This window comes from Nicotiana tabacum, chromosome 21, assembly GCF_000715075.1.
Source record: "Nicotiana tabacum cultivar K326 chromosome 21, ASM71507v2, whole genome shotgun sequence".
In the NCBI taxonomy this organism is placed as follows: domain Eukaryota; kingdom Viridiplantae; phylum Streptophyta; class Magnoliopsida; order Solanales; family Solanaceae; genus Nicotiana; species Nicotiana tabacum.
In genome coordinates, this window is record NC_134100.1 from 75,200,491 (window position 1) to 75,272,579 (window position 72,089).

Sequence of the window (72,089 nt, forward strand, 5' to 3'; positions counted from 1 at the left end):
AATAGTATAAGCATGTGAGTGTATATTTTTTTCCTCTTTTTTTTTTTTTTTGTGTTATTTATGTTTAGTGATATAGAATCCGTAGGCTTCTCTCCCCAAAATCCATCCTTTACCCTAAACACAAATGTCAAATCTCCTATATAAAGCTTCTTCTCTTTTGAGAACGGCTCCAAACCCCACATTACTTTCTTACTCTCCTTCTATGTCTCTTCTTCCTTTTTTCTCTATGTTCTTATTGAAAACCACAACGAATATGCTAATATTTGCATGCAATCTTGAAAATATCTAGCGTTTAATCTTGTACAGATGGGATTTTGAATGTAGAGTTTTAATAGAAAGCTTTGCCAAAAAAAAATTACATTCAAGACAAACAAAATTCAAGGAAATGAAAAGGGAGAGTTAGCTATATGATCCGCAAAAATTTAAAATTAGTTAGTAAAGATTACACAAAAATGTTCATTTATAAGTAGCTCATTACCAAAATTGGTCTATTCATAAAATATTACTAATATTAGCCAATTAGTTATTTGTAGCAAAAAAAGATCAAAGTTTTGCTTTCTTTTGAGTGAGTTTTATTAGAATAGATTGAGTACATTTTAAGGAGCTTGAATCTCAATTTTGGGATGATTTGATAAAGTTTTGAGGTGGTTTGAATTGAAAATTCGAAGTAAAAACTGAGCATGAAAAAAATGATATGTGTATCACACTGTGTATCACATATGTATCATATTTGTATCAATTGTGTATCACATGTATACATGTGTGTGAGATACATGCGTGATACATGTGCCGCATAAGCATTTTTTGAACTCGATTTAATTACGAATTTTGATAAAAAATCAGTCCAAATCACCTCCAATCTTCCTTGAATTTCAACTATACCCATTGAAAAAGTTTCTTTTTTGCTTAGATTTTTGGAATATTGTATTTGTTTTTTGTATTTCATCACCTTATTTGTTACCTCATCCATGAAATTTCCTTTCCGTCTTGCATCTAATGTTGCTAATCACGTTTAAAAATATGGAAGGAGATTTTTGCATGTGATTCTTTGAGAGAAAGAACCTTATTTATTTGATTTTTTTAATTTTTATACGTGCTTGACTAGTTTTGGTAAGTGTATGACTAATGGCTAGAGATTGGTAAGTTGAGACTTATTTGAGATATTTGTGTAAGTTTCCCTTGAAAAAACAATAAAAGGAAGAATACTAAGAGAAATGGAAAGATTTATAAATGTACCAATTTCACCCGGATGAATAGAGCTATATGTTCTTATAGAAAAGCTACTGAATTACATCACTTGAATGAATAGAAGCGAAAAGAATGGAACGAAAAAAATATTATTATTACAACAGAAAATAACTTGCCTCGAAATTAGGAATATCCTCTTAGTGACAAGTTCCATCCACAGAAGATGTATACATTTTCTCGTTGTGACAATGCTAGCAAATGATATATGGATATATTATTTAACTTCTAAGGATGGTTGAAAATAACATACATTTAATAGGGACCTTAGATTGGGAAGTGAAAAAAAACCTAAGACTATTAGACTATTAGTTTGGAGTTGATGTAATCGCTAGATGCAACGGTTAGAATCTGTTTTCCAAAAAAAATATTAAAAGTACTAAAAGTTGTGTTGAATCTGTTTATAGTAAAAGTTGTAAATGTTCGAGTCAAATTAGCAAAAATAACGGCTAAATAAAGATAAATATAGAGACAAAAAATTGTTGTAAAAAAGAAAAAAAGGAAAAAATCTAAGAAAATAGGAAAATAGAATTCCTCGCTTGTGAGGCATGCCACCTCACCGGGTCTATGTCCCTCAATTATATAGACTAATTTTAATGTACGTGCGTTGCACGTGTGCATTACGTTAATCAGTATAAACATATACAAGAATAATAAATTGTTGAAATAACAATTAATGAATCAAATATTAATTTAAATCATAAAAATAAAAATTATTAAATTGACACAATAATGTCAATATCTTCTAAACATGCAAAGATGATGAATTTAGTTGAATTAGTTGTATGATATTTTGTGGTTAATAGATATTTTATTATATAAAATACAAATATATTATGTTATTGTATCTCACCTAACAACTCTTTATAAACTCTATATTCATAATATTATTATACAAAAAAAATAATATTTTATTAAATAAAAGAGAGCGCACATTCTTTCGGTAGATATAAAATGAAGTATAAAAGTTTTATTCGAATTATTACATAAATCAACCCGTTTTTTTTATCTTTCTGGAGAATAAAATGATAAAATCTTATTTTAATTTATCAAGATTCTAAAATAAATATTATATGATAAAAAAATAAAGTTAATCTACTTTTATAACAAAAAAGACTAAAAGTTTAAAAATGTGCTATGAATTTTTAGTTTTTTTTTTCTTTTCTCGGGTTTGAATCTAATATTAAAACCTTTTTGTTTGATATTTATATGTCTTTTTAGGCATGGTATGGAATTTGTTCTTTGTAACCTAACTACACAGTTTTTTTTGTTTCATTCAAAGTTCATTAAAACTGTATGCAAGTTAAGTGGACCTCTTCTTGTGAAAAAATAAAAACTTTGTAGTTATTTTAAAGTTTCAAATATAGTTTATCAAAATACTAAAATAATAATTGTAGTTATAATTTTACATAGTATGGTTGTAGCTCGATTTATTTTTTAAATAAATATTATCATGTTAGTTTAGACTTCTAGAAATTTATACTTAGAATTAAAATTAACTCATAAAAAGTCAAAACAAAAAAAAACATGCATTGCTTATTTCCAATGATTTTTTAGGTATTTCTGTTATCGGTAACATTTGGGGAAAGAATCTAAGAACATGAAAATTTTTAAGTGCCACGTATTAAACTCCAAGAAAAAAAAAATTTAAGTCCATGCATAAGGAAGATTTTTTTTTATATAAAATAAATTTTTTATTAAATTTAAAGTCTTAAATATTAGGAACTTTACATGATCCAAATAAGGAAAAATTTAATAAACAGAATATTAGTTGATTTTGAAGTCCTAAATATTAAAAAAATAATCAAATGACTATTTTGTTTAGTATGAAATTACTTTTAAATGGTAAAAAAAGCGAAGGCGATTTCGCTAAGGGCCCCGTACTTTTAATATAGTCTAGATAGATAGATATATATAGATTATATAAAAATTTAGAAACAAACTCTCTTACTCCACAAAGGTCTACGTACACACTATATTTATACTTGAACCCACTATGTGAGATTATAGTGAGTATGTTGTTATTTGTAGATTATATGAAAAAGCTTAAAAGACAAATAATATTCACTTCTCTATCTCTGGAAAAAAGAATTCCACGCCATCAATATTTAAGCGGCTAAATTGTATTTAGCCCTTTATTACAAGTCAAATTTTAAATCAACTTGATTTTTCTATTTCTTACTATATTTTTAATTTATATTTTTAGTTTTCACTATAGGTTATTATTATGTGGAAAAGAAAGGTAAATAAATGAAAAACAAATTACGAATAATTAAAAAATCCGAGCAACCAGTCTTTGTAGGGCAAATCTCTAAACTCCCCGTCTCTTCTTCTTCTTCTTCTTAAACCCTGCAATTTCAAAGTAGAGATTTCACCTCCAAACAAAACTATCAATGGATGTGGAAGAAGATATACTAACGGCCCAAAAATCCACTCCTAGAAAACGTGGAAGGCCTGAAGATGATTATGATCGTGGAATTAATCCATCCACCGAAACCAGAAGAATAAAAGCAATCATATTAGCAAATTCAAAACCAAGTTATTGCCTAAAGCGAGGTATAGGAAGTTTACACCAAGATTTTCAGAGCTTACGGTCTGAACATAGGCGAAGACTCCGGCGTTTACTGCAAAAATTGATGCGGCATCATAAATGGGCGGAGGCTAGTGGTGTATTAAGTGTTCTTCTTAAAGGGACTGTACAAGAAAAAGCCCTATTGAAAACTCGGACCAAGTTTACGGTACTAGCCAATTTAATACAAATGCTTTCTTTTGATCTTGTTTTAAAAAATAGTTTTTATTCAGCAGAATAGTTATGGTCTATTAATTTGGTTTAATATGGTTTTAGGCTACTTTGGAGCTTATTGAGCATATAAAAGGTGACACTATGAGTACACGAAGGATACAGAATATTTATGAGCTTTGGATGAAGAAGCTTGGACCTATGAAAAACTGGCCCATGAAGGTAAATATTACAAGGAAAAAATGAATATATTATTTGCTTATATGTTTGTTCATTAGCTTTGTGCTTCTCTTACATTGATCATTTTCAAGTGTTTGCTGTAACATTTACTATTTACTTGTACTAACAGGCTCGGGATTTAATATTTGTTCATATTTTGTGGATTTCTTAACACATATACAAGGTCTAGGTCAAAACTACTAGGTTCGACCGAACCCATATATTACACTCTACATCCGCCCTTACGTACCCGTTATGTGCAATGTCTTAGTAAATTTACTTTCATTCCAAAATTAATAAAGAACAAGATTTTGTTTTCATGGAAACACTAAGTCTAGTTACTATTACTGCTTCCGTCCCAATTTGTTTGATGTAGTTCGAATTTCAAAAGTCAAATTTCTCAATTTTGATCACGAATTCGGACATAGAATCCTTAAGTTTTTTGAAATAAATTTACATATTTGAAAACTATATAACAAGTACTATAAGTCACATTAATTGGCAATTCAAAATATTTAAAAGGCATATGAAAAATTCGTGGTCAAGGAAAAACTTGTTTGACTTTGGAAATCTGAATTGTATCGAACAAACTGGGACAAAGAGAGTATTATTTTTGTTGTTGTTATTATTATTTTTGGAAGCACTAATATATAATATATAGTTTGAAGGTGGTTAAAATACTAGTGACATAGTGATATGGCCTCTGTAACTAAGTTTGATGAAAATGCTTGACATGTTACAATTGAGATAGCCATGGGGCTGTTCAGGACCTCTGAGGGAAAAAGTGCCATTGATTATCATGTTTATAATTGGATTTATGTCTTCATATTATGTAATGTAAGTCACAGGATGCTAGTGATAGTGAAGTTTGAGATTGAATTCCTTTATATGCATTGTTATTTGAGGTATCAAGCTACCTGCATCTCTTTCTAGGTCTTTATTTAAAATTTTAAGCAATTTCATATAGAGTATCGAGCTAGCTACATCTCTTCCTTGCTCTATAAAATATTGCCACTTAATGTGATAGTGCTCAAATGGCCAAACCTTATGAAAAAAAAGAGAGTAAGCAAGTTGTTATTTTCTGTTATAGGGGAAATCCACTATAATAAAGGAAAAGACTTCCCCTTTCTTAGTCTTGGATACCTCTTTATGTATGTATTTTCCTTTTTTTTTTTCCCATTTCAAAAAAGGAATAGACATATATAAAGAGGTGTCTAGACTAAGAGAGAGAAGTCTATTCCCTCTCACTGGATCAGATGATGCATTTTTTGGTTGCTGTAATTACTTTATTAAAAGCTTACCATAATATGGATCAGATCGTACAGGTGATGTTATGCCACTTCTTTTTTTGTAATGGGTAACCATAGGCTGGTGATGTAATCGTTATTTTTTGTTGCAAACTTTCTGTCAGAGCTAGAACTGAATTTCACCTTTATGGTAGCTCATTGTGACGTTTGAATTTGTGGCAGGATCGTTTTGCTGTTCAGTTGGAATTCATCCTTTTCTGTCTCAAACGCGGGAACACAGAGGACGCTCATCAGGCTGCCTTATGGTAAGTTCTTGTCTTTTAATGAATAATGATTTATCTTTCTCATGTAGGTTGTCGAAAAATCAATTGCCTATTGATAGAAGAAAGTTTCATTTATTCTTTTGAGAAAAGAACTAAAGTTCTAAAAAGGGGTCTAGGACTGTAGTCTTTTTTGTTGTGCTATATCTGACTGTTTCCTAATCGTGTCGATATTTTTATCTAACAGTATTGTACTATCACCTGCAGAGGAAAGTTACATTCTCTTGGAGCGAAAGACTCCTAATTAACAATAATTCTATCTGCATCTTTGTTTAAGAATCTGTTTGCTTATTGGTTTGAATTTTCTTAAATTAAATCCTTACAGTAGTGTGGTTAACACTGTCAAAAGAGCAGGTTCTTTGATATTTTATTGTGCTTGATTCCATCAAAAGTAGCATGCCTTGGTCGGATTGCAGTCTGGAAAGCTTGCTTAACCCAGAATAATCTCCAAAAAAGAGGTTTTTGTCTTTTCACCAGATGTTATTTGTGTGGAGAGGATCAGGAATCAATAAAACATCTATTAAGAATAAGTGTTGCATAATCTTTTCTTCTGGTGTAAGAGCAGGCAACTTGGAAATATGAATCAGTATATGGAGTTCTTAGAACTGTTAGGAGGAAGGAAGTAGTTGCATACTTGATGTAGTACAGTATCTTCTTTTCCTTCAAGAGTCATGTACTTTTCTTTTACCATCTTGGTATCTTTATCAATAAATATTTTTCCATGTCAAAAAAAATTCCGTCAAAAAAGTAAGAGAAGAGCCCTGCCAGTCCTCCACCCCAGAGGCATATCTAGGTTAAGGGGTATGGGTTCACGTGAACCCATACTCCTCTCCCTAAACCAGGTATAACAATGTTATATTTCTTCAAAATTACTTAAATATACGTGCGTGCACCCATGCTCAAAGACTCCTATGGTGCAATTAATATTGGGTGCACCTCTACAAGTGAAATTGGCGGTTCAAATCCCACTCTGAACAGTTTGTTTTTGGCACAGAGTATAGATATATATGTGAAAATTACTAAAATTTCAAAAAGAAAATAATTTTGAACCTATAATTTCAAAAGTGTAGTGGGCTCATGGTAAGAGACTAAAGTTAAACCCGTCAAGTGTAAATTCTAGATCCACCTTTTCACAACAGTGTGCCCATCCTCTTGAAATTCTAGATCCACCTCTGTCCCCCCCCCCCCCCTCCCCTCCCAATCCCCCCATTTCAATTTACGTAGTTTGACTCTGGCACGAAGTTTGAGAATAAAAGGAAGACTTTTGAGATTTGTGGCCTTAAAAGCTTATATGGGGCCTTCAATTTGTGTGGTTATAAAAGTTTCTGGTTAAAGGTAAAATGGGTAAAAGGGAAAGTATAAAGTTAAGTAGTTTCTAAATATAGGAATATGTTATTTTTTTTGGAATGGACTAATAAGTAAAGTGTATCACATAAATTGAAAATGGAGGGAGCAGTATACTTGGAGAACAAGGTTGACACAAGGATAGGCAGAAGAATCCAAGTTGGAGAAGTATGCCACATGAACAAGGTGACTGATCACACATTCAGGCTGTGTCAAGCTTGTTCCACTTTTTAGGATGACACCTAAGTTGCTCGGACACGGATGTGGGTATACGACACGGATGCGGATCTAGAGGTCGGATCCTTCTAGATGTAAAGCTTAAGATTCGAGGATATGGATCCTAGTACGGATACGGGTGCAGGATATGGCTAAAAGTAATTCAAAAAATTAAAAATATGATATATCTCTAAATTATGAGAAATTTTGTGGAATACTTATGTATAACTTGTAAAGTTGTAGATTTCTTTTTTGGCAGAATGGCCTGATAGACACTTGTACTTGTTCAGTTTTGACATCCCGGTCTTTCTACTTCACAAAGTTTCATCCAAACACTTATAGTTATTCAACAATAGTATTTTAAACCCCTCTGACTGTTGACCATGTCTATGTGGCGACTTGACAACTGAGTTGGACAAAATTCATGTATTTCATGTATAGGAAGGAGCGTGAAGGTAAATATTTAAACCAAGAAATAATTAAAATAAGGAAAGATAAAAAGAAAAAGAAAAGACAAAAATTAAATTAAAAAAAGGTCAAAGAGGGCCTTTCTCTTTCACGTTCTCTTCTCTCCCCTCCGCTCTGCCTCCTCCACTCCCTCCTCCCCCTCGCCCCCCCCCCCAAAAAAAAAAAAAAACCAAAACCCACTGCAACACAGCTATTCTACACCAATAGCACCCTCGTCGCCCCAGATCTGAAAACAGCCCCAGATTGAGCAATTTTTAGTGAGAAATTTCTTTCCCACCTCCCATATTTTCTTCCCCCACTTCTGAAGACGACCTTTTGCAAGGAAAAGAAATAGAAAAAGTGAAAGAAGTTTGCCAACAAAGTCCTTTTATGGTAATCTTTTGCTAGAGGAATTTCAAATAATTTTGGGTGGAGTTTCCGATGATGATTTTTTTGGTGAGTCGTTTCTGATTGATAATTTTTATGGGTGATTAGTAGTGATATGATGGAATGCGGCTGTGAAGAAGCTTTTTAGGTAAAGGGTGGTCGGAGAGGGATCATAACCATTGGTGGTGAGGCAAATTTTAAGAATTGGGTTCTAAAATTAAAGAAGGGAGTGGAAGAGTGGTCATCGACGTGACCATTTTGATGTTATTGAGGCTGCCATTTTGGATTTTGAATAGTAGAATTTCCATGAAAAATATGTTATTTGATTAAAATCTTAAATTGCAGGTACATAATAATGTGGCTAAGTGCAAAGAGTTTGATGATTTCATTATCGAAACATTATTACTTGTAGGTTGTTTTGAAGTGCTGGTAAAGGTCTGGTTAATGGTGGAGAATAAGGGAGGAGGAAGGTGGAGAGGATGGTGAAATGGAAAAAAAGACAGATTAAATCTTTTAAATAATATAAATAAATAAATTATTAATGATGTGTTTTAGAAAATCTGACGTGCGCATTGACGTGTCATCCATGTCAAGCGTTTGAAGAACACACGAGGTCAAAAGGGTTTAAAATATCGCTTTTGAACAATTACAAGTGTTTGGATGAAACTTTGTGAAGTAGGAGGAACGGGATGTCAAAATCACACAAGTACAAGTGTCTATGAGGCTATTTTGCCTTCTTTTTTATTCGCAAGTTGTAGATAAGTAAATGATTGATTTCCTAAATAAGCTATGCTACTTTCTTCAAATTTACCCTAGTTTTAGTTCTGATTTTGGTAATCAAATTGCATCTCGTCTCGAATTTTTCCGTTTGTCGTGGTCAAAGTACCCAAGATCGTTTGACCAGATCCGATACGGATCCCATATCCGCACCCACGCTAGTGTTGTGTCGACACGGGTGCGGCACCTAAACTGCCGTGTCGGAGCAACTTAGGATGACACCAATTATTATATTAACTATATGGTCTTTTTTCGGGGTAGGCCATTGATGATTTCTTTTATTGCAATAACTAAAAAGAATTTTAATGTTAAATACTCAGTTTAATTTTTAAAAATGGGTGGTTTGACAGTAGTGTGTACGCAGCCATTACATTTCAGAGGATTCAAACTACTCTTTGTTATATATTTCATTTGGATTTAGATGGATCAGAATTTGCCTTCACTAAACTTATGCTAATCTTAAATGTGTCCATTAAGTTTAATCAGGCAAGATTGAGCAATATTACCTTCTTCCCTTTCTCTAAATGCCCAACTTTAAACCAAGTAAATATGAGTTGCATATTAATAATCCTCTCTGTTCTGTGATCAATGTTTAGTGTGAAAATTGTCGCACAAATATATTTTTGGTGGCAAAGCCACAAAATCCTTTCTTTTAGGATGGCTGCTTTGTTGGAATTCAGCGTAGCATGTGTTTATATGTTTGTTAAAATTCCAAAGGCTTAATGTATCCTTCCTGGCTGTGATTTGTGTCAGTGTCATGCAGGAACGTGGTTTTGAGAGTGATCCTGTCTCTAATTTAGTTGTGGGCCTGACTTTTTATCAGTTATGGTATTCTACTATCCCGAAGGAGTTGCATTTGCCAGAGTTGGACAGACATGATAGCCCAGTGCAGTCAGAGAACTTCGAGGACAGGATATATATGTCCATTTTAAATTCAGAGGGGCATGATGCTGTTGAAGGCCAAGAGGCTAATTCTCCGTTACATTGTGATTCAAACACCTCTATTAGGAATGACAAAGAGATCTCAGGAGTTGATCTCAGTCAACAGAGACAAGTGCCGGTGGTCTTTGATGATAATGTGCTGGGAGAAACACGAAATGACAATTTTCAGGCACAAGATATTTACATGAATTCTGCTGAAAGAAGTGACCGTGAAGGTTCTTCTATGGGTCATAGTGGTGATGTGCCTTATCATTCCATATTCTACAGTCGCGGTGAGTTGTGCTCATGGCTTAACTATTTTGTACGACGCTTCTATGTAGTCATATGTGGATTCAATTCTGTAGATTTTGTTTTTACATTTAGAAAACCCTATGAGCCTGGTTTCTGGCAATTGGACTTGGACTTGAGTACATGTGTAGCATGGACTGGAAAAAACAAGTTCTCTTTTCTTTTTCCCTTTTTTCTTGTGAGGGGTTAGACCCTTTATCTACTTGTCTTAAAAGGAAGGTTGGGACAATGGATGGCTGACTATTGTTGATTTCAAGAATGAACTTTTTTCATAAATCATTCGAAGAATTCTATTTTGTTTTTACAGGTTATTCTATAATATGCATGTAGCTACTATTACTTAAGCTGATCTTTGCTTCGGGTTTAGGTAAGTTACAAGTATCAGCATAGTGTATACTTGGCCAAAAAAAGTTACTTATAATAGCATAGGTATGAAGTTATAGGCAAGTATTCTCTAAATCTGCTTTGTGCCGTTCGAGAGCTTTCCAGATGAGTGGGAGCAACAGCTGGCTAATGGCAGCAGTGGTCATAAGCCTTCCCTCATTTTGGATTGTTGGAAAAACATGGGAGAAAACATTAAGAGTTAACTTTGGATGGTGGCAAAATGGGCCTCTAAGTATATGCTTCAGTTTTCTAAAAGGATGATATGATGACGAGGAAGATACTATTTTAGGAGAGTGAACATCCTCTTAGAATGTTGTCAAAAGGATGAAAAGACAGTTGATATGAGGTGAAGACGATATCGAGTTTCTAAGCCCTTCAATCCCTCTGAAGGTGGATATTGTGTATTCGGCTAGGTGCAGATTTTGTAAAGCTCCAAAGTTCATGTATTACTGTCTGTTATGTATGGAATTTGAGATATGTTATGTTCTTCTTGGTGATAAAAGATTTAAATCCTGATATTTCTTACTCTATTCAAATGTAGGTCTTCCATTGTGGTTATTGCCTTTACAATTGCCTTCCTCAAATGAAAATTTAGAGGATGACCTCACGATGCACCGGACCTTGCGTAATAACCACTATAAGAATGCAATAAAGTATTTACGACATGCTCTGTATTCAAATCCGCCAGTACTCGAGGCATTTCATCCTTTAATGCAGGTAATATAGCTTATGTCCAAGAAAGAATTCATACGGTATATTTTCAAATTGTATTTGGAATTTTGCTTTTATGTAGACATGCTACTTGGTGCTTTATTTTCATTGTTTCTTGAGCCGAGGGTCTATCGGAAACAACCTCTATCTCTATGAGGTAGGGGTAAGGTCTGCGTACACACTACCCTCCTCAGACCCCATTTATGGGATCAAACTGGGTTTTGTTGTTGTTGTTGTTGTTGTTGTTGTTGTTGTTGTTGTTTTATGTAGACATGCTAGGAAGTTCGTGCATGTTCACATTATCCCCATCTTTCTTGAGCTCATAATTAAGCTTGTATATTGAACCCACCACCTGAAATTAGTTTCATCTTAAGTTGTTTGTGTTCAAGAAACTTAAAAGTTACTACTATGAAGGATTTGTAAATATATACTACTTTCATATTATGTCTTATAAAATCAAGATGCATGGAAAGACACTGATGTTTCCTAATATAATTCTTTATGTCTATTATACAACAACAACAACCACAACAACCCAGTAGAATCCCACTAGTGGGGTCTGGGGAGGGTAGAGTGTACGCAGACCTTACCCCTACCCGGGGGTAGGGGGTAGGGAGGCTGTTTCCGGAAGACCCTCGGCTCAACAGACGAGACAATAATATCAGAAAAGAAAAAAAGAATAAATCCGTAACAACAAAAGAAACCAGAAAAATAATAATTAGCATCGAAAGAGACAACAAATAACCCCATACTATGCAAAACGAAAGAAATAGTGTGCACACAACAAAAACCGCTAGCAGTCCTAGACAAAACTCTATTTGACTAGCCGGTACAACGAGGGAAAACGCTCGACTACCCCCTAACCTACAACCCTAATGCTTGACCTCCACACCTTCCTATTATCATATATTAAATATAAACTTAACCTGTAATTAAAGCTTGAACTTGCTTACAGGCCTTTTCACCTTATTGAGCAAGCTGGACTTGGCTTGGCTGAATGACACCTCTACGAAACCCTTCACGAAGAAGGTTTTGGGGGGCGGGGGGGAGGGAGGGGGAGAAGAAGAATGGAAGAAATACAAAGGAAAAATGCTAAAGAATTCAAGAATATTGTTAAAAAAATTCCATCTCATTTAAGTATCAGTTGTTGAAAGATATATTTATATAATATGTTTTTCACGTTCTTGAACATCAATATCTTGGCAGATGCTGCTGCTCGGGGATCAGGTGAAGGAGGCTCTTGATGAGGTGGAAAAATTTTCTCCGTACTCCGACACATCATTTCAGTTGAGGTAACTGTTTCTTCCTTGTGAAAAGTTGAATGTAGCCTAGAAAATAATGACATGATGAGGATTGGACTTCTCAGACTACACAGTGTTGGTGCCTAGGATATCAGTATTGCTGATATTGGATTTTGATGTGAAGTGAATGATTAAAGGTTGAAGTGGTGTTGGCTGCTTAATAGATGTTGCCACTTAAATTTTCTTCACTAATTACTAGAGATCTTTATGGAAAGTGATCCAACCTGTATTTTCTCTTAACCAAGGTGGATCATAGTTGTTCAAATGTCACTCAGTGTGTAATTACCCGTTCAATGCAAATGATCTTTTAAGTACAGTGATCTTCTCTTAGGACCTTTAGTGTGGTATGCACCTTTGGAAGGTCCATTGTTCAGTACTTTAGGTGCAAGGTACCCTGTTCTGCACGATATGCTTCATTGTCCTGCTGCATCAGCTGACGATTACCATTATTGAAACTCTTGTGTCGCACAAAGACTAAAATTCTTTTACCTTGTCCAGCCCTTTCTCCATTAGTCCGTCTTTTGGAAATATTTTGTACCATCATTTGTCTCACTGCTCTCACTCTTAGGCCTTAGCTACCTTGCTCCATAGACAAACAAAAGTCATTTGCCTAAGACCTTTGTGCAACGTTATTAACACAAATGCGCTGCTCCCAGTAGCCCAGATGAGTCAGGATCCTTTCTCGTCAGACATGCTTTATTAAACAAAAGAAATTTACCAGAGAAATTGAAAACAATTTTCCATATTAGTTTCTTGTCGTGTCTTTAGTTGAGTGCTTGATGTACAACTGAGCATTATTTGTCATTAGTCGAGTGCTTGATGTACAGCCGAGCATTATTACTTTCTCCATTTTTACTCACTACATCTGATTTCTTCTGGTTTCATTATTCTTTATCATGCAGGTTGAAAGCTGCTATCTTGGAGCATTTTGACAGTGGTAACTATGTCAAACTTTCAACAATCTTTGAGGAAAATTTGGAAAAGGATCCTACATGTAGCCACTCTTTGGGGAGACTCATCAGCTTGCATAGAAGTGGTACATACCGTACCTGGAAAATTGTTTTATTAACTTCATCCTGAAGAGATAAGAGACACAATAATCCTAGTGCTTCCACAAGGTTTGCAGCACTCTGAAGTACTAACTTAAGGAACACACATGCAAGAAATAATGCTGAATAATTGCCTTACACAAACTATTCGTTCTATAAAGAAAATGGACCTTGGGTCTAACTCAACCCTAATAGTTAGCTATGAAGGATGATTTTCCATGATCATATAAGGAAACAACAAGGTGGGTTGCTCTGATGGTAAGCACCCTCCACTTCCAACCAAGAGGTTGTGAGTTCGAGTCACCCTAAGAGCAAGGTGGGGAGTTCTTGGAGGGAAGGATGCCGAGGGTCATTTTGGAAACAGCCTCTCTACCCCAGGGTAGGGGTAAGGTCTGCGTATACACTACTCTCCCCAGACCCCACTAGTGAGATTATACTGGGTGGTTGTTATTGTATATAAGGAAACAACAACTCATCCCCTCATCCAATGTGGAGCACTTAACATCTCCACACATCTAAATCATGACATCTGGGAACAACATAATTTGTGGGCCCAAAATTGGATAAATCAGGAACATGGATGAACCTAGCTCTGATATCATGTCAAAAATTGAACTTTGGGTGTAACTCAACTCCAAAAGTGAACTCATGAAATGAGCACCGACCATCGGTTCTTATCAAGTTTAATATCTAATATATGGGCCATCGATCCACACGTATTAACTCAATTTTTTAAGGAGGAGGGTCCATTAAGGTAGCTCGCTACCTGGGTTTTCGCGCGTCGCCGTTGCATTGCACTACTGCTCAGGCCGGCGCACCCCACCAAAAAAAAGAAAAGCACCGGCCAAGACTATATAAGGAGATGACAACACATTCTAACCAATGTGCATTTAGGACCCGTTTTTCCATAGATATTTTTTCCTTTTTTTTTATTTTCAAAAACGTGTTTGTCTATGAAATTTTGCAAATTTTTCGAAAATGAGTTATTCAAAAACCAAATAGTGGTTTTGACCACTTTTTCAAAATTTTCGGAAATTTTTGTTTTCCCACTCACAAAACTGCAACATTTTTTCAAGTGAAATGTATGTCCAAACATAATTTCAAATTTCAAATACCATTTTTCAACTTAACTCAAAATACTACTTTTTTTTCAAAAATTATAATTATTTTGTCCAATCGCCTACTTAGCCTTTCAAAAGTGTAAAAATAATATTACTTAATTTTGTGTTCAAATCCAATAATTATGCCCATTCCATTTTGGACAATTTTGGGGCAAGTGTTTGTATCTGTCCTAATAGAAAAGTGGACCCCAGTGCCAGAAGGCTCCTGCCCAGACGGGCTGCGGGAAGACAAATCTAGACAGCCTCATTGGAGAGGCTGGTTCCAAGATTCGAACCATGGTCACCCATAGAAATGCAGAGTGCTTCTCCATTGCTACAAGGCTAGCCTTCATCAGTCCAAACTGATCAGGAAAACTGAACGATCTGCAGTGCCATTAAAAAGAAAGAGATCATATGTATGTACCAGCGAATTTCAGATCTCAAAATAGAAGGAAACCATCTCTCTGTTTATTTGCAGAAAACTATGGGGACCTATGCTTTGCATGGTACTCTAGGTTTAGATTTGTTGATTATAGCAGATGATCCTAAGAAACATCAGAGAGTTGATGAGATTGGTGCAACAGATTCTACAACCCCTCAATCAATATGCTTCCTTCATATATTATGCTAATAACCCCTTTTTTGTTTGTTTTTTATGTTGCACTAAATAGAGAGATATTTGACATCTTCTGATTCATTTTATATTTGTGTTAAGTTCATGCATATGAATTATGAACTCCTTGCATGTTTTTCAAGTTTCTCTTCATGAAAGTAGAATAGCAGAAAAAAGTAGCATATTATGATTTCATTTGATTACATGGACTTCTGACTCCGAGGGGGAAAAAGATTGACTTTAACTCATTTCTGATTCAAGCTGAACAAGTGTCTCATTTTGCGGAACTGTCTCAAATGATACCTTAATTTGTGATTGATGCACTATTCATTGTATATTGAGTTTTATCTGTTTTCTTGGGCTCGGTTTATCAACCTTAGGAGAGTATAGCACTGAAAAGCTTGTGGAAATGATAGCTTTGCATTTGGATGCTACTCTTGCAAAATGTGACACATGGAAGGAGTTGGCGTGTTGTTTCCTGAGACTTTCTCAATGTGAAGAAGATTGCATGTCTGCGTGCTTCAACGGTGAAGGTACTGAGAAGCAAAATTTCTCGAACCAGATTAATCAGATTCCAAAAATATTTAGGAATTATGAATCTAGCAAGTCTTGGAGGTTTCGTTGCAGATGGTGGCTGACACGTCACTTCAGCCAGAGCATACTTACTTCAGATATTGGTTCAGGTACAGCTTCATGCCTTTCTTGTTAGCATGCAATTTACTTGACATGTATACCATAATAAAGGTCCAAATACTAAAGCTTTGGGCGCTTGATCTTGGTTTGAGGTGATTAAGGTTGTGTGTATCTGTTTTTGTTGCATAGGATCGACCCCCAACCATCAGCAGAGTTTATTGTGTTTGTTTATGCTCAACTTTCTAGGAGCAAGACAATCTGTTCTCGTATTTCTGAGATCTGAATCACCTTGAATTTTATTTGCCTGAAAATTGTTGTGGAAAACTGCATGGACCCTAAGAAAAAGAGAGCGTTTAGTGATCGAGCTCTTAAGTCTTTCTAGTTTCTTAATACTAAACGTATATGATGCCAAAGCCAAGAATTGACTTTACAGTTAGTTGTATAGATGAATTTAGAAAAATGACTTTACGAAGATTTTGTGTGCACTGCTGAAGTACGGATCTTACTTTAAAGTAAGATATCATGGTTTTTGATTGTTTTAAACTGAAGAAAGACACCTTGCTTTTTAAGTAAGGCACAGTACCTTTTAAGGATTTTCCGTCTTTTTAGATGCTCTTATTTAGATATTGCTAATACTGTGATTTACTTGTTGAGTGCAGGTGATTGGGAACTGCTGACTTATAAGGCCGCGACGGCATGTTACCTTTACGGGCGAGAATTTATGTATGTAGTGAAGGCTAGGGAATGTTTGGAAGAGGAACCATGTAACAAGAATATGTCTTCCATTTTGCACATGCATGCCAACAGTTGTACTGGATTTTATCACAATGTACAAAAGTAATTTTTGCCATCATTTTCCTTTCTCTTTTTTAATTTTATTTAATTAGGCCAGTTATCAATCACCTCTCCCCTTTTCCGGGGTGGTTTTCCTCTACGACACTGATAGAGTCATGATTTTCACTAAGATCCATGCAAGGCTCTAGGATGGAAAACATTCATTTGTTCCCTTCCTCTATGGCATGCCCTTTGATATTGTCTAGTGAGCATCGAGATCTTATAGATGCTGTTGAGAATCGTCATTAATCAGTAGTCATATATCAGACGTACCATCCCTTACAGTAAGTAAAGGGGTAAAGATCCGGATTTTATCCCGACCCTCTTTCTTTTTCTTTAAATAGAGAAATGAGTTTTTTTTTTCCTTTACCGATATCTATTGTTGCGTCTTTATTTTGAAAACTTACAAAATGCTATTTTTCTAAGTGGTCCGTCTCTTCAATCGAAAAAAAATGTCAGTCTATCGAATTGAAGGCCACCGAGACTGTTATGATTAGAAATTATTTTGAGAATATTCACTTATACACAACACAATTTGGATCCATTCCAAGGTACATGCACATTTTTGACGATTTGGTTAGGCATTTGGTATAGGTGATTCGCGAGAAGGGTTAATACAAAAATTTAATATTCTACTTTTTTGGGTTGTATCACACAAGTTTTCATGCGTTAAAAACTTCTCATTGCTTTTTCATATGTCATTACCAAAAATAAAATTTAGACGGACCTTCACAGTAGTAAGATTTTAAATTCAATAACAATTGATTTTTACCATTCTTTAGCTATAAAACTTGGGACTCTTGTCTTGAACTCTTGATACATGAGAATTACTTAATCACTAATATAAATAAATGGAAAGCATTGTACCATTCAGTGTTTTAAAAGGTGTGGGCGTAAGGCGAGGCGTTTTACATATGCCTCAGCGAGGCGTAAGCCCCGAGGCACGGGGCGTAAATCCCACATGCATTTAATTTTTAATATTTTATAAAATAATATAATTACAGAAAATATTTATAAACATGTAAAATTGCATAAAAAATGAATAAAACTATAAATATGTGATATATATATATAGATGTTCTTCATTCCCACAAAAAACTAGTCAAAACAGTCTATTATACGCCACTTAGAAGCTCAAGTAACTTGAGTCGAAAAGAATAAAATTTTCTACATGGAGGAACAAAAATGATGACTAACCTGCAATTTGAACTTTGAACCTGCTGCTATGAAGGAGAATAGAGTTCTCTTTGTATTTGTAAAAAATAATTAAATATTCATTGATTTTGGGAGATATTAGCAGACTAGCGGACATGATAATGAATTGGGAAAGACCATGAATTGGGGCTTCAATCAATAAAAAATGTCTTGTCTTTTAAATTTAATACATTTCAGATCCTTTTTAAAACTTTTGAGTAATTATCAAGCTGAATTTTGAGAATTTGGGTATTATATGAATGACTTATTCAACAAATTTTATTTTAATTTGAAAAAATCTCTGGGGCTTACGCCTCACTAAAAAAACACGCCCCGAACACCCGGGCATACGCTCCAAATTGTTGGGCGTATGCCTCTTGAGACTTTTGACCCACACCATCGCCCCGAAGCGTTTTGGTGCGCCTCACCCCGGAAATACCTTTTAAAACACTGGTACCATTATTAATTTAGTTCACATTGCTTTTAAGGATAACAGTGCAAGTTCACATGGCTACTAAAGTTGGGGCAAAGATCAATAAGAAGTGATTGAATTTCCAAAGTAAAGTAAAAGGGAGGTTCAACGTCCACATGATCACCTACCACCAACATTGCAACTTATTTAATACACCACCCACCCTATAAGTCAACTAGTCATGAAAATGGATTAAGTACCCTTGTAGATGAAGGTTCTCCTTTTATTATTATTACTTAAGTAGGAAGCTTCGAAATTTTACATTTGGGTGTTCAAAATTTCTGAAACTATTTTTAAAATACTGAGGATAAATTTTTTTAATGTTTGGTTGTTAGAAAATTTTATGAGGAAAAAGGAATGACTTTACATTTACGTAAAAGTCATTTTTCTGCATAACTATCTCAGATTTAACTTTACATCATTGCTCCAATCAACAGATAGATATATATTCCCATCTCTAATACTCAATAGTAAAATATTTATGGCATTCTAGTTATTTAGAGTAAGGACATCTCTACTACTCGCTATGTTCCCTTTACTAGTTACTTATACAAAAAAATAATTTTTGTTTTCTCGTTCACTTTAATAAATCAAGAGAGATTTATTATTATTTTCAATATTACTCGTAGTATTAAATACCCACATTTTCCAAATTTATTAGAGTCGCAACTTTAACTATTAACAGGGATAGTTTATATTGTTGTATATACTAGACTGAGATGTACTTGTAGCTAGTTGAGGGACTAAAGTATAAATAGGAATGAGGAGTTAGTTGGAGTCAGTTAAGTGATTTATAAAAAGGGACCACTCACATGTAATGGAGACATAAGAAAGAAAACCAACTCATCTTCTTCATCTCATTTCTCTATATCTCTACTTCTTCTCTCCTTCTCCTTTCGATACTGTTTTGCTTGTATGCATACTTTTTCTGATAAATTGAGCTGAATTTTTCATGGTATCAGAGTGGCGATCGTGAATTCATCGGAATTAGGAAGAAATTTGAAGACGAAGCTCGTCGGAACTCCGATCTGATCAACTATGGCAGGAAATGAGGCCGTCTCACTAGGTCACAATCATCCACTATTTTTGCAACCCTCAGATGCTCTTGGACTTATCCTAATACCGCTCAAGCTCACAGGGCTGAAAAATTACGCGCTATGGAGCAGGGCGATGAAATTGGCACTCCGAGGAAAGAGTAAACTGGGGTTTGTGGACGGAACTTGTATGAAGAGCACGTACAGAGGCGAATTGGCAGAATAGTGGGAAAAATGCAAGGCAAGTGTTTTGTCGTGGATAGGAAGCACTGTATCGAGTGAATTGATGCCAACTATTGCTTATGTTTCGAATGCGAGAAAAGTCTGGAGCGATTTCCAGGAGAGGTTTGATAGATCAGATTTGACTAGAATTTATCACCTTTAGACAGCCATAACAACATTGAGACAAGGTATTGACTATGTAACTACTTATTACTCTAAAATGAAGGATTTACGGGATGAACTTGATGTATTAGTACCCCTGTCCTCATGTGATTGTGAGGAGTCTAGACCGTCAGTTGAACATTTAAGATCACAACATTTGCTGCAGTTTCTTATGCGATTAAATGAAAGCTATAATAATATAAGGAGTTATGTGCTAGCAAAGAGGCTTGTAGTGACTGTTAATGAAGTGTATGCAATAGTCACTCAGGAAGAGAGTCAAAGGTCCTTAGGTGTGGTTGATACACATAGGGAACCACTTGCCATGTTAGCGGGAAGGGGTCAAGATTTTAAAGGTAAAAGGCCAGGGATTATTTGTGAGCATTGTGGATATAAAGGTCATCTTAAGAAAAACTGTTTTAAAATAATTGGATATCCAGTTGATTTCAAAAGTAAAAGAAAAAATCAGATTGGAGGAGAAAAGGTTTATACAAACAATGTGAATGCAAACAACGAGGAAGGCAAGGCAGTAACTGTGCAAGTGCAAGGGACTGGACAATTCTTCATAGAAGAACAATACAAACAGCTAGTCAAGCTGTTGTCAAAACCATCAACATCAGAGTGTTCCACAAACATGACAAGTATAATTTTTTTGCTAGAAAATGCATGTATGTGTGATTGGGTGATAGACATAGGAGCAACACATCATGTCACATATTGTAAAGACATTCTGAGCAGTGTGAGAAGAACTGATGATCAAGGAAGAAATGAAGTGCAGTTACCTACAAGAAATAAGGCACAAATAACACACACATGAGAAACATCTATACTAGGGAATAAGACAGTTAAAAATGTCTTATATGTACCAGATTTTAAATTCAATCTGTTGTCAGTATCAAAACTCACCAGATATTTCAGTTGCTAAGTCACATTCTTTCCTGATTTCTGCATGTTTCAGGATCTTTACAGTGTAAGGATAATAGGAATTGGTAGAGAAAATAATGGATTGTATCTGCTAATGGAGAACATAGATGTAGTTGCAACAAGTTTATTTATGAACAAGGGAGCAGAAAGTGAACTCTAGCACTTGAGTTTACGACATGCATCATTGAAGTCAATGCAGCATATTCCAGAGTTAAAGAATAAGGTGGATATGCAGGTGTAGGAAAAATTGCCATGTTTGTCCATTAGCTAGACAGTGTAGGTTAAAGTTTCCTTTAAGTAACACCAGTTCTATTAGTTGTTTTCAGCTTGTTCACCTAGATATTTATGGACCCCATAGTGTATCTACATATGCTAAAAAGCATTATTTTGCACCATTATGGATGACTACAGTAGATATACCTGGGGTATGTTTGATTCAATCAAAATGTGAAGTGTTAGTTGTAATAAAGAACTTTCTTGCTATGATAAATAATCAATTTGTTGTGGCTGTGAAAGTGTTGAGGTCAGATAATTGTAGTGAGTTCTTTAATTCTCAGTGCAATAATTTATTGAAATCTCTGGGAATCATTGATCACGTCCAAAGCACACATCAAAAGAGATATGAAACGGTCCTATGCAATAATAAAAACCCAACTAAGAGTCGGGGTCAAATCCACAAGGAGCTAAGATGGGAGTTAGGGGTATATATTTCAATTTACGCAATTAGATTATCTAGATTACACTTCCACAACAATGATTTATTTTTTATTTCTAATGTTACTCTAATGATTGCAAAAAAAGGAAATAAGACTAGAGATAATTATTTTTGGTTTTGTTTTTCAATAGACGAGTTTAATTAGTCTTTCTTCTCTATTTTCTTCAGACCCAAGTATGAGTAGCTAGATTTTTACTAGAGTTGTGACCCAACCCTAGTATGTAAACCTTATGGGTATCTAATTTAGTGCTTGTTTATGATTGCGTGTTTATTATTTATCTTAGTTCATGCTTTAATTTGTGGAATTAATGGTTGCAAATATTAGTTCATGCCTATTTGACTTAGTCTCTACTTGAGAAAGAGAGACCTAGTCTAGGATAACTTGGCTAACAAGGAATTGGGTCAATCAAGAGATTGATTTACCCAATTAAAGAGTTCAACCTAGAGATAGTAATAACCCTACTTGAGCTTTTATCAACTATTGTGTGTGATACCCATTTGGTCTTGAGAAAGCCAAATTGGGCTAAACCACTCTCTGACCGAGAGGTATTGAGAGGGTAATTTAGAGTTGATAGCTATAATACACCCCAGTCAACAGAACAAGCATTAAAGTCTTTATCCCATTAGGTAAACACCTAGGTAATTGTCACAACCCTAGGCTTTTTATCAATTTGAAAAAAAGAAAAAACCAAAAACAATTATCTCTAGTCTTCTTACTTTATTTTGCAATCAATAGAGTAAAACTAGAATTAGAAAACTAAATTTTTTGTGGAAGTGCAATCTAGATAGCTCAATCACGCGCATTGAAATATATACCCCTAACTCCCATCTTAGCTCCCTGTGGATTCGACCCCGACTCTTAGTTGGATTTTTATAATTGCAAACGACCGTTTCATACCTCTTTTGAGGTGTGCATTTGGACGCGATCAATTTTTGGCACTGTTGCCGGGGAGTTAAAAAATGGTGTTAGCTATATATTTGGGTGTGTTTTTGGAGTATCTTCTTTTTCTTCCGTGTTACTAACGTGTTTGAGAAATCGTAGGTACAACCATGGCGAACAATGAGCTCGAAAATATTTCTTTGGGAGATGTGGACGATGAGGATGACCAAGTGGATGAGGTTCCTCTTGAACCTCAAGCCAATAGAAGAGGCCGAGTGCCTCATAACCATGTGCCCGTCCGCCCCCACCTCCACCACGAGCGGCTCCACACCGGGTGTTATCCAATGAAGGATATGCAAGCGCAATAGTCCCTCCCCGTATTAGGGCGGGCGTCTTGAGTTCTAGCAAGAACAAGGCTAAATATCACTAACCAATTCACATTCAAGCCCTAAAATCAAATACCCATTAAATACCCACACTAGGGTTGGGTCACATCCCTAGCTATAGGTTTAGCTACTCATGGAAATAACAGAAATTAAAGACGAAATGAAGATAAAATCCATAATATTAATTTATGGAATGAAAATCTAATGTTAAGAAGTGAATGTAGTACAAAATTTTTCAAAAAGAGTAAAAGCAGTTGTCACAGGTGCTCATACAAAACATAACATAACCTGACATACCCTAAAAATGATAAAAAGTTCTATTTATACTAAGCTGAAAATATCTAACAAAAATGTCCCTGTGGAGGTTGTGCGACCGCGTAATTCTGAGTGCGGCCGCACTCTTGCTTTCGCGGCTACATAATTCTGATGCGGTCTGCATTCTTCTCTTTTGGATCTGGGTTGAGCTAAACTTTCACGGACCGCGTAATTCTAAGAGCGGCCGCGCTCCAGATTATGCGGCCGCATAAAAGTGATGCGGTCCGCGTTCTTTGAAATCAACTCTTTGATTCTTCATCTTGCGGACCGCATAATTTCGATCGCGGCCGCACAAGGAATGTCCGCGGCTGCACAATTCTGGTGCGGTTCGCACTTCTCTCTTTTGCTCAATTTGTCAGCTCTCTGAATCTTAGTAATCGCGATCCGTGTAATTTCAATCGAGACCGCGTAGGGACTTTCGCGGACGCATATTTCTGGTGCGGTCCGCGCTCATCACTTAGCCCAAAATCACACTCTCTGAATCTCTCTCTTGCGGACCACATAATTTTGATCGTGGTCGCGTCATAGCTTTCGCGGCCGCACAATATTTGTGCGGTCCGCGCTTCAGACCTCTTTGCCCAGCCTTGGTTTTTGTTCAACTTTTGACTCCTTTGTGAGTTGATTTTGATTCCTTTGGCTCATTTTGAACAATTCCTGCAAGCAAGCATATTTCATTAGTTTTCGGGAATACCTTCAAGAATTTTTGGCCTAAAACACGAGTAAAAGATAGCAAATAATAGGTTAAAATCCCTATTTATCAGGAGGCAATGACTTCAACTCCAGTGCTCCAAGTCAAAATGCATAAAAATATTTGAAGGGGTTTGTGGACACTTGTTGGGGGAGGAAACAAAAAAATATCTCCGTGGTTTAAGGCTAAGGATTTCTCCCTTCTCTCTATGAGGAAAAGCTTTAGATTGGTTGGAACGTTTACCGAACCATTCAATTCACACCTGGGATGAGTTGGCGAAAAAGTTTATTTCTAAGTTCTTCTCTCCGGGACACATGGCTACACTTCGGGATGAGATTTTGACATTTAAGCAAGAGCCAAATGAACCACTGCACTAGATATGGGAATGCTATCGAACAATGGTTAAGGAATGTCCCAACAATGATACGATGGAGAACATAATTCAACAAACATTCTATCGTGGAATCAACACAACCAACCAATGTGTAGTGAATCAACTTGCCGGTAGGAATTTCATGACTATACCTTATGCGGAGGTGTGTGAGATTTTAGATGAAATGGTGGAAAAATCATCGGCGTCGCAATCCCGGGCAAATGTTCTACAAGGTGATCCCAGCATAATCCACCTTCACGAAGAGTTGCATGACCATGGGCAAGCCATAGCCGAATTGACTACCAACATGAATCAACTAGCAAAGGCTCAACTTCAACAAGTGCAACATCCTAAGCAAGTCAATGCCATGGAAGGAGTGAACATGATGATGAACAAAAGAAGAACAAAGGGTCCACAAGTGCAACATCGAGTGGATAATTTTGTGCAAGAGGATAGTAGTTTTGATCAAGATGAATCTTACAATGACCAAGAAGAGGAGGTGTAATATGTGAACAACTTTCAAGGGCAACAAAACAATTTCCAAGCCCCAAACCAACAACAATGGCGACCTCAAAACAATCAAGGCAATTGGAATTCTAACAACCAAAGAAATTGGAATAGTGGAAACAATCAAAGGAATTGGCATAACAACAATCAAGGAAATTGAGGGGGGGGGGGGGGGATAACAATCAAGGCGGATGGAACAATAATCAAGGCAATCGGGGGTCGGGTTTTCAAAAGCCTCCGATGTATCAACAACCGAACAACCCGCCTCCTTATCCTTCTCATGGTCCTAGTTCTTCAACCAGTGAGATAGAGCGTATTGAGAATATGTTCAAGCAAATGATGGAAAAGAATGCCAATTCGTACTCTCAACTTGCCTCACACAACACATCGATCCGCAACTTAGAAGTTCAAATGGGGAAAATCTCTCAAGCTCTAAATTCTCGTCCTAAGGGGGCACTAACAAGTGACACGGTGGTGAACCCAAAGGATGGGAACAAAACGGGGCATGCCATGGCCATTACTACAAGAAGTGGAAGAGGTGGGAATGCACCCACCTCAAGTCAAAGGCAACTTGTGGATGATGAGCAAGTGGTACAAGAAGAAGAGGTCCCGAACAATGTGATGCAACCAAATGATGAAGTTCGGATTAATATTGATGATAATGTAGAAGAGACTCAAGAGGATATAAACCCGTCTAGTGATCACATTATTGACATACCGGAGACGGTAGTGCAAAAGGCTAGGCACTATTGCCTAAGCCTCCACCTCCATACCCTCAAAGTCTTGCCAAACAAAATATCGAGAATCAATTCAAAAAGTTTATTCAAATGATGAAGGGTCTTTCAATCAATGTGCCATTAGTTGAAGCTTTGGAATAAATGCCCGGTTATGCAAAGTTTATGAAGGATCTTGTGACAAAGAAGCGGTCAATGAACTTTGAAACTATCAAAGTTACTCATCAAGTGAGTGAAATTGTGCATTCAATGGCTCCTAAATTGGAAAATCCCGGTGCTTTCACAATTTCTTGTACAATTGGAAGTGACGAGTTTGCTAAAGCTCTTTGTGATTTTGGGGCAAGTATCAATTTGATGCCCTATTCGGTTTTCAAGACTTTTGGAATTGGGCAACTGAGACCCACCTCTATGAGATTGCAAATGGCCGATCGTACCATGAAGAAACCTTTGGGAATGATTGAAGATGTCTTGGTTCATGTTGATAAATTCATTCTTCCGGCAGATTTTGTCATTCTAGATTGTGAAGTTGATTGTGAGGTACCGATTATTCTTGGAAGATATTTCCTTGCTACGGGGAAGGATCTTTGGGATGTTGAAGCCGTAGAACTCACCTTCCGGGTGGGTGATGAAAAAGTGGTTTTTCATGTGTGTAAATCCATGCGGCAACCAAATAGAAATGAGGTGTGTTCTTTTGTGGACCTGGTGACCGATGTTATTGTTGATGATAAAAGTGCCACAATCAATGTTGGTGATATGTTGGAGGCCGTCTTGCTCAACTTTGATGATGACGAGATGGATGGCATCGTGGAATGTGTGAACTCTTTGCAAGAAATGGGGTCGTACAATTATGCACCCCAGAAACTATCCTTGGATCTTGAAAATAGGAAAACTCCTCCAACAAAGCCTTCCATTGAAGAGACTCCTACTTTGGAGTTGAAGCCATTGCCTCCACATCTTCGATATGAATTTCTTGTTCCTTGTTCTACTTTACCGGTTATTCTTTCCTATTGTTTGACTAACGTGCATATAGATTCTACATTGGCAGTGCTACATAAGAGAAAGAAGGCTATTGGGTGGACATTGGCGGATATTCGGTGGATAAGCCCTGCATTTTGCATGCATAAGATCAATTTGGAGGAAGGCGCCAAACCATCTATTGAACATCAAAGGATACTCAATGAGGCTATGCAAGAAATTGTCAAAAAAGAGATTATCAAGTGGTTAGATGTCGGGGTTGTTTACCCTATTTTTGATAGTTCGTGGACTTCTCCGCTTCAATGTGTCCCAAAGAAGGGGGGCATGACGGTGGTCACCAATGACAAGAATGAGTTGATTCCTACAATAACGGTGACCGGTTGGAGAGTGTGTATGGACTATCGCAAGCTTAACAAAGTCACAAGGAAGGACCATTCTCCACTTCCCTTCCTAGACCAAATGCTTGATAGGTTGGCCGGCCGTGTTTTATATTTCTTTCTTGATAGGTATTTGGGCTACAACCAAATCCTTATTGCTCCGGAGAATTAAGAGAAAATAACCTTTACATGTCCCTATGGTACTTTTTCCTTCAAGCGGATTCCATTTGGTCTGTGTAATACACCGATGACTTTTCAAAGGTGTATGATGGCTATCTTCATGGACATGGTGGCGGATTACCTTGAAGTTTTCATGGATAACTTCTCGGTGGTTGGGGATTCCTTTGATGATTGTCTTGCAAATTTAGATAAAGTGTTGGCAAGATGTGAAGAAACGAATTTGGTGCTCAATTGGGAGAAGTGTCATTTCATGGTCGAGGAAGGCATTGTCCTTGGCCACAAGATCTCAAAGAATGGAATTGAAGTTGACAAGGAAAATATTGAGGTGATTTCTAAACTTCCACCTCCAACTTCGGTGAAAGATGTGCGGAGTTTCTTAGGCCACGCAGGGTTTTACCGGCGTTTCATCAAAGATTTCTCTAAGGTGGTGAACCCGTTGTCCAAGATTCTTGAGAAAGATGCTAAGTTTAACTTCAAGTGAGAGCCTTTAAATTGTTAAAGTTCAAGTTGACAACCACTCCTATCATCACCGCTCCAAATTGGAGTGTCCCTTTTAAACTCATGTGTGATGCTAGTGACGTAGCGGTTGGGGCTGTTTTGGGATAATGTATCAATACAATTTTTCATTCAGTCTACTATGCTAGTAAGACCATGAATTGTGCCGAAATCAACTATACCATTACGGAGAAAGAGCTCCTTGCCATTGTGTTTGCAATTGAGAAGTTTCGCCCGTACTTGATGGGTGCGAAAGTTATTGTCCACATAGATCATGCGGCACTTCGTTATCTTATGAGCAAGAAAGATTCCAAAGCTCGATTGATGAGATGGGTGTTGTTGTTGCATTAGTTTGATATTGACATACAAGATAGAAAAGGGAGTGAAAATCAAGTGGCAGACCACTTGTCTCGTTTGGAGGAGGAGGGGAGGCCACATGATGGCTTTGAAATCAATGACTCATTCACCGATGAGCAACTCTTGGATATTTCAATAAAGGAGGTGCCATGGTTTGCGGATCTAGCAAATTTCCTTGTATGTAGAATCATCCCGGATGAGTTCTCTTCAAACCAAAGGAAGAACCTCAAACGGGATTGTCAAGATTATTATTGAGATGAACCATACCTTTTTCGGATTTGCACGGATGGGGTGATTAGAAGATGTGTACCAGAAGAAGAACAAGGTAAAATTCTTGGGGCTTGTCATTCTTCACCATATGGTAGAGCAAGAACGACGGCCAAAGTGTTAAGTTGCGGTTTCTATTGGCCCACTCTTTACAAGGTTGCAAGTGATGTAGTGAAAAGATGTGATGAATGTCAACGGGCCAGTGGAATCTCGAAGAAAAATTAAAGGCCTCTCACTACCATTTTGGAGATTGATATCTTTGATGTGTGGGGTATTGACTTCATGGGTCCTTTTGTGAGTTCTTGTGGAAACACCTACATCTTGGTTGCGGTTGATTATGTGTCTAAATGGGTTGAGACCGTTGCTCTACCCAACAATGAGGCGAGAAGTGTGGTGTCATTCTTGAAGAAGAATATTTTAATAAGGTTTGGTACTCCGCGGGCTATCATAAGCGAAGGGGGGTCGCAGTCAAGTGGAAGTCTCCAAGCTCGCAGTCAAGTGGAAGTCTCCAACTGGGAGATAAAGAGTATTTTGTCCAAAACAGTAAATGTGAACCGGACAGATTGGTCCAAGAATCTTGATGATGCATTATGGGCTTATCGAACGGCTTACAAAATACCTATAAGAATGTTGCCATACCGGTTGGTGTTCGGCAAAGCTTGTCATCTTCCGGTGGAACTTGAGCACAAAGCCATGTGGGCTCTAAAGAAGTTAAATCTTGATTGGGATGTAGCCGCTAACTTGAGGGTTGCACATTTAAATGAATTGGATGAGTTTCGGTATCATGCTTATGCAAGTTCGTCCTTGTACAAAGAAAAGATGAAATATCTTCATGACAAATACATTTGGAACAAAGAGTTCAAGATGGGCGATCTCGTGTTGTTGTTCAACTCGAGGTTGAGGATGTTTCCCGAAAAGTTAAAGTCTAAATGGAGTGGTCCTTTTGAAATTGCGGGTGTGACAGCTTTTTGCATTGGACTTGAAGAACAAAACCAATGAGGTATTCCGAGTCAATGGACACTAGGTGAAGCACTATTTGGGAAAGGTTGTAGATGGCCACGTCGTGGCGGTCATTCATTTCAGTTGATGGTATTTTGCATCGTGCCGCGGCGTTAAATCAAGCGCTCCTTGGGAGGTAACCCATGTTTCCTTTTCTTTTCTTTTATTCTTTTTGTAGCTAGGTATTATTTTTGTGCTAACTTAATTTGAAGTGTGCTACAGGGATGGGTGTGCCTTAGGAATTATGGACAGAAATCTGGTGAAGAGTTGAAAGAATTACGGACCGCAATTGCATTGTGTGGACCACACAATTATGGTTGCTGCAGAAAAGGTGCTCTACGGCTGCACAATTAACTCGCGGACCACACAAATTAAAGATAAAAAATGACAGCTCTCTAAAGTTAGTTTGTCAGATTTTGCGGTCCGCAACAAGGGATTTGCGGTCGCAACACAAAAATCTGCGGATCGTAGACAAAATGATGTTTAAGCTTACCAGGTAACAGAATGCGGTCCACAATTGAAATTCTGCAGCCGCCTTCACTCTTTTTTCCCTTAGAGAGTCGATAAGTATAAATAGAGGGCTAGGGCTACTGTTACCCTTTTCCCTCTCTGAGCAAAAATCACATACTCTTTTGAAGTTTCTTGCTGAGTCTACCTGTGCATTCATACAACATCTTTGATCAATCAATCATCACACTCATTCATTTGGTATACTTCACAATCTTGTTAATTTGTTTCTTTTAATTTTTAGATTTTTAGTCAAACTTTAGGCCATTTGTCAGTAAAATTCAACTGTACAACCATGTGGGGGTAAATATGTAGTGGGTTATCTAATACTTGCTTATTGGGGACTGGGAAAAACATGTTTTCATGCTTTTATGTAGTTTCCATGTCAAAAATTGCTCAAACAATTGCAAAACCTAGCTAATCATACTAGCATGTTTGTAATTGTTTGAATTTTGTGGCCGCAATAAATTTGTGCGGTCCGCATATGTTGAGTCTAGGGCAACTTAAGTAACAATTGGGTCTGCGGCCACAAGGAAAATTGTGCGGACCGCAGAATTTCCATTGCAGCCGCAAAACAACTATTTCACTGTCTGTAGAGAAGTGTACATATTTGTGATTCAATGTGCGACCGCAAGAAAAAATGTGCAGATCGCAGAAATCAGGTTGCGGCCGCACATCATCCAATTTTCTGTCATCAGAGAGTTGGCATATTTTTGGCTTACAAGTTGCGACCGCAATGCAAAATATGCAGACCGAACTTCACATTTGCGGCCGCAAGAGAGAATTGTGCGGTTCGCAAGGCCCAATCTGCGGCCGCAAGGAAAAATATGTGGACCACAGATCCTTATCCTGCAAGCATGTTTCATCTATGTTCCTCACTGTGTCTTCTGGTGTGTCCTTACATATCTCATTGTATGTCTGAACTTGAATTGTAACTAACGATCGCCTTTGCTTGATATAGAAAATAGTTTGATCTAGAGGCAGAGGCGACACTTCGAAAGGAAGGAGTGAAACTTCTCGGGGATGAGGCAAGAGACCCCTTACCTACTTCCCAACAACATGAAATTAGAAAAAGACAACAGCTGGGAGAGAGAGAGGTGCAGATCTCTCCGAGATGAGTTCATATGCCCCGTCTAGGGATGTATCAGAGGGAAACTCAGCCTCTGTTCAAGAACAACCAGTAGTACAGTCCAGGACGTCAGGGAAATTTCAACTGAGGGACGAGCCGTCATCATCACACAATACTTTCGAAGGTTCAAAAAGTGCTAGTCAGGCTTCTGAGCCATCTACTGCACCTATCCCTGAGGCACCAGAGACATCAGTTCACGACATACCTGATGATGGTAGAGGGGGAGATGCTACAGTTACCGACCTTGAAAGGACAAAGAAGAAAGAGGTTTGGGAGGACCGATTTGTCAGTTTGGCCGCCTTCACCAGCTTCCGTCAATGGTGGCCAGTGAGGTCGCTTACTCTTGAGCGGCAATTACAGTTGAAGGATTTGGAGACATATAACCCGTCAGTGCTAAGATAGTTCAAGGAACGCAAGGGGTGGATGTGGTTCACCTAGAGTGTGGTGGATGCCAAGGAACATCTTGTCCGGGAATTCTACGCCAATGTGGCGCATATCAATAAGGGGACAAAGGTAACCAAAGTGCGTAACCTTAAAGTGAGATTTGATCAAGCTACTCTCAACACGTAGTTGGGTTTCGAAGATGTTGAGCCGACATAATATTTAGAGAAGTATGCAATGGGAGATGATGAGGCCCGGCCTTGGTTAGCAGAGATTCTAGCAGCTCCTAGGCCACCACCACCATGGATCACAGTAGGGGTTCTTATTCATTGGAGCACTTTGAGCTTTGAGGCAAAGGGATAGCAAACCTTTGTCTGCAGCAGACTGGACCCGAGCTAGAATGAGACCTATCTCCCGATCCCTCGGGCAGTTCTAGTTGCTTAGATCATGGCCGGGTACCCTATCAATGTGGGTGTCATGATGTCGTCCAACATCTCAGTAATTGCTCGGAAATATGACTCGTCATACCCGTATCCCAACACTATTACAGAGTATCTCACGGATGCGAGGGTAGAGCCGAGGGATTATGATACAAAGGTACGGGCAAAGAAGCCTTTCTCACGGTACTCACTGATGGCTGTGAACAACCCTAAGAGAAAAGGTCAGTCGTCTACTACCACAGGCTAGTTTCATGAGCCAGCGACGGTAGTTGCGGAGGCAGTTGATGTTCCATCTACTTCGGCTGAGCCTTCCTCTAGTGTCGTAGTTATGCCTCCATCATCATCCACAACCCCTTCTGCAACTCCTGCCACAGTCTCCACTTCGGCTTTGAATTCGGTGCCTATGCATATTGCTCCACTTTCTATGTTGCGAGTCTCCCAGACATTGGCGAGCCTCAACAACTAGATGCAGATAGCCACTGTAAAGTTGTCTGACCAAGCAAGTACTGTTGCAGCACAGTCTTCAGTTTAGGCACCTTAGATTCCCCCGACAGTTGAGGAGACATTGAAGAAGCTCCTAGAGAACCAGAACACCATCATGGCTACCTTGGTACAACACGGGTCAGTGATCGAAGAGCTGGGCAAAGAAGAAAAGAAGATGAGAAAGTCCCAGGCCAGTAAGAAGTCAATGGACAAGCTCTGAAGGCAGGTGACCAAGCTTACTGCAGTCGGATATATCCCTTTTGACATGCTAAGTGAGCCACACCCTTCAGGCCCAGATCCTGCATCACCATCAGCACCAGCTGGCCAGTCTGAGGATCCAGACTGTGTTGCCGACACTGCCGAGGCAGTGCGCCAGATGTTCACCAACCTAGTCATACCCAGAGAAGAGGATAATGAGATCTAGTTAGATGAGACTGAGGGCGGTGACATTGCCTGGGACACAGAGATGTCCAAGGAGCCATAGGGAGTTTTCTTTACTCTTTTCCCTCTTTTACTCTTATTTTGTTAAGCATTGGGGATAATGCTTATTTTTATTCAGGGGGTGGAGTGTATTTTGATGATATTTGGTACATTCTGAGACAATTGGCATGTAATAACTTGATATTATTTTCTTTCTCTTTCTAATTCTATAGATATTCTCTCTTTTTCTCATTACGTATATTCAGTAGTTTTTGTTTATTAGCTTCTTATTTTTTGTTATGTTATTAGTTCTTAGTTTGAGTTAGTATCTTCTTTGTTTGTTTTAGTAGATTTTGTTTATGTTGTAGTAGATAGTAAGCCTTTGGTTTTCTTAATGCCACGGTTCTTTCCAAAGGTAGTTTTTGTGTGAACCGGGTAACTCGTCCCAACGATAGATGGCGTGACAACTTTCTTAAGAGAATGAGTCTAGTTTTGGTGTTTAGGTAATAATAGTAGTAGTAATAAATAAAAAGACCTAATTAAGTCATGCTCGAAGATTCAAAACCAACACACTTAACTACGTGCTTATGGTTAGAAACAAGGTTTTTAAAAGAAATAGCTCTAGTTTGTGACTTTGTGACTCTTATGTTGACTTTGGCAAACATCGAGTGGTTTAATTGAACCATAATGATTTTCAATCTTGAACGTGGTCGTTGTGGGCCCTAGACTCTATCCTTTTTAACATTCCATTTGTGTGAGGGGTGAGATACTTTGTTGCTAGTCCAAGTATCCGTGCGAAAGGTCTAGAACTTGCCCCGAATGTGTTTCAACGTGAAATCCTAAGTTTTGCTTGGCTTGAGAAGTGATTGTAGGCTTTCCTTGGCCCGTTTGAATTTTCTATTGCATACCAATGTTGTTATCCCTAGTCAACCCATTTGAGCCTCTAGCCTTTCTCATTTGATAACCATGTTACAAGCCTTGACCCATTTTGTCGTGATTCTCTCTTGGTACCCGAGCTTTCCTTAACACTCTTGTGAAATAATTGGCTAAAAACATAAGTTTGGGGGAGAGACGAGGAAATTGAAAAAGGTATCAAGGCACAAAAAGATAAAAGAAATGATGAGAAGGAAAGGCAAGAAAAGAAAAAAACAAAAGGAAAAATACAAAAAGTGAATAAGTGGAAGGTTTGAAGGGATTCAAAGAGGGGTAATGATCCCAAACATGGAGAAATAAAAGAGGGAGAAAATGAATGTAATGATCAAGAAAGAGCGATGTTAAGTCTCTCTAGTTCCCCAAGGAAAAGAAAGTGCCTCAAAGAATTGGAAAACTATGAGCCGAGAATAAAAAAATGGAGTGCTTAAGGAAAGGTATAACCACTCAACTATATTATATCCAACCCTAATCCAAAAAGCCTTCATTACATCCCGAAAGAAGTCTTATTTGATCTCGAGCCGAGTGAGCTTACATTAGTGGCGATCTAGATGAGGGGCAAGGCTATGGTACTTGAAGCCGTACTTGCGATATTCTCTTGAGAGATATGAGTGAACCTTTAATAAATATTTGGATTGAGTACTAAAAATTTTAAGTGAGCCAGGCAACCGGAAAGTAGAGGAGGAAGAGTTTTGAATCCACCATGACCTACATGATAGAGAAAGAGTCCTTGATGAGTAAAGTCAACTTTTGATGCTCAAATGTCACTCTAGAACTATATGTGCACAAATGATTAACTTGTTACCTTGTTGATAATACATAAGTAGTGTGGTAATTGTTGGTCCCAGCTGATGTATGGATGGCTCACCTTCAACTCGCTGAAATGACCCATAACTTTTGGAGGTGGGAACTAAATTGTTTGCTTGAGGACAAGCAAAGACTTAAGTTTGGGGGAGTTGATAAGTGAAAATTTTGACTACTTATTAGTGCCTTTTAACTTTTGTTTTAGTATAAAAAGCATTGAATTGTATTCCCGGAACTAATAAAATTGTACAAAATTGCAGGAATGTTGACAGTTGGGCTCCCGAGATGAAATCCGACTCAAAAAGGAGTAGTCTAAGCATAAGGCAATAAAAGGGCGCAGAAGCACAAAATGTGCGGTCTGCAGAAGAAATTGTGGACTGCAGAATTCCATCTGTGGCCAACCAAAGAAGGCAAAATCTACAGACAATTGTGCAAATTGCGGAGCGCACATGAATTGTGCGGCCACAAAGCTGGGCTAGGAATCAAGATCAGAGAGTATGCAAATTACCAAGTCCAGAACCTCAGTACATTTCGGACCGCACAATATTTGTGCGGACGCAGAAGATTGCCTTGCGGCCGTAACCTTAATATTGTGCACCACAGTTCTAAATCTGCGAACCGCAGAAAAGTTGCTTCGCGGCCGCAGTTCAGAATTGTACGGCCGCAGAACTCCAGCTCCTGTTAAATAAAGAAATCTGTAGACCGCACATGGAATTGTGCGGCCGCAGAACCTCCCGAAGGGTATTTTTGTCCGAAATTCAACCTTGTATAAATAGACGAGTTTCATAAAATTAGGTCAAGTTTTGAACATTAACAATTACTGTAGCCATTTTTCTTTGCTATTTTTGGAAGTTTACTTTGCTTTGGTGTATTTTACAATAGATTTAGCCATTTTAATCTTTAATTATGAGTTTAATTAGTCTTTCTTCTCTATTTTCTTCAGACCCAAGTATGAGTAGCTAGATTTTTACTAGGGTTGTAACCCAACCCTAGAGTATAAACCTTTTGGGTATCTAATTTAGTGCTTGTTTATGATTGGATATTTATTATTTAGTTTAGTTCATGCTTTAGTTTGTGGAATTAATGATTGCAAATATTAGTTCATACCTATTTGACTTAGTCTCTACTTGAGAAAGAGAGACCTAGTCTAGGATAACTTGGCTAACAAGGAATTGGGTCAATTGAGAAATTGATTTACCCAATTAAAGGGTTCGACCTAGAGATAGTAATAACCCGACTTGAGCTTTTATCAACTGTTTTGTGTGATACCCATTTGGTCTTGAGAAAGCCAAATTGGGCTAAACCACTCTCTCACCGAGAGGTATTGAGTGAGCAATTTAGAGTTGATAACTATAATACATCCCAGTCAACAGAACAAGTGTTAAAGTATTTATCCCATTAGGCAAATACCTAGGTAATGGTCACAACCCTAGGCTTTTTATAAATTTGAAAAAAAAAACCAAAATAATTATCTTTAGTCTTCTAACTTTATTTTTCAATCAATAGAGTAAAATTAGAAATAGAAAACTAAACTTTTTGTGAAAGTGCAATCTCGATAGCTCAATCATGCGCATTGAAATATATACCCCTAACTCCCATCTTAGCTCCATGTGGATTCGACCCCGATTCTTAGTTGAGTTTCTATAAGTGCAAACGACCGTTTCATACCTTTTTTGAGGTGTGTATTTGGTCGCAATCGAAACACAGTGAGGTTCACAGTTGAAACATGCTTGCAGGATAAGGGTCTGCGGTTTGCACAATTTTCTTGTGGTCGCAGATGAGGCCTTGCAGACCGCACAATTCTTCCTTGCGGCCGCAAAGAGTGGAGTGTAGTCCGCAAAATTTTACTTGCGGCCGCAACTCAGAAACCCAAAATGTTGTGCGGCCGCAACATGATATCTGCGGTCCGTACATTTTACCTTGCGGCCGCAATTTTGAGTCACAATTTTGTAGACTCTCTGATGACAGTAAAAAAGGTTGTTCTGCAGTCGCAACGGAAATTATGCGGTTCACACATTTTACCTTATAGCCGCAGACCCATTCTTTACTAATGATGCCCTACAATCAACTTCTACAAACCGCACAATTTAAGGTGCAGCCGCAGAATTCAAAACACTACGAACAATCCAGTATTTCAATCTAGGTTTTGTAAGTTTTTGTGCAAATTTTGACATGGTAACAACATAAAGGCATGAAAATACGTTGACCTTGTCCCTATTAAGCATATATTAGTTAACCCACTACTGATTTACCCCCATATGAATGCACAATTGAGTTCTACTGACAAATGGCCTAAAAATAATTAAAAATCTATAAATTAAACAAAAAATGCAAAATTCTAACAAGGAATTTAAGCATACCAAATGTGAATGAGTGTAAGGAATGAGGGATCACAATTGTTGGGCGTGTGGGCAGATGATTCACCAAGAAATTTCAATATAGTGCAAGTTTTGTGCTCATAGTGGGAAAACTGTAACCCTTGCCCCTGCCCTTGTATTTGTACTAATGATTCATAAAAGAGGGGAAAGGTCGAGTGCGGCCGCACATTTTCATGTGCGGTCCGCACTCTGTTACCTGGGCTACATATTTTGTTCTTTAGCTGCGGTCCGCATAATTTTGTGTGCGACCGCAAATTTCTTGTTGCGGCCGCAGAATTCCTCTTGCGGTCGCACATTGACCATTTCTCTGACGGACTAACTTCAGAGAGCTTGCAATTTCAACCCTTCATTTGTGCTATATGCAAGATAATTATGCGACCGCAGTGCACTTTCTCTGTAGCAACTATAAATGTGCGGTCCGCGCAATTCAACTGCGGTCCGCAATGTTTGCAACACTTAGCCAGATTTCTGTCCACAATTCCTGTAAGTCACACTCATCCCTATAACATACTTCAAATCGAGTTAGCACAAAAATAACAACTAACTACAAAAGAAAAAAAGAAAAAAAACATGGGTTGCCTCCCAAGAAGCTCTTGATTTAACGTCGCGGCACGATGCAGAATACCATCAATTGAAATGAATGACCGCCACGACGTGCTATCTCCAACCTTTCCCAAATAGTGCTTCACCCGGTGACCATTGACTCGGAATACTTCATTATTTTTGTTCTTCAAGTCTAATCCACCAAAAGGTATCATACCCACAATTTCAAAAGGACCACTCCATTTAGACTTTAACTTCCCGGGAAACATCCTTAACCTTGAGTTAAACAACAACACAAGATCGCCCACTTTGAACTCTTTGTTCCAAATGTATTTGTTATGAAGATATTTCATCTTTTCTTTTTACAAGGACGAAATTGCATAAGCATGGTACCGGAACTCATCCAACTCATTCAAATTTGCAACCCTCAAGTTAGCGGCTACATCCCAATCAAGATTCAACTTCTTTAGAGCCCACATGGCTTTGTGCTCAAGTTTCACCGGAAGATGACAAGCTTTTACGAACACCAACTTGTATGGCGACATTCCGATAGGTTTTTTATAAGTCGTCTGATTAGCCCATAATTCATCGTCAAGCTTCGTGGACCAATTCGTCCGGTTAGCATTCACTGTTTTGGACAAAATACTCTTTATCTCCCGGTTGGAGAGTTTCACTTGACAGCTAGCTTGTGGATGATAGGGAGTCGTACTTTATGAGTAACACCATACTTGTAAGTAAAGTGTCGAAATCCTTGTTGCAAAAATATGACCCCCCATCGCTTATAATTGCCCACGAAGTACCAAACCTTGTGAAAATATTCTTCTTCAAGAATGCCACCACACTTCTCGCCACATTGTTGGGAGAGCAATGGCTCAACCCATTTGGACATATAATCAACCGCGATCAAGATGTAGGTGTTTCCACAAGAACTCACAAAAGGACCCATGAAGTCAATACCCCACACGTCAAAAATATCAATATCCAAAATGGTGGTGAGAGGCATTTCATTGTTCTTTGAGATTCCACCGGCTCGTTGACATTCGTCACATCTTTTTACTAGCTCACTAGCATCTTTGTAAAGAGTGGGCCAATAGAAAATGTAATTTAGCTCTTTGGCCGCCGTTCTTGCTCCACCATGGTGACCACCATATGTTGAAGAATGACAAGCTCCAAGAATTTCACCTTGATCTTCTTCCGGTACACATCTTCTAATCACTCCATCCGTACAAATCCAGAAAAAGTATGGTTCATCCTAATAATAATCTTGACAATACCGTTTGAGCTTCTTCCTTTAATTTGAAGAGAACTCATCCAGGATGATTTCACACACAAGGAAATTTGTTAGATCCGCGAACCATGGCACCTTTTTTATTGAAATAGCCAAGAGTTGTTCATCGGGGAAGGAGTCATTGATTTCAAGGCCATCATGTGGCCTCCCTTCCTCCTCCAAACGAGACAAGTGGTCTGCCACTTTCTTTTCACTCCCTTTTCTATCTTGGATGTCAATATCAAACTCTTGTAAAAAAAGCACCTATCTCATCAACCGAGCTTTGGAATCGTTCTTACTCATAAGATAACGAAGTACCGCATGATCCGTGTGGACAATGACCTTTGCACCCATCAAGTACGGGCGGAACTTCTCAATTCCAAACACAATGACAAGGGGCTCTTTCTCCGTAATGGTGTAGTTGACTTGGGCACTATTCATGGTCTTACTAGCATAGTAGACTGGGTGAAAAATAGTGTTGATGCATTGCCCCAAGACAGCCTCAACCGCTACGTCACTTGTATCACACATGAGTTCAAAAGGGACACTCCAATTTGGAGTGGTGCTGATGGGAGTAGTTGTCAACTTGAGCTTTAACAATTCAAAAGCTCTCATGCAATCATCATCGAAGTTGAACTTAGCATCCTTCTCAAGAAGTTTTCACAACGGGTTCACCACCTTAGATAAATCTTTGATGAAACACCAGTAAAACCCCGCGTGGCCTAAGAAACTCCGCACACCCTTCACCGGATATGGAGGTGGAAGTTTAGAAATCACCTCAATCTTTTCCTTGTCAACTTCAATTCCATTCTTTGAGATGTTTTGGCTAAGGAAAATGCCCTCCTCGACCATGAAATGACATTTCTCTCAATTGAGCACCAAATTTGTTTCTTCACATCTTGCCAACACATTACCTAAATTTGCAAGACAATCATCAAAAGAATCTCCAACCACCGAGAAGTCATCCATGAAAACTTCAAGGTAGTTCTCCACCATGTCCGTGAAGATAGCCATCATACACCTTTGAAAAGTCGTCGGTGCATTGCACAAACCAAATGGCATCCGCTTGAAGGCGAAAGTACCATAGGGATATGTAAAGGTTGTTTTCTCTTGATTCTCCGGAGCAATAAGGATTTAGTTGTAGCCCGAATACCTATCAATAAATCAATAGAAAGCGCAACCTACCAATCTATCAAGCATTTGATCTAAAAAGGGAAGTGGGAAATGATCCTTCCCTGTGACTTTGTTGAGCTTGCGATAGTCCATACACACTCTCCAACCGGTCACCGTTCTTGTAGGAATCAACTTCTTGTCATTGGTGACCACCATCATGCCCCCTTCTTCGGGACACATTGAACTAGAGAAGTCCACGAACTATCGGAGATAGGGTAGATAACCCCGGCATCCAACCAATTGATAATCACCTTTTTGACCACTTCTTGCATAGCCTCATTCAGTCTCCTTTGATATTCATAGATGGCTTGGCAACTTCCTCCAAGTGGATCTTATGAATGCAAAATGCAGGGCTTATCCCCCGAATATCTGCCAATGTCCACCCAATAGCCTTCTTCCTCTTTTGTAGCACCACCAATGTAGAATCTACCCGCACGTCAGTCAAATAAGAGGGCCAAGAAATACATACCAAATATGTGGAGGTGATCTATGCCAAACCCATACCACAATTGAGTAGCGAGGTGGTCGATGCAATAATAAACCCAACAAAGGTCGGGATCGAATCTACATGGAGTTAGAATATGGGATTAGGTGTATACCTAAGTTAATAGCAAGTTTTGGCTTTAATTGCACTTCCACAAACTTGATTGGGTTTTCTACTTCTAACTTTACTCTAAAGATTGCAATAATTTAAACTAAGAAAAATAATTTTGTTGTTGTTTTTCAAATGTTTATAGAGACTAGGGTAGTGACTTCTATCTAGGTGGATATCTAACGGGTAGCAAAATCTAGGGCAAGCTTGATTAGTTGGGATTGTAATATAGCTATCACACCCGGGTACTCACTTTATACCTCTCGGTAGTTTGAGTGATTTTGCTCAATTTGTCTTTTTCAAGTCCAAATGGGTATCCATGCAAATCAAGTGATATTAGCTCAAGTTGGGTATTACTATCTCTAGGTTTATCCCTTTAATTGGGGCTATCAATTTTTTGAGTTCAGCCCAATTCCTTGTTAAGCCTAGTTTTCCTAGACTTAGTCCCTCTTTCTCAAGTAGAGACTAAGTCATAAAGACATGAATCAATGTTTGCAACTATTAATTTTTGAGTTATAGTAAGAACAAGGCTAAATATCACTATCCCATTCACATTCAAGCCCTAAAATCAAATACTCATTAAATACCCACACTAGGGTTGGGTCACAACCCTAGCTATGGGTTTAGCTACTCATGGAAATAACAGAAATTAAAGATGAAATGAAGATAAAATCCATAATATTAATTTATGGAATGAAAATCTAATGTTAAGAAGTGAATCTAGTACAAAGATTTTTGAAAACAGTAAAACCAGTCGTCACAGGTGCTCATACAAAACATAACATAACCTGACATACCCTAATAATGACAAAAAGTTCTATTTATACTAAGCTAAAAATATCTAACAAAAATGTCCTTGTGGAGGTTGTGCGACCGCGTAATTCTGAGTGCGGCCGCACTCTTGCTTTCATGGCCGCATAATTCTGATGTGGTCCGCGTTCTTCTTTTTTGGATCTGGGTTGAGCTGAACTTTCGCGGACCACATAATTCTAAGAGCGGCCGCGCTCCAGATTATGTGGCCGCATAAAAGTGATGCGGTCCGCGTTCTTTGAAATTAACTCTCTGATTCTTCATCTTGCGAACCACATAATTTCGATCGCGGCTGCACAAGGAACGTCCGCGGCCACACAATTCTGGTGCGGTCCACACTTCTCTCTTTTTCTCAAGTTGTCATCTCTCTGAATCTTAGTAATCGCGGTCCGCGTAATTTCAATCGCGGCCGCGCAGGGACTCTCGAGGCCGCATATTTCTGGTGCGGTCTGCGCTCATCACTTAGCCCAAAATAACACTCTCTGAATCTCGCTTTTGTGGATCGCATAATTTTAATCGCGGTCGTGTCATAGCTTTCGCGACCACACAATATTTGTGCGGTCCGCGCTTCAGACCTCTTTGCCCAACCTTGATTTTTGTTCAACTTTTGACTCCTTTGTGAGTTGATTTTGATTCCTTTGGCTCATTTTGAACAATTCCTGCAAGCAAGTATATTTCATTAGTTTCCGGGAATACCTTCAAGCATTTTTGGCCTAAAACACGAGTAAAAGAGAGCAAATAATAGGTTAAAATCCCTACTTATCAACTCCCCCAAACTTAAGCTTTTGCTTGTTCTCAAGCAAATAGGGTAATTTCCACCTCCACTAGAAAAAAAGATATTTCAGCTGGCCTAAGTGAATCAATCATGCATCAACTGGGACTAACAATTAACCTCAATACCAATGAATTATCAACAACACCATGTTTTGACCTTTTGAGTACCATAGTTCTAATGTGACACTAGAGTATCAAAAGTTTACTTAATTCACCTAGGAAGCTCGTTCTAACACGTAGGTCATTGTGGAACCTAAACTCCTCTTCCTCTACTCTCCATGAGCAAATCTCACTTTAGAATGTAACACTCAAAACAAGGATTGTGAAGAAGTGCGCTCATCTCTCTCAAAATAATGTCACAAGTCCTGCTCTAAGTACCATAAGCTTGCCCCTTATGTAAATCACCACTAATGTAAGCTCACTCAATCATGAAATCATATAGGGCTTTTGCGGGAACGTAATGAAGGCTTTTGGATCAAGGTAGGACTTATTGGCATATGATGGTTTCATCTTTCCTTAAACACTCCATTTCCTCTTTTTGGCTCATACTTTCTAGACTCTTTGAGTCATTTTCTTCTTCCTTAGGGGAACTAGAGAGAGAGACGTAATGTCACTCTTTATTTCTCATGACAATCATTTTTCTCTTTTTCTAATCATTCCATGCCTTTCATCATTGTTTTCTTTGAATCCCTTCAACTTTCTACTTTATTCACTTTCTTTTTGACATATTTCTTTTTGGCCTTTCTTCCTTTTCTTCATTGTTTTGTACCTTTTATCACTTTAACATTCCTCATCTTTCCCCCAAACTTATGCTTTTGCCAATTAGAATGCTAAGGAAAGATCGGGTGTAAAAGGAGGGTCATTATAAAACGGATAAAGGCTTGTAACCTGGCTATTGAATGAAAAAGGGCTTCGACTCAACGGCTCAAAGGGGTTGACTAGGGATATCACATTATTAGGCTACAAAAGCTTTTAAGTTTCAAATTTGATCAAGGAGAGCCTATAATCATTTCTCAAGTCAAGCTACACTTAGAATTTTTGCCTAAACAAACATTCAGGACAAGTTCTAAACTTATTGTCACGGAACTTGCACTTGCAATTCAATACCTCACCTCTCAAGCTACTGGATTGTTAAAGAGAATAGAGTCGGGGGCCCACAACAACCCTAGCTAAGATTGAAAATTACAAATGGCTCAAAGAAACCACTCGATGATTGTTTTATTCAACACAAGAGTCTAAGGGTCACAACTAGAGTTATTCTTTGCCAATCAACTTGTTTCTAACCATAAGGTCGAAGGTAAATGTGTTAGTACCAAGTAAAGCCTGCTTGAGACACTTGTATTCATTACTACAATATATACAAAAACATAAAGAAAATGGACTCAATCCCTTAAGAAGGTTGTCACTCCATCCATCGTTGGGAAGAGCCACCCGGTTCACACGATGTCCACCTTTGGAAAGAACCGTGGCATTAAGAAAACCAAAGGTTTATTGTTCACAGAAATTGCAAAAAGAAGCTACTAAAGTAAATAAGAATCTATGCTAACAAGGAAAAATAATGAAAGAAGTTATGAAGTAAAGCGAATATATACATAATGGAAATGAATATATACGTCGAATGGTAAGAATATATACATACCAAAAGTGAAAATAAAGATCAATAACGATAAAAATAAAGAAAAAGAAAAATAGTATAATGGTTATTACATACCAAATGTCATCAAATCAAAATGGACCACCCCCCAAATAAAAAATAGCATTGTCCTCAATGCTCATAACAAATAAGAACGGGAAAAAGGGGTAGAGAGTAGAGAAAACTCCCTATGTGATCTCTGTCTGCATCGGGTCCTCAGCACCCTCTGTATCCTCTAACTAGATCTCCGCATCCTCTGACTGGGAAACTACGGGGTTGCTAAGCATCTGAATCAGCTCCGCAACAGTGTGTGTAGTGGTAGCCAGCTCCTCAGACTGGCCGGCTGCTGCATCTGATACCTCGGGAAATGTTGCATGTGCTACTGGAACTGTCTCCTCCATGAGCAGGTCAAGTGGAATATCACCAGCAGAAGCAATCTTCTCAACCTCTTTGCTCAACTTCTCCACCGACTCCTTAGATACCCGAGTCTTACGCTTCTTCTTCACCTGCTTCCCCAAATCCTTGATAATCCTCCCATGTGTATCAAGAGTCTCTTGAATCTTCTTCTGGTCATCCAGAATCTTCTTCTGGTTGTCCATAATCTTCTTCAAATAGTCCTCCACTGATGGAGTTACCTGAAGCTCTGATGGGGCTGAAGACTGTGCTGCCACTGCACCGGATATGGCAGTCAGCTTTGTGGTAGCTACCTGCATCCAGTTGTTGAGACTGGATAGTGTCTGTGAAACCCGCAGTGCAGTCTGAGGGTAGGTAAAAGATGTGGGCATTGGCAGTGGCACTGAGAGGGAAGGTCCGGAGGAAGGAGGAGGCATGGCAGCTGCTCCGACAGAAGTATCGGCTGCTGTGGAGGGCTCGGCAACTGACCCGGTGGCCACTACCCTTGGCTCTTTAGACTGACCAGTGGAGGTAGTGGTTTTACCCTTGAATTTAGGGTTGTCCGCTCCTTAGAGGTGGTACCATGAGAAAGGAATTTTAGGCCTCATCTCTACATCAAGATGCCTTGGCTCTACCCCTTGGTCTTGGAAATACTTTGTGAGGAAGTTGGGGTAGGGATACGATCTTTCCTCTTTCTGGACTGAATTGGAGATGTTGTAGGACATCAAGTTTCCTACATTAATAGCATAGCCTTCCATGATGGAAGCTACCAATACTGCCTGGGGGAGTGGAATGACATTCTCATGCTGGCATAGGTCAAGACGGCTGCACACGAATGTTGCCCACCCTTTTGCTTCAAAGTTAAGGGTGGATCTGACAATTTGAACTCATGCTGTGAGCCATGCAGGTGTTGTCCCCAGAATAGCAAGTATCTCAGCTAGCCATGGGCGAACTGCATCACCCAAGGCTAGCTTCTCCAGGTATTACACTGCCTCGACATCCTCAAACCTTACATATGTGTTCAGTGCGTGGCCATCAAACCGGATTTTCAAGTTCCGGACCTTCGTCACCTTTGTACCCTTTTTGATGTGGGCAACATTGGCATAAAATTCCTTGACAAGGTATTCATTTGCATCATGCATCTGGCAGGTGAACCATTTCCATCCTTTTCTCTCCGTAAATTTCTTTAGGACATTTGGATTGTGCTGGCTTAGGTCTTTGGTTATGAATTGTCGCTCAAGAGTGAGCGACCTTTGGGGCCACCATTCCTGAAATTTTCCATACGCCTTCCCACTAACAAATCTATCAGCCCATACCTCCGACTTCTTTGATCTAGCCAGTCCGCCCATAATTGTGTCACCCCCTCTCCCATCATCCCGGACCTCATCATCATCATCTAAAATGATTGGGGTAGCTGTCATGGCAGGTGTTATAGCAGGTGGTGAAGATGGTTCAGATGCCTGAATACCTCCCTCTGATCAATCAGAAGAACTAGAGGAGGAGGTAGGTTCATCGACAAAACGGATTCTATCGGGGAATTGGTGTGATTGTGCCCCCGGTTGTGGTTGTACAGAATCCCTCTCAGACATTTCCCAGGACATGAGGTATTCACTGGTGTCTGAGGATTCTGGAGGTGGTCTACTGAGAGTAGTCTTTTTGCCCAAGGCTTTCTGAACTGATAGTGGCATGTTAGGTTTTCCTCTACCCCGGCCTCGGGAGGATTCTGCCCTCCCTTTGGAGGTATCACCTCGACCACGTGAACGCACCATTGTCTGGAAAAAACAAGTAGTGAAAGTCAGTTAGAATTGGGGTTCATCATGTGTTATTGAACTACAGTTGGAAAGAAAGACACTGCTTCTCAGAACAGGGCAGCGCAGACCACACAAAATTGAGTGCGGCCGCAGACTGCCCAATGCGGACCGCACAAAAATAATTGCGGTCGTGGAGATCCCAGGGTTAGACTACTGGTTCTCTGAAGTTACCTCAGCGCGGACCGCATACTTTTGAGTGCGGCCGCGAAAACCAATCGTGGACCGCACAAAATTGAGTGCAGCCGCATCATCGATTTATTGGATCTTTGAAGTTTAAATGTGCAGACCGCACAAAATTGAGTGCGGCAGCAAAAAACAATCGTGGACCGTACAAAATTGAGTGCGACCGCACAAACTTAGCAATGGCAAGTGCCTTCAACCTAGGGTATCACGGACCACACAATTTTGTATGTGGCCGCATACCCTAGAGCGGACCGCACAAAAATGTATGCGGCCGCGAAATTCAAATCAGAGCGGCACTAAGTATGATTAATACTAGAGTTTTCACTAATTAGGCATGATTTGTGGCAATTAAACAATAAAAGCTACTAACCCCAGACCCTATTATGCATTCAAACACTACCCACATGCTTCTAAACAAGAATTAAGTGTGTAGGAAATCAACAATTGATGAATATGGGATGAGATTGAAAACAAGAAATAATGCACTGTGCTTGAGAGGTCAGAGTGTGTAAAGTGTGAATAGTCTAAAAACGTCCTATATATACTTTTGCCCACCGACTTACCTGAGTGCGACAGCACAATTTTGGCGCGGTCCACACTCTTTACCTTTTCTAACTCAGCAGCTGATTCAATGACGCGATCCGCATAAAAATGGCTGCGACCGCATAATCTGTGCGGTCCGCAAAATTGTGATCGCGGCCGCGAATCCTTAAGGGATTTTGTCAGGCCAAACTTCAGAGAGTTGGCATTTTCCATATTTCAGTTGTGCGACCGCACACATAATTGTGCGGCCACATAATTCTGGCGCGGTCCGCTCAATTTCACCACTTGGCCAATTTTTTTGTCTTGTTAATTTTCTGCACTGCACACCCAATTACTGCATACACTTCACAACCAGTTAGTCCAAAACAAGGCCTAATCTAACAAGAAAATCCAAAGAAAGAAAAATACATGGGTTGCCTCCCAAGAAGCGCTTGATTTAATGTCGTGGCACGACGCATGTTACCATCATTCATTTGAAATGGAGAAATGCCACAATGTGGCCATCATCAACCTTACCAAGGTAGTTCTTCACCCGGTGTCCATTGACTCTAAAGATCTCACCATTCTTATTTTTTTAAATCAAGAGCACCAAAAGGAGTCATATGTACCACTTCAAAAGGACCACTTCACTTTGATTTAAGCTTTCTCGGAAACATCCGTAATCGAGAGTTGAATAAAAGAACGAGGTCACCTTCTTTAAATTCTTTGTTGCGGATGTACTTATCATGTAGGTACTTCATCTTGTCCTTATACAAGGACGAATTGGAGTAAGCATGGAACCGGAACTCATCAAGTTCATTCAACTGCTCCACCCGAAGATTGGCAGCTACATCCCACTCAAGGTTCAATTTCTTCAACGCCCATATGGCCTTATGCTCTAATTCCACCGGAAGGTGACATGCTTTCCCAAACACCCATCGATACGGAGACATACCAATTGGAGTCTTGTGAGCTGTTCTATAGGCCCAAAGAGCATCGTCAAGTTTCCTTGACCAATCAGTCCGATTCGCATTGACAGTCTTGGATAGAATACTCTTGATCTCCCTGTTGGAGACTTCAACCTATCCACTTGCCTGGGGGTGATAGGGGGTTGACACCTTGTGAGTGACACCATACTTGGAGAGTAAAGTGTCAAAGGCTTTGTTGCAAAAATGTGAACCCCCATCACTAATGATGGCCCTTGGGTTGCCGAACCTTGGGAATATGTTTTTCTTCAAGAAAGCCACCACACTCCGTGCTTCATTGTTGGGAAAAGCCACAACTTCAACCCATTTGGAAACGTAATCCACAACAACAAGAATATAGGTGTTCCCACACGAGCTCACAAATGGACCCATAAAGTCGATGCCCCACACATCGAAAATATCAATCTCGAGGATGGTGGTGAGAGGCATCTCATTTTTCTTGGAGATCCCACCGGCCCTTTGGCATTCATCGCAACGCTTAACGAGATAGCTAGTGTCTTTGTACAAGGTAGGCCAATAGAATCCACATCTTAGGACCTTTGTAGCAGTTCTCGCCCCACCATAGGGAGAAGAATGGAAAGCTTCAAGAATACCCAGTTGCTCTTCTTCTGGAACACATCTCCGAATAACACCATCAGTGCAAATTTTGAAGAGATATGGCTCATCCCAATAGTAGTCCAGGCAGTCCCGTTTGATCTTCTTCCTTTGGTTTGAGGAGAACTCATTCGGAACAATGCCACTCACAAGATAGTTGGCCACATTGGTAAACCATGGCATCCTAGTCATAGAAATGGAAAGGAGTTGTTCGTCAGGAAATGAATCATTGATCTCAAGGCCATCATGTGGCCTCCCTTCCTCCTCCAATCGGGACAAGTGGTCCGCCACTTGATTTTCACTATCCTTTGGTCTTGAATCTCTAGATCAAACTCTTGCAATAGAAGCACCCACCGCATCAACCCTGCCTTAGTGTCTTTCATGCTTATCAAATAGCGAAGTGCCGCATTGTCGGTGTGAACAATCACCTTTGTACCCATTAGGTACGGGCGAAACTTCTCCATAGCAAAGACAATGGCTAGGGGTTCTTTCTCAGACACCGTATAGTTGACTTGGGCCTCGTTCATGGTCTTTCTAGCATAGTAGACCGGATGAAAGATCTTATTAATTCATTGCCCCAATACCGCACCAACTGCCACTTCGCTTGCATCACACATGAGCTCAAATGGTAAGCTCCAATTTGGCGCGGTGATAATAAAAGTGGTAGTCAACTTATACTTGAGTAGTTCAAATGCCTTCATACAATATTCATTGAAAAAGAACTTGGCATCTTTCTCCAAGAGTATGAACAAGGGGTTTACCACCTTAGAAAAGTCCTTGATGAATCGGCGGTAAAACCCCGCATGACCTAGAAAGCTTCTCACTTCCTTTATGTAAGTAGGGGGAGAGAGTTTGGATATCACTTCAATTTTTTCTTTATCAACCTCAATACCATTCTTGGAAATCATGTGACCGAGGACAATGCCCTCGTTGACCATAAAGTGACACTTCTCCCAATTCAGCACCAAGTTAGTTTCTTCACAACGTGCCAATACCTTATCCAAGTTATCTAAACACTCTTCATAAGAATCCCCCACGACAGATAAATAATCCATGAAAACCTCGAGAAAGTCCTCTACCATAACGATGAAGATGGACATCATACACCGCTGAATGGTTGCTGGTGCATTACATAACCCGAATGGCATCCTTGAGAATGCGAAAGTGCCATACAGACAAGTGAAGGTGGTCTTCTCTTGGTCTTCAGGTGTAATAAGAATCTTGTTATATACGGAATATCCATCCAAGAAGCAATAATAACCACGTCCGGCTAACCTATCAAACATTTGATCAAGAAATGGAAGCGGGAAATGGTCTTTCCACGTAACTTTGTTGAGCTTTCTATAATCCATGCACACTCTCCACCCGCTGACAGTTCTTGTGGGGATAAATTCATTTTTGTCATTTGTGATCACAGTCATGCCTCCTATCTTTGGGACACATTGCGTCGGCGAGGTCCACGAACTATCGGAAATGGGGTAAACCACCCCGGCATCCAACCACTTGATGATCTCTTTCCTTACTACCTCTTGTATGGCCTCATTCAATCGTCTTTGATGTTCCACGGAGGGTTTGGCATCCTCCTCCAAAATGCTTTTGTGCATGCAAAAGACGAGACTTATACCCCGAATATCTGCCAATGTCCAACCTATTGCTTTCTTCCTCCTTTGAAGCACCGCAAGGGTGGCATCTACCTGCACGTTAGTTAAGCACGAGGAAAGACTAACAGGTAAAGTGGAACAAGGGCCTAGAAACTCATACCTGAGGTCTTCCGGTTTTCGAGATCCAAGGAAAGGTTTCGGGGCTTATGAGTATATGATTCCATTCCTTGCAAAGCATTGACACATTCTACAAAGCCTTCCTTCTCATCCTCATCATGATTCAACAACACAATTTCCAAGTTATCTTCCACATTTATCACATCACTTGTGTCATAAACAATTACTCCGGTCACAAGATCCACAAACGAACACACTTCGTTGCTATTTGGCCGCCTCATTGATTTACAAACATGGAACACTACTTTTTCATCTCCCACCTGGAAGGTGAGCTCTCCAGATTCCACATCAACTAAAGCCTTCCCTGCAGCAAGGAAAGGTTTCCCCATAATGATTGGCACCTCGTAGTCAACCTCACAGTTAAGTATCACAAAATCTGCGGGAAGGATGAACTTGTCGACCCTAACTAACACATCATCAATTATCCCCAATGGCCTTTTCATTGTCCGATCCGCCATTTGCAGCCTCATGGATGTGGGTATTGGTTGACCAATCCCCAACGTTTTGAACATAGAATAGGGCATCAAGTTAATGCTTGCCCCTAAATCACATAAAACTTTGGCGAAATCGGCACTCCCAATAGTGCACGGGATTGTGAAAGCACTGGGGTATTCCAACTTTGGAGCCATGGAGTGTACTATAGCACTCACTTGATGTGTCATTTTGATCATTTCATAGTTCATTGATCTCTTCTTTGTTACCAAATCCTTCATGAACTTGGCATATCCCGACATTTGTTCTAAGGCTTCAACCAATGGCACATTTATGGATAAACGTTTCATCATATCAATGAATTTCTTGAATTGATTCTCATTATTTTTCTTTGAAAGTCTTTGAGGGTATGGAGGAGGAGGCCTTGGCATTGGTACCTTAGCCTTTGGCACTACCGGTTCCGGCATGTCAGTCACGTACTCCCTAGATGGGTTCACTTCTTCTTGCGTCTCCTCCACATTTTCATCAATATTAATCCTCGCTTCTTCATTAGCTTGAACATCATTGGTTGGATCATCATCATCTTGCGCCAACACATCATCACCCATATGTCTTCTTTGGTTTGAGGTACTAGCAACTCCACCTCTCCCACTTCTTGTTGTCACGGCCATTGCATGCCCTGTATTTCCACCTTTCGGGTTCACCACCGTATCACTAGGTAGTGCCACCTTTGGGCGAGTATTTAAAGCTTGAGAAATTTGGCCAAGTTGAATCTCCAAGTTGCGGATAGAAGTGTTGTGGGAGGCTAATTGGGCATCAGAGTTGGCATTTTTCTCTATCATTTGCTTGAACATATTTTCAATCCATCCCATTTCACTATTGGAAGAACTAGGACCTTGCGACGGATATGGAGGCAGGTTGTTTGGTTGTTGATACATCGGGGGTGTCTGAAAGCCCGGCCCCCGATTTCCTTGATTGCTATTGTTCCAACCCCCTTGATTATTGTTGTTCCCCCAATTGCTTTGATTTTTTCCACCCCAATTGCCTTGATTACCTTGATTACCCCATTGCTTTGATTATTGTTGTTGCCACCACTCCAATTTCCTTGGTAACCTAGGTTGTTCCAGTTTCCCTGGTTTCCTTGTGATCTCCCTTGTTGTTGATTTGGAGCATTTCTTCTTTGACCTTGATAATTGTTGACTTATTGAACCTCTTCATCTTCCTCATCATATGAATCATCTTGATTATACCCACTATTACTTTGCTCAAATTGTTCTGGATGGTTTTGTACTTGTTGACCTCGTTGCCGTCTCTTGTTTACCATCATGTTCACCCCTTCCATAGCATTCACCTATCTCGACCGTTGAACCTGTTGAAGCTGAGCCTTGGCCAATTGGTTCATGGTAGTTGTCAACTCTGCAATAGCTTGCCCATGATCATGTAGCTCCTTGTGTAGGTGAATAACATTTGGGTCACCCTGAGGAACATTGGCTCTACTTTTCCACGCCGAAGAGGTGTCCGCTATCTCATCCAAGATTTCACAAGCTTCAGAATAAGGTATGTTCATGAAGTTACCCCCAGCGAGTTGATTTACCATACACTGATTTGTTGTTTTGATCCCCTTGTAGAAGGTTTGTTGGATCATGGCCTTAGTCATATCATTGTTCGGGAATTCCTTGACCATGGTGCGATATCTTTACCAAATCTCGCGCAATGGCTCATTGGGCTCTTGTTTGAAAGCTAAAATTTCATCCCTTAGTGTAGCCATGTGCCCCGGAGAGCAAAATTTGGCAATGAACTTCTCGGCTAACTCATCCCAAGTGTGGATGGAATGATTGGGCAGTCTCTCTAACCAGTCCAAAGCCTTTCTCCGTAGAGAAAAAGGAAATAGCCTTAATCGTAGTGCATCCTCGGTGACATTTGTTTGCTTGCTCCCCCAACAAGTATCAACGAACCCTTTGAGGTGCTTGTAGGCATTTTGGTGTGGAGCTCCGATGAAGAAACCCTGCTGCTCAAGCAGTGTAAGCATCACGTTGGTAATTTGGAAGTTTCCCGCTCTAATCCGGGGCGGGACTATTACACTTGCATAGCCCTCATTCGGCAACTCCTGGTGCGCTGCTCTTTGTGGAGGCGGTCGGCCTCGCCTATTTACTTGAGGCTTGGGATGAACCTCATCCACTTGATCGCCATCTACCTCCTCCCCCAATGGTAAATTTTTGAGTGGCTCATTGTTAATGGCCGTTTTGTACCTAAAAGCAATTCACAAACAAAATTAGTGACTCAGAAGAAAAGAAAGACAAAACATACAACTACCTAGATATATAGCTAAATCCATTTAAGTCCCCGGCAACGGAGCCAAAAATTAATCTATGCTAAACCCACACCACAATTGAGTAGCGAGGTGGTCGATGCAATGATAAACCCAACAAAGGTCTGGATCGAATCCACAGGGAGTTAGAATATGGGATTAGGTGTATACCTAAGTTAATAGCAAGTTTTGGCTTTAATTGCACTTCCACAAACTTTATTGGGTTTTATACTTCTAACTTTACTATAAAGATTGCAATAATTAAAACTAAGGACAATATTTTTGTTGTTGTTTTTCAAATGTTTAAAGATACTAGGGTAGTGACTTCTACCTAGGTGGATATTTAACGGGTAGAAAAATCTAGGGCAAGCTTGATTAGTTGGGATTGTAATATAGCTATCACACCCGGGTACTCACTCTATACCTCTCGGTAGTTTGAGTGATTTTGCCCAATTTGGCCTTTTCAAGTCCAAATGGGTATCCATGCAAATAAAGTGATATTAGCTCACGTTGGGTATTACTATCTCTAGGTTTATACCTTTAATTGGGGCTTTCTCAAGTAGAGACTAAGTCATAAAGGCATGAATCAATGTTTTAGTCAATCCTTATAGGATACTCAGAAACCCAAAAGGGGTACAGGTTGTATGATTTGGATAGCAGAAGAGTGTTTATTAGTAGAGATGTGTCATTCAGGGAACAAGTGTTTCCTTTCAAGGAAGGAACTCAGATCACTGAAGACCTATTTCCATGTGATGAACCTCCTGTTATGACAAATGAACTTACGCCTGAACAGTTGGTGCAGGCTTCTCTATGAGGAGCATGCAACCACTAAAGAGTCAGACATTTCCACCACTCCAATTGAGCCTGCCCATGATCATTTCTCACCTGCACCAGTCATGGAACCTACAGCTGCAGTAGACACTCAGACAATGGAACCAGTTGATACCACAATGGAGTCAGCTGATACTTCTACTATGCCCCAGTCTGTAGAATCAGTTAGAGTGCAACCAGTCATAGATCCAGTCACAAGTCAGTCATATATGGAACACATACCTATAGATGAAACTAGTGTCAGGAAATCTAGTAGGATTTCAAAACCTTCCATATGGTTGAAGGACTATATTACACCCTCTAGCACTCAGAATCATCCTCATTGTATCTCAAACACTGTGTCCTACTCTCATCTGTCAGCAAATTACAAGGCCTATTTGGGTATGTTCTCACAACAGTTGAACCAAAGAGCTTCAAGGAAGCTTGTCAAGACAAAAACTGGGTAGAAGCAATGTCATAAGATATTAAATCTTTTGAATACAATGCAACATGGGAAATTGTTGACCTACCTGCAGGAAAAAGGGCCATAGGATCCAAATGGGTATTTAAGATAAAATATAAGGCAAATGGGAAATAGAGAGATACAAGGCTAGGTTGGTAGCAAAGGGTTATACATATCAAGAAGGGTTGGACTATCATGAGACCTTCTCTCCTGTAGCTAAGATGGTTACTGTGAGAACAATCATAAGCATAACAACCTCTAGAGGATGGAATCTGTTTCAAATGGATGTCAATAATGCTTTTTTGCAGGGGGATCTTTATGAAGATGTTTATATGGATCTTCCTCAAGGTTTCTAGAAACAAGGGGAGTATAAGGTCTGCAAAGTACTTAAATCACTACATGGTCTTAAGCAAGCCTCAAGGCAATGGACCATCAAATTGACTGAGGCGTTGGTGGAAATAGGGTATCATCAGAGTGCTTATGATCATTCACTCTTCACTAAGAATACAAACTCTGACATTGTTGTTGTCTTAGTGTATGTGTATGACTTGCTCATTACTAAGAGCAATGCAGAATTGATAGATGAAGCCAAACATACACTACACAATTCCTTTAAAGTTAAGGATATAGGGGAGCTGAGATATTTCCTTAGTATTAAGGTTCTAAGATCAAAGAAAGGGATCCTGCTCACACAGAAGAAGTATGCCCTTCATTTGATATCAGAAGTTGGGCTTGCAGGAGCTAAATCAATCTCCATCCCAATAGAGCTTAACCATAAGTTAAACACTATTGAATATGACAAACATGTAGGGGTGAATGTGGATGAAGAATTAGAAGACATAAGGAGCTATCAAAGACTCATTGGCAAACTGCTCTACTTAACCATCACCAGACCAGATCTTAGTTTTGTAGTCCATGTACTCAGTCAGTTCATGCAGCATCCCAAACAATCTCATTGGGATGCAGCATTGCGAGTGGTGACATATGTAAAGTCAGTACCAGGTCTTGGTATTTTGCTGAGCACAGGGCCTATAGATACATTGTCTACTTATTGTGATTCAGACTGAGCCTCTTGTCCTAATACTAGGAGGTCTGTACCAGGGTATGCCATCAAGTTAGGAGATTCTTTGCTTTCATAGAAGTCAAAAAGTAACAAACTGTCAGTCGAAGCTCAGCTGAAGCTTAGTACAGGAGTCTAGCAACAACAATTGCAGAAATCACATGGTTCTTAGGATTTCTTAAGGAAATGCAGGTCCACGTTCAGCAGCCAGTATCTTTACACTGTGATAGTAAGGCATCTCTGCAAATAGCCGCTAATCCTATATTCCATGAACGCACTAAACACATCAATATTGATTGCCATTTTGTTCGCGAGAAGATCAAGAATGGACAATTGGCACCACAATATATTTCTACCAGTTTGCAGTTGGATGACCTCATGACCAAAGGCTTGGGTTCATCCCAGCACCATTTCCTCTTGTCCAATCTTGGTGTGCTCAATGTGTTTCACCCCCAGCTTGAAGGGGAGTATTGTTGTATATACTAGATTGAGATGTACTTGTAACTAGTTGAGGGACTAAAGTCTAAATAGGAATAAGGAGTTCGTTGGAGTAGGTTAAATGGTTTATAAAAAGGGACCACTCACGTGTAATGAAGACATAAGAAAGAAAACCAGCTCATCTTCTTCATCTCATTTCTGCATATCTCCACTTATTCTCTCCTTCTCCTTTCAATACTGTTTTGCTTGCATACGTACTATTTCTGATAAATTGAGCTGAATTTATCAGTTTATAAAACAAACACTTAATAAATAATTATTTAATTATAAGCATGCCAAGTAAATAAAGGACTAGTAAAAGAGAACAGAGAAAATAAATTCTAATGTGTAACTCCGAGTAAGAAATAAATTAGATCTCATGCTTTAATTTGTAAATTGAGGAACAATCCTTTTATTGTATAATAAAGTGAACACGTCCATCACCTTTAATGGTTGTCTTCCTTTAATTACCATCTAATGGTGTAATTCTTTAGTCTAGTAATGCGGAATGGATGTCAACAACGTATGTACTATCTTCGTCTTGACATCAACATGGTAAAATACCAAATAGTGTGTAGGCTTATAATATCCATGTTTGTCAATAGAAGGTCTTGATCTTCCCTCTGGTGACTAATTTTTTGTTCTTCACATAATGATGAGATCTACAAACTTAGTTGAGAGGGAGCAAGTATATAATTTTCAAGATATTTCTCCTAGTTTTACTTGTTGATTGACAAGACGCGAAGTGGAATTAACGCCAGGTTGGAGATTTGGAGACAACCCCTGGAATCTAAATGATTTAGTTGAGCAAGACTAAAATAGAATACATAGAGTGCAAGTTCAATGGCGTAACTCATGAGGATAAAATGTGTTAGATTTGGATTTTAATGATAGACAATAACTTAATTTTACTTGCAGGAAGCCAATCCCAAAGGATGTCATGAGAATGGAAAAGACTAACAGAAGATCTGGAAGCAAAAATCAAGGAGGCAAAACTCATACTGTAACCGCGTATTCTATGGAAACTAGATAATCGAATCAATCATTTGTGGAAGGCATCAATCAATTAGTATAGAAGATCCTCTGAAAATATTCTCTTCAACGCCTCACAAAGAAAAGGAAATCAAGGAAGGAACGAAAGAAAACGTCCATTCTATTTCTGGAATAAAATCATCTTGATTGATTCTGAAAATCAACTTCCTTGGGTTGCTGCTCAATCATTTCACTATCACTCTGTGAAGAATGGTATCCATGTAAGCCCCCGTAAAAGTTTATCTAAACCCGGGGTTTCATGGTGTTGAAGTAGACTTATGTGTTGACAATTGTAGGGATTCTTCGCGATGAGCTTGCTGGGCAAATTTTTGGATCATTATGCAATCCATTATGCAGCCACATAGCCCCTCGCATATCCAGCGCAAAATGATTCCGGAGGAACCTTCTGCAACGTATTATGCGACCGCAAACCGGTCGCAGAGTGAGGCAGGGGTGCCCAGTTCCGGGGGCCATTGTGCGGACCGCAGAAGCGTTCTATGGTCGCATACGCGATCGCATATCTGCATCAGGGCTTCATTTTTTCTAATTTTTGAACCCGACCCCATTCTTATAAAATAGCCTTGGGGGTCATTTTAGAAGGTTAAAACATATATTTCTAGAGAGAAGAAGTGCCATAGAGTGAGAAGTAAAGTTCCTAAGCTCATCACTCATCAATTCTTGCTCAAAGTTGAAGAAATTACAAGAAGAATTCACTAGGTCTTCATCCTAGAGGTAAGGTTCTACTCCATAGCCCTCAATTTTGTGATTTTAACTGAAAATAAGTAATAAGCCAAGCAATTCTTGGGTGTGGGAGTTATTTATTTTACATACATGTACCATCAAGGGTAGTTGGAATATTGTTGAGCTCTTTTGGTTAAACTTTGGGTAGTGGGGTGAAAGAATCCACCATAGGAGGACCTTGAAACTCAATTGAGCTGGAACTATGAACTTCTTCCTAATTTATGTTCAATTTTGCTATATCTCTAAATAGATCGAAGTGGCTAAGATTCCCGGAATATTGTAGTAATTTAAAAAGCTCGAGGCAAGGTATGTTGGTTAAACTCTTCTCTTAGAATTGAACCCCACAATATCTTTGTAAGTCCCGTGTTTCTCATTATAAATTGATTATTTTGAATAAGCCTTGTGTCGAAAGATATACGCGTTCAATTGTATTCCAAATGTTCTTGTTATGTTGAGTTACTACTTGAGAAGGTGATTAAGCATGGGTTGTGCGTTAATACATTATGATTTAAAAGCATGTTTTTAATGAAAGCTATCATGTCAATTGGGTAAGAAATCGCATGTGCCTAAGACCCTAAGTTGCTCAAATATGTGTTTAAAGTTTTAATTAGAAATGACCTATTGTTGATTATCCATGATGATATTTGAAAGTGAAAGAAGAGAACATGAAATATGATGTGCGGCCAACGTGCCAAGAATGATATTGCGTTATGGCCAATGGAGCCAATAAAATGAATGACATGTAAAAGAATATGAATTGAGTGGTAAATCCTTTTAATAATAAATACCTTGGGAGTATCGTTTATCCACCGAGGAAGGGTAGGTCTGAAAAACCTAACCCTGAAATTACACGTGTCGGTGTAAGAGTGATTGAGGGGTAAATCCCTATGTTAATGTGACGAGACTTTTCCCCTTATATGGGATGAGATTGGTGTGTTGATATGTTTCCCCTTAAATGGGATGAGATTATTGCTAGCGAGATGTGATGTGATGTCGACCAACACGGCATTGTGGTGAGATGTTTTAGCCGATCGGGCTGAGATCGGACGCCGTGCTGCGCACCTGGTGGTATTATAAGGGTATGTCTCGGGGTGAGATGGCTTAGCCGGTCGGGCTAAGATCAGACTTCGTGCTAAAACACGGTGGTGTATTGATGATAAAGATCTCCCAACTTAAATTACTGAAACTTACTTGAAATTTACCTTTCCCCTAACTTGACACATTGTTACTGTTTGAGTCTCTTATTGATTTTATATTTTATTCTTCTTTTAATGTTACTCGTTCTATTGAGAGGGTATTTAGTTTTACATACTAGTACTATTCCATATATACTAATGTCCCTTTTGCCGGGGGCACTGCATCTTTAATGGGTGCATGTGGTTCCATAGCAGGTGGTATTGATCAGTGATAGCAACACACCCTCTCTTCAGCTGACTTGGTGAGCCCCACTTTATTTCGGGGTCTTGTATCTCTTATCCTTTGTACATAGCGTTTTGAGGTATAGCTGGGCCTTGTTGCCGGCATTGTCATAACACTCTTTTGTTCTTGTTAGAGACTCTGTAGACATAGTGTGGGTTGTATCTATTCTTAGAAAAGTTAAACTAAAAATACTATAATCATGTCATCTGTTCCACTTTAACTATAATTGTACAAGGTGCTGTTTTGGAAACTTATTAATGACGTAACTAATGGAAATGAACTAATGTTGTTCACGTGACCTCTTACTGTCTAATTAATGAAATGTATTATTCTCTTTATTCATGGGTGAGATGGGTAGAAGGTATTGTACAGGATTGCTCGGCCGGGGTATCTCGGTTGAGCTCCGGACGAGCTCCCAGAGGTCGAGGCGTGACAAACCAACTCACCATATATATTCTACAGAAGACGCCAAGGATTCATAAACATTGATCAAACCAAAATCAATCTCTTTGTTCTACTTCAAACAAGCATTGTTGTCTGTCATAGATTTCTTGTGTAACTAAGAACAGAAGAGAGAGAGAGAAAAGAACACTGGTGAGGCTTTGTATCAACCATAAGAGAGAAAAACAAAGTGATCAAAAGGTTGTTGGTGTATAAGAACATCAACCCATATGTACTAGGTCACTTCATATTTGAAAGAGATCATCCTTGCAACCCAAGGGGACTGGACGTACTATTCACTTTGAATCCGAACCAGCATAAAAACACTATATGTCATTTACTTTCTGCAATTTCCTTTCTTGTACTTAGTTTTGAAAATATCAGTCAACTAGAATGCAAGTTAGTCTACTACCTCATAAAAGAAAGAATAAATTTAAATTCACCCCCCTCTTGCACTTTCAATTGGTATCAGAGTTCGTCTCAGACTTTTTGCTTAACAGCTTGTGAGATAAGATCATGACAAATCAAGTAACTGTTGGAGCACTCTTTCAAGAAGGAACGTCGCAAGTCAGACCACTATATTTCAATGAGCAACACTTTTCTCACCGGAAAGTGTGAATGTAAATATATGCAAAATCCTATAATGTCAAAGTATGGCGTGTTATCAAAAAGGGTAACTATCCACTACCAGCAGCAACTCAACCACCCGTTGATCCTGAAGATATAGATGAATACACAAATGAGAAAATGGCAGTTGTTTAGGTCAATGATAAGGCACGAAATTTACACTATAATGCTATAAGTGGAGAGGAGTATGACAACATCTCAAGTTGTGAAACATCCAAAGAAATGTGGGACAAACTGAAAGTCACTTGTGAAGGAACCAACAAAGTGAAAGAAACTAGAATAAACATATTGGTCCATGATTATGAACTCTTCCACATGAAAGAAGGAGAATCCATCGAGGAAATCTGTTACATCTCGCGTTTTCTTACGTTAAAAGTTTCGTCTTCAGTTAGTTGACGTAGATTCGGGGATGAGATTATCTTGAGGTTAACATATTTATACTATTTATAATAAGCGGTAAGTAAATGCCATAAAAGATAAAGGGTACACGAATTAAAAAAAATGTGTTTCGTTGAAGGTTGCCGATTTGGGATGAAATACGGTCCGAGCTATAATACCCGATACTTATGGACTAGTACCATATAAGATACCATATGACCGTGATAGTAGGATGTATAAATTATATTAAAAATGAGTAGAATTTTAAGTAATTTAAGATAATTTTTAATTATGCGAGTAATTGGTTAATTACCGGATAACGGGACATTACCTAATTACCTAATAAGTGGATAAAGATTTAAATTTTCCACCTCACCCCCACGTGGCAGCTGGCCACTCCTTAAGCAAATGACTCTTAGTCATTTCTTATTAGGTGGCAACTTAATTCATTAAATACAAGACACCTCAACTCTAAGACTTACCATACGGACCACATAGACAATCAAAACAGTAGCATTAGAGATTAGTAAGGTGACTTTGTTCAAGTTGTTACCAATCTCGTGAGTATTCCTACAAAACAGTATCATTAGAGATTAGTAAGGTGACCTTGTTTAAATTGTTACCAATTTCGTGAGTATTCCTACAAAACAGTAGCAGCGAGATTTCTTCAACCAAATCCAACGAGAATTATTAGAAGCTTAACAACGTAAACAAATTTACGGTTCTAAAAGAGTACGGTGCAACCTTTTTTAAGAATATCATACGGATATTTTTCCTACTTCAGGTATGTTAAGGTTATCCCTTCTTTCTTTTTGGCATGATCTATACGAAACGAGCAAATGCACAATTTCCATAAATGACTCTATTCATAAAAATATTAGGGGTGTTTATATTCTTGATTCCCCATATGAATTATTATTATATCTTCTGTTCATGGGTCTCAGAAAAATACGTATTTGATAAAATTTATCCGACAGGCATATTATTTTCATAACATTCTGAGAAAATCTTATTAACGTATTTCTTAAGGCATATTATTTTTATGACGTTCCGAGAAAATATTATTAACGTATTTCTTATGCATTTCATGCATTTATACATATACATTGACCCATGACCAGATGGTGTTATATACGCGTATATATGTATATTATATGTATATGGGATATGGAAAAAGGTTACATATTTAAATGGGATATGGGAAAAAGGTTACGGCGTTATATACGCACCACCACCTGATCAGCTGGTATACGTTGATGATTTTGCCCACAGTGGCCGAGATGATATGATGGGATGCCCTCAGAGGCCTGATGATGTTATGTACACCTATACCTATGCATGACACGGCATTCATACGCACGTGCATGATGTTATAAATGTTTCAGGATCTGCAAAGTTACATGGATTTTACACGCGGAATTCGTTATTCCATGTTTCATCTATGTCTGTTATGTACTGATTTTCATGCCTGACATACTCAGTACATTATTCGTACTGACGTCCGATTTCCCGAGGCCTGCGTTTCATGCCCGCAGGTGCAAGTAGACAAGCCGACGATCCCCTTTCTTAGGATCCTTGATCAACGAGAGTTGGCGTGCTCCGCTTGATCCGGAGCTTCTTTTGATTTTGGTACGATATGATTGTGTATATATATATATATATATAACGTGGTTGAGTCCCGTCTTTGTACAGTTGTATTTCTATTAGAGGTCTGTAGATAGTTATGTATAGTTGGATAGTGTGTGGCCTTATCGGCTTTTAGTTTTGGGTATATAGTTGCCTATAGCAACCTTGCCGGCTCGCCCACTGTATTCCGTACGTATATGTATATATGTATTTTGGACAGATTTTCCTCACGCATGTTATTATCGTAATTCAGCGGATATTATTCATGTTTATATCTTAGTTGCATGCTTAAGGGTGTTCGACGGGTAAGACTCGGGCACTCGTCGAGGCCCATCAGTTTGGGTTGTGACAAAAGTGATATTAGAGCAGTTCTGTCCTAGAGTTGTCTACAGACCGTGTTTAGTAGAGTCTTGTTTATGGGTGTGTTGTGCACCACACTTATAGACAGGAGGCTACAGGACATATAGGATGTTATCCTCTCTTTTCATCTTAGATTGTGCGATATAAGAATTCATGTTCCTAACGATATGTTATATTTTCAGCGATGCCTCCAAAGACTACAGCCGCCCAGAAGGAAAAGTCTGTGGCTGGTGAGAGTACTAATCAAGCGCCACGAGTGACCATGGCTCGGGGGGAGTCTCATAGTGAGATTCCATCTCAGACTTCACTTACCCCGCCCTCTCTAGGAGAGCTCCGAGGGGCACTAGCTCCAGCGCCCGCCTCTGTATGTTCAGCCCCTCAGCTGGATGCATCGGGTCAGGGGATGAGAGATACTATTCAGTTATTGACTCGATTAGTAGCCGCACAGGCTCGGCGTCAGGAAGTAGGTATTGGTCATGCTGATAGGTCCGTCAGTGCGAGGGTTCGTGGTTTCATTAATTTAGATCCTTCAGTATTCACAGGGGAAGATCCAAACGAGGACCCTCAGGTATTTATTGATAGAATGCAGAGGACGTTAAGGGTAATGAACGCCACTGCGACTGAGTCAGTTGAGCTAGCTTCCTATAGACTCCAAGATGTTGCAGTTAATTGGTACGAGTCTTGGGAATTGTTCAGATGTGAGGATGCCCCTCCAGCAGTATGGCAGGAGTTTACAGAAGCTTTTCTTCATCATTATCTGCCACCAGAGCTTAGACGGGCCAGAGTTGATAGGTTTTTGACCCTTCGACAGGGTAACATGAGTGTTCGAGAATACAGTCTTCAGTTTGATTCGTTGGCTAGGTATGCTCCCACTATTATATCTAAGATGGAGGATCGGGTTCACCGGTTCGTGATGGGATTAGAGACGCACTTGCTTAACGATTGTACGTCGGTCTCACTTCAGCCAGACATGGATATTTCTCGTATTCAGGCATACACTCAGGGTGTAGAGGAGCGTAAGCAGAAGGAGAGGGCCGATCGTGAGCATTATAGGGTCCAGAATAAGAGAGCGAGGTCTTCGGGTCCTTCTGGTGAGTTTCGAGGTGGTCAAAGACCACAATACCCGAGGTATCCAACCCAACCATCGGTTAGCGCGCCCCCTCAGTTGGGCGGCAAGAGATTTGATCATTCCACATATTCAGGGTCTGGTTAGAATTTCAGGGCCTCAGGTTCTCATTATAGGGGTGAGTCAAGTCAGATGAGGTCGCCCTTGCCACAATGTGCTCAGTGTGGTAAGCAGCATGTCGGGCAGTGCCGTATGGGGTTGGGTGTTTGTTATACTTGTGGGTATCCGAGCCACGTTATGAGGGATTGTCCGACGAGAGGTGATGCAAGCATAGCTTAGCCAGCGGGATTTATAGCTGGTTCGTCATTAACAGTACGCTTCCCTAAGCAAGGTTCACAAGCACCAATGAGTCGTGGTAGAGGCAGAGGCAAAGTATCTAGCTCGAGCGGTCCTCAGAACCGCATTTATGCGTTAGTAGGATGACAAGAGCAGGAGTCATCGCCTGATGTTGTTACAGGTATATTATCAGTCTTCTCATATGATGTATATGCACTGATTGACCCAGGTTCCACCTTATCGTATGTTACTCCGTTCGTTGCTAGTAAGTTTGGAATAAAACCTGAATTGGTTAAACCTTTTGAGGCATCTACACCTGTTGGGGACTCAGTGGTAGCTAAGCGAGTACATAAGGGTTATATAATAGCAGTTCATAGTCGATCTACTATAGCGGACCTAATCGAGTTACATATGGTAGAATTTGATGTTATAATGGGTATGGATTGGTTAACTTCTTGTCATGCCAACATTGATTGTAGATCAAAGATAGTCCGATTTTAATTTCCAAGGGAGCCCGTTTTGGAGTGGAAAGGTAATACAGCGTCGTCGAGAGGTAGATTTATTTCTTATCTCAAGGCAAGGAAGATGATCAGAAAGGGATGTATTTATCACTTAGTTCGGGTTCAGGATATGGAAGTAGAGTCACCAACCATTCAGTCCATTCCTGTGGTTAATGAGTTTCCCAATGTTTTTCCTGATGAGCTTCCGGGTTTTCCGCCAGAACGAGAAATTGAGTTTTCTATTGACCTACTACTAGATACTCATCCAATATCTATTCCTCCCTATAAAATGGCCCCCGCAGAGCTGAAAGAGTTGAAGGAACAACTAAAGGACTTGCTTGAAAAAGGCTTTATCAGGCCTAGTACATCACCGTGGGGAGCACCTGTGTTGTTTGTGAGGAAGAAAGATGATTCCTTACGGATGTGTATTGATTACAGACAGTTGAATAAGGTGACGATCAAGAATAAGTACCCGATCCCGAGGATTCATGATTTATTTGATCAGTTGCAAAGTGCCAAGTATTTTTCAAAGATAGACTTAAGGTCCGGGTACCATCAGGTAAAGGTTAAGAAGGAAGATATTCCGAAGATAACATTCAGGACTAGATACATGCACTTTGAGTTTCGTATTATGTCGTTCGGTTTGACCAATGCCCCAGCAGTATTCATGGATTTCATGAACCGTGAGTTCAGGCCCTTTTTAGATCAGTTCGTAATTGTATTTATCGACGATATATTGGTGTATTCTCGTTCAAAGGCTGAGCATACAGATCATTTGTGTACTGTTCTCAGAGTTCTACAAAAAGGAAAGTTGTATGAAAAATTCTCTAAATGTGAATTTTGGTTGAACTCTGTAACTTTCCTTGGGCATATCATATCGAGTGAAGGTATCCGGGTTGATACACAAAAGATTGAGGCAGTAAAGACTTGGCCTAGACCCACGACACCGACGGAGGTTCGTAGCTTTCTCGGTTTGGCACGTTATTACAGGAGATTTGTAGAAGGATTTTCTTCCCTTTCAGCACCTTTGACAAAATTGACTCAGAAGGGAGCAAAGTTTCAATGGTCTTATGCTTGCGAACGGAGTTTTCAGGCATTGAAGGACAGATTGACTTCTGCACCAGTTCTAACGCTCCCAGAAGGGACCGATGGTTATGTTATCTATTGTGATGCTTTAAGCATTGGATTGGGTTGCGTGCTGATGCAGCATGGTAAGGTTGTAGCTTATGCTTCTAGACAACTAAGAAAGCACGAGAAGAATTACCCGACCCACGATTTAGAGTTAGCCGCAGCGATTCATGTACTAAAGATGTGGAGGCACTACTTGTATGGCATTCATGTTGATATCTATACGGATCATAAGAGCCTTAAATATATCTTCAAGCAAAAGGAATTGAATTTACGTCAAAGGAGGTGGTTAGAGCTACTTAAAGATTATGACGTTGATATTTTATACCATCCGGGGAAGGCGAACGTGGTAGCCGATGCCCTCAGCCGTAGATCTATGGGTAGCCTGTCATATTTACAACCAGAGAAGAGGGGAATAGCCCATGAGATCCATCAGCTAGCTAGTCTTGGAGTTCGATTGCTGGACTCAGGTGATATTGGAATTACTATTCAGGATACGGCAACATCCTCGTTAGTAACTGAAGTGAAGGAACGCCAGTACGAGGATCCTGTGTTAGTTCATTATAGGGACACCACCCCTTAGAAGGAGAAGGAACCGTTTGAGGTTACAGAAGATGGGGTCCTCAGATATCGAGGACGATTATGTGTCCCTAATGTTGTAGGGCTGCGCCGGCAGGTTATGGGAGAAACTCACTATTCTCGTTATTCTATCCATCCAGGAGCGACAAAGATGTATCATGATATCAGGGAAGTATATTGGTGGGACAGAATGAAAAAGGATATAGCGGAGTTTGTTGCTCAGTGTCCTAACTGCCAGCAGGTTAAGATTGAGCATAAAAAACCTGGTAGATTATTGTAGGCTATGGAGATTCCGACTTGGAAATGGGAAGTAATTAATATGGATTTCATCGTAGGCTTACCTCGTACCTAGCATAAGTTCAATTCTATATGGGTGATTGTTGATAGGCTTACAACATCAGCCCATTTTCTGCCTGTTAGGACTACATATTCCGTAGAGGATTATGCAAGGCTTTCTATTAAGGAGATAGTACGACTGCATGGTGTCCCTGTCTCTATTATCTCGGATCGAGGAGCTCAATTCACAGCTAACTTCTGGAGGTCCTTCCAAAAAGGATTAGGGACTCAAGTAAATCTTAGTACAATATTTCATCCCCAAACAGACGGACAAGCCGAGCGTACTATTTAGAAACTTGAGGATATGTTACGAGCTTGTGTGATAGACTTCAAGGGTAGCTGGGATGATCATCTGCCGCTTATTGAGTTCGCATATAATAATAGCTACCATTCCAGTATTCAGATGGCTCCATACGAAGTTCTTTATAGATGGGAGGTGTAGGTCGCCTATAGGGTGGTTCGATGTTGGGGGAACTACGTTAGTAGGACCAGAATTGGTACAGCATGCAATCGAGAAAATTAAGCTTATACAGGAAAGGCTATTAGCAGCTCAAAGCCGTCAGAAGTCTTATGCGGATAATCGACAACGAGACTTGGAATTTCAGGTTGACGATTGGGTATTCCTAAAGGTATCACCGATGAAAGGTGTTATGAGGTTCGGAAAAAGGGAAAAACTTAGCCCTCGGTACATTAGACCATATAGGATCATACGCAAGGTAGGCCATGTAGCATATGAGTTAGACTTGCCTTCGGACTTGAAGTTTGTACATCCAGTCTTTCATGTGTCTATGCTCCATAAATGCATCGGAGATCCTTCCAGAGTTGTGTCAGTTGACGACGTTCAGGTCACAGAGCAGCTATCATATGAAGAAACTCCCATTGCTATATTAGACAGACAGGTTCGGAGATTGAGAACTAAAGATGTAACTTCGGTGAAAGTACTTTGGAGAAATAACAATGTGGAAGAAATGACTTGGGAGGCCGAGGAAGATATGAAGTCTAGATATCCCTACTTATTTCCTCTTCCAGAGAAGGGTCCGACTGAGACGTCATAACCTTAAGGTACATGTATGGATTCTTGTGTTAGTTATTGTCATTGGTTGTGTGAGGCCATTGTCGTTATTGATGATTGTGGTCCTATGTGGCGTTGAGTTATTGAGTTTCTACATGAAAAGTTAGTAGTAGTGTTGTTACAAAGGCGAGTGCCAAAGTTATATAGATCCCGGGGAATTAAACATTCGATGACGAATGTTTCTAAGGGGGGAAGGATGTTACATCTCGCGTTTTCGTACGTTAAAAGTTTCGTCTTCAGTTAGTTGACGTAGACTCGGGGATGAGATTATCCTGAGGTTAACGTATTTATGCTATTTATAACAAGCGGTAAGTAAGCGCCATAAAAGATAAAGGGTACACGAATTAAAGAAAATGAGTTTCGTTGAAGGTTGCCGATTTGGGATGAAATACGGTCCGAGCTATAATACCCGATACTTATGGACTAGTACCATACAATGTACCATATGACCGTGATAGTATGATGTATAAAGTATATTAAAAATGAGTAGAATTTTAAGTAATTTAAGATAATTCTTAATTATACGGGTAATTGGTTAATTATCGGGTAACGAAATATTACCTAATTACCTAATAAATGGATAAAGATTTAAATTTTCCACCCCACCCCCACGTGGAAGTAGGCAACTCCTTAAACAAATGACTCTTAGTCATTTCTTATTAGGTGGCAACTTAATTCATTAAATACAAGACACCTCAACTCTAAGACTTACTATACGGACCATATAGACAATCAAAACAGTAGCATTAGAGATTAGTAAGGTGACTTTGTTCAAGTTGTTACCAATCTCGTGAGTATTCGTACAAAACAGTAGCATTAGAGATTAGTAAGGTGACCTTGTTTAAATTGTTTCCAATTTCGTGAGTATTCCTACAAAACAGTAGCAGCGAGATTTCTTCAACCAAATCCAACGAGAATTATTAGAAGCTTAACGAGATAAAAAAATTTACGGTTCTAAAAGAGTACGGTACAACTTTTTTCAAGAATATCATACGAATATTTTCCCTACTCCGGGTATGTTAAGGCTATCCCTTCTTTCCTTTTGGCATGATCTATACGAAACGAGCAAATACACAATTTCCATAAATGACTCTATTCATAGAAATATTAGGGGTGTCTATATTCTTGATTCCCCATGTGAATTATTATTATATCTTCTGTTCATGGGTCTCAGAAAAATACGTATTTGATAAAATTTATCCGACAGGCATATTATTTTCATGACATTCCGAGAAAATCTTGTTAACGTATTTCTTAAGGCATATTATTTTTATGGCATTCCGAGAAAATATTATTAACGTATTTCTTATGCATTTCATGCATTTATACATATACATTGACCCATGACCAGATGGCGTTATATACGTGTATATATGTATATATATGTATATGGGATACGGAAAAAGGTTATGGCGTTATATACGCACCACCACCTGATCAGCTGGTATACGTTAATGATTTTGCCCACAGTGGCCGAGATGATATGATGGGATGCCCTAAGAGGCATGATAATGTTATGTACACCTATACCTATGCATGACATGACATTCATACGCACGTGCATGACGTTATAAATGTTTCAGGATCTACAAAGTTACGTGGATTTTACATGCAGAATTCGTTATTCCATGTTTCATCTATGTCTTTTATGTACTGATTTTCATGCCTGACATACTCAGTACATTATTCGTATTGATGCCCTATTTCCCGGAGCCTGCGTTTCATGCCCGCATATGCAGGTAGGCAAGCCGACGGTCCCCCTTCTTAGGATCCTTGATCAATGAGAGTTGGCATGCTCCACTTGATCCAGAGCTTCTTTTGATTTTGGTACGATATGATTGTGTGTATATATATATATGGGTATGACGTGGCTCAGTCCCGTCTTTGTACAGTTGTATTTCTATTAGAGGTCTGTAGACAGTTATGTATAGTTGGATGGTATGTGGCCTTGTCGGCTTTCAGTTTTGGGTATATAGTTTCGTATAGCAGCCTTGCCGGCTCGCCCACTGTATTCCGTACGTATATGTATATATATATTTTGGACAGGTTTTCCTCACGCATGTTATTCTCATAATTCAGCGGATATTATTCATGTTTATATCTTAGTCGCATGCTTAAGGGTGTTCGTCGGGTAGGACTCGGGCACTCGTCGCGGCCCATCAGTTTGGGTCGTGACAAAATCTTTGCAAGGTTCAGCAAAATCATTGGCGATCTAAAAGCCTTTGGTAAACCCTACTCAAGTGGTGATCAAGTTTGAAAAATTCTAAGGAGTCTATCTACCACTTTGCTGACAAAAGTAGTCACACTCGAATCATAAGATCTAAAAAAAACTTTCATATGATGAACTACGAGGAGATCTTATAGCATTCGAGAAGACCCATCTCAAGAAAAAAAAACTAGGAAGAAAAGAAGAAAACAATTGCCTTTATAGCTATAACTGAAGGACCTAAAAATGATATTGATGATGACCCAGAAGTTCTTGAAGAATAAATTGTCATGGTATCAAGAAACATGGATGGATTAATGAGAAGGTATAGAAACACAAGAAGGGAAAGGATGCCACCCAGGCGAACCAGGCAATACAATGAACAAGACAAGAATGATGGAAAGTGTTATGAGTGTGGAATGTATAGGCATGTTCAAGCTGAATGCCCAGATCTTAAAAGAAAAGTCTCCAGAGGATTCAATAAAAACAAATCCTTCGGAAGCTGGAGTGATGAAGACAGTTCAGAACACGAAGAAATAGTAAACATGTGCCTCATGACCATTTTGGAAAATGACATGAACAGATACTCTGGCTGCTGGACCGATGAAAATGCATCAGACGATGAATGCAAAGAAGATACTGAAAATTGTTTCATGGCACGAGGTGAAACAAACAAGGTAAGATCCTATAAATATGACAGATGTAATGAATTGGAGGATATACTTGACCTTACTCTAAAGGAGTCTAAAAAAATATTGAATGAACTAAGGAGACTCAATAGAGAAAAGAAGGATTGGGAACTTAAACTTGAAGTCTGTGAAATAGAAAGAAATGTACTTCAAGATGAAGTTCAGAAATTTACAGATGCAACTTAATGTCATGCACAAGTCCACCGGTCACAGTTCTGTCAAATCTAACCAGGCGACATACAAGTCAACTGGAAAAGAACTGGCTAGAACTAAGACCACAAGTACTAACACAAGTGGGAGATCGAAAACTGGATCAACCCCTGCATGTCATTACTATAACAAAGTTGATCATAAATACTCTTTTTGTAGATTTCATAAATCAAATATTTCAGGATGGATTTGGAAACCCAAAACTAATCCTGATTCAAGTAATACTAACGAACAAGGACCCAAGCAAGCTTGGGTACCTAAAAGAAGGTGATAATTTTATTTTGCAGGAACACCACAGAAAGAGTTGCAAAGGAAAGTGGTATTTAGATAGTGCATGTTCCAGTCACATGAAGGGTGACAAAAAATCTATTCAAAAAAGTTACAAAAATAAATGGAGAAAATTTCAAATTCGGAGATGATTCAAGAGGAAAGATAATTGGTATTGGCACAGTTCCATTCAGCAATAATTGCGATATTACTGAAGTATATCTAGTGGATGGACTCAATTACAATGTACTAAGTATTATCCAACTATGTGATTCGGGGTGCAAAGTTAAATTCAAGAAAACTGGACGTGCTATTGAAAATGAGGCTGGTAAGATTATTCTTCCAGGTAAAAGGTATGAAAACGTCTACATTCTTGATGGCATTGAAAATCTAGATAGTCATATCTGTTTAGCATCCATATCCGATGATCTATGGCTCTGGCATAAAAAACTCGGTCATGCAAGCATGCATCTTATTGAAAAGCTCTCCAAGCATGACTTAGTTATTGGTCTTCCTAAGCTCAATTTTTCTAGAAATCATATATGTGATGCATGTCAAATTGGTAAACAAGCTAGAAACTCTTTCAAAACCAAGGACATTATGTCTACTTTCAAGCCTCTACAATTGCTTCACATGGATATGTTTGGACCTACTAGAACTGCAAGCATTGGAGGTAAATGATATGCTTTCGTTATTGTTGATGACTACTCACGTCTTATCTCATAAAGATGAAGCATTGAAAACTTTTGAGATTTTCTGTAAAAGAGTTGAACGAGAAAAAGGGCTTCTTATAGCAACTATTCAAAGTGATCATGGAGGAGAATTTGAAAGTAGAGTTTTTGAAGAATTCTGCAACGATCAAGGATACACTCGTAATTTCTCAGCACCAAGGTCACCACAGCAAAATTGAGTGGTTGAATGTAAGAATAGAACTCTACAGGATATGGAAAGAACCATGATACTAGAACATTCTCTCTCAAACATTTATGGGCAGAAGCAGTTAGCACAGCTTGTCACATTCTCAACAGGTTTTTGATTTGACCCATTTTGAAGAAAACTCCATACGAATTATAGAAAGGTAAGAAACCCAATATTGGATACTTTCATCCTTTTGGAAGCAAATGTTTTGTCCACAACAATAGCAAGGACAATCTTGGTAAGTTTGATCCAAGGAGTGATGAAGGTATATTTCTGGGCTGCTCGAATAACAGTAGATCTTTTAGAATCTATAATAAGTTTAACCTATGTATAGATGAATCAGTTTACATTATTTTTTATAATAAATAACTCCATGACCGAGAAAGGAGATTTTGCAGGTGATGATGAGATCAGCCAAAATCAGCCAAAGAACAGTAAATAGAAGACTTCAGAAGAAACTACTGACAAAACGATTGAAATCCCACAGTCGACTAATGAAGGCATAAATGAGCACGATCAACATCAGAACGAGTCAACTAATCAACGTACGGAAACATTTCCAAACGAGTGGAGAAGTGAACCGGAATATCCTTAGAAGTTCATCATTAGAAATCCAACTGATGGAATGAAAACAAGAGGAGCTTTAAAGAAAAAGGCCAACATCGCACTCATATCTCAAATAAAGCCAAAGAAAGTTGACGAAGCCTTAAAAGACTCAAGTTGGGTTCAGGCAATGCAAGAAGAACTTGATCAATTTGATAAAAATCAAGTCTGGACATTGGTGCCCAAGCCAGCAAATACAACAATCATAAGAACCAAATGGGTATTCAGAAACAAACTGAATGAAGAAGGTAAAGTTATCCGGAATAAAGCAAGGCTAGTCGCTCAAGGTTACTCTCAACAAGAAGGAGCCGACTATCATGAAACCTTCGCTCTGGTAGCACAATTAGAATCAATTCGTATTTTATTAGCATATGCTTCTTTTAAAGGTTTTAAACTTTTTCAAATGGATGTTAAAAGTGCGTTT

General features: G+C 39.1%; 2 protein-coding genes and 1 pseudogene across 2 annotated transcripts; all 3 read left to right on the top strand.

Moving 5' to 3' along the window:
• Positions 1 to 3,525: 3,525 nt before the first annotated feature.
• Positions 3,526 to 16,816, top strand: LOC107770721 (uncharacterized). Its single transcript, XM_016590049.2, has 9 exons — positions 3,526 to 3,983; positions 4,091 to 4,207; positions 5,674 to 5,756; positions 9,696 to 10,156; positions 11,098 to 11,273; positions 12,474 to 12,559; positions 13,471 to 13,604; positions 15,711 to 16,013; positions 16,623 to 16,816. The coding sequence occupies exons 1-9, from the start codon at positions 3,639 to 3,641 to the stop codon at positions 16,802 to 16,804; spliced, it is 1,887 nt and encodes a 628-aa protein (XP_016445535.1). The 5' UTR covers positions 3,526 to 3,638; the 3' UTR covers positions 16,805 to 16,816.
• Positions 14,261 to 14,440, top strand: LOC142175593 (U2 spliceosomal RNA; annotated as a pseudogene).
• A 3,123-nt stretch (positions 16,817 to 19,939) lies between the features above and the next one.
• LOC142175305 (uncharacterized) lies at positions 19,940 to 20,962 on the top strand. Its single transcript, XM_075241891.1, has 2 exons — positions 19,940 to 20,674; positions 20,837 to 20,962. The coding sequence occupies exons 1-2, from the start codon at positions 19,940 to 19,942 to the stop codon at positions 20,960 to 20,962; spliced, it is 861 nt and encodes a 286-aa protein (XP_075097992.1).
• Positions 20,963 to 72,089: the final 51,127 nt, after the last annotated feature.

Excerpts from the sequence above, each read along its gene's own strand:
- LOC107770721 (XM_016590049.2), top strand. The coding sequence starts at position 3,639 with ATGGATGTGGAAGAAGATATACTAACGGCCCAAAAATCCACTCCTAGA. Across the intron at positions 3,984-4,090 it reads AAACTCGGACCAAGTTTACG|GCTACTTTGGAGCTTATTGA; the intron begins GTACTAGCCAAT and ends ATATGGTTTTAG. Across the intron at positions 10,157-11,097 it reads TTCCATATTCTACAGTCGCG|GTCTTCCATTGTGGTTATTG; the intron begins GTGAGTTGTGCT and ends ATTCAAATGTAG.
- LOC142175305 (XM_075241891.1), top strand. The coding sequence starts at position 19,940 with ATGAAGGATTTACGGGATGAACTTGATGTATTAGTACCCCTGTCCTCA. Across the intron at positions 20,675-20,836 it reads AGTTACCTACAAGAAATAAG|GATCTTTACAGTGTAAGGAT; the intron begins GCACAAATAACA and ends TGCATGTTTCAG.